Source organism: Neopelma chrysocephalum, unplaced genomic scaffold (genome assembly GCF_003984885.1).
Source record: "Neopelma chrysocephalum unplaced genomic scaffold, ASM398488v2 Primary Assembly neopelma1_24, whole genome shotgun sequence".
Classification (NCBI taxonomy): Eukaryota; Metazoa; Chordata; class Aves; order Passeriformes; family Pipridae; genus Neopelma; species Neopelma chrysocephalum.
The window spans coordinates 34,800,224-34,872,312 of NW_020897693.1; the positions used below are offsets into that span (position 1 = coordinate 34,800,224).

The 72,089-nt window shown below is 39.1% G+C and overlaps 2 protein-coding genes across 5 annotated transcripts in view; one reads left to right on the forward strand and one right to left on the reverse strand.

The window, feature by feature from the left end:
• The first annotated feature begins 41,095 nt into the window (after positions 1-41,095).
• Positions 41,096-51,011, forward strand: CIPC (CLOCK interacting pacemaker). Of its 4 annotated transcripts, XM_027672327.1 has the most exons (5): positions 41,376-41,481; positions 42,367-42,441; positions 43,901-44,075; positions 44,982-45,151; positions 48,663-51,011. In XM_027672327.1, exons 3-5 carry the CDS (start codon positions 44,003-44,005, stop codon positions 49,536-49,538), a joined length of 1,119 nt encoding a protein of 372 aa, XP_027528128.1. In that variant the 5' UTR covers positions 41,376-41,481; positions 42,367-42,441; positions 43,901-44,002; the 3' UTR covers positions 49,539-51,011. The 4 variants fall into 4 exon arrangements, with proteins under 4 accessions (XP_027528098.1, XP_027528118.1, XP_027528128.1 ...); XM_027672297.1 differs by lacking the exons at positions 41,376-41,481; positions 42,367-42,441 and adding an exon at positions 41,096-41,147; XM_027672317.1 differs by lacking the exon at positions 42,367-42,441 and having other exon boundaries at positions 41,353-41,481.
• A 15,721-nt stretch (positions 51,012-66,732) lies between these two features.
• Positions 66,733-72,089, reverse strand: part of ZDHHC22 (zinc finger DHHC-type containing 22) — a 7,313-nt gene continuing 1,956 nt past the window's right edge. The window contains exon 2 of the mRNA XM_027672340.1: positions 66,733-68,927. Within this exon, the coding sequence (XP_027528141.1) occupies positions 68,662-68,927 (266 nt within the window). The 3' untranslated portion in view covers positions 66,733-68,661. The remainder of the gene's footprint in view (positions 68,928-72,089) is intronic.

The window sequence follows — 72,089 nt, forward strand, 5'->3', positions numbered from 1 at the left end:
GAAATGCATAAAACTGTATCACAAATGTTTTTGATTAGAAAAACAACTCCAATCTAGCTTGTTATCTGAAAATAGGCGTAGTCAAGCTTCTGTAATGGGAAAATGGCTGCATTCTGTAGCAGGTCAAAACAAAAAATGTACCCAAGTTAAAGACTGACTTGATTTTTGAAACTTTTAATTTTAAAGCTATTTGGAAGAGCCAAAAGAATAATGGAGCACTTGTAAGAAGGAATAAAAAAAAAATATCAGTGCCAAATACACTGGGAAGGGAAATAGAACGGAGAAAGTGTATCTCTGAAATAGACTTTTGAGGTGACAGCCTGAAGATCAGGTCCAATATGGGATTTAGTTACCCAGCACTTCAATCCTGAGTGCTGAAGTGAAAGGTACTGGTTCCTAAAGGGGAGTTCAGAACCTCTTGTTCTGTGTTCAGATTTCCTATATAGAGCATGGGAAAAATTAGGCACCCCTGAGTATGGTATCCAAAACATCTGTTTCTGCATTTTATCCAGTGACTATATGAAATATTTAAGAAACAGCCTTGAAAGCTGGGAAGGGAATCTAAGCCTCTCTCTGCCAGATGGGTGCCTTAACCAGTACAGTCATGCTTTCTCTTATGCTTTCTCTGCTCTCTGTGACTCCCCTTCTCTCTCTCTCTGGCCCAATGAACTTAAATTACTTTCTGCAGCATGGCACAGTTTCAATAGGAAGGGTGGAGAGTGCCTGCCTTCAAAACAGCTTGCAGTCTGGTGGTCAGGCTGCTCTCCTGGGACATGTGAGTCGGAGTCTCCTCACGAACAGAACATTCCTGTGCTCACAGACAGGAAACAGTGAGGGTGCATTTGAGAATTTACCTTTTTTTTTTGTAATCTCTAGCTGCTATTATACAGATAATAAAAGGAAATATTTAACAATAACCATGAGAATTACCAACACTTATAGACACCTTTAATCTTTGAGATTCCAAAGCAAACAACAGAGTTATGCTGAAGCAAGTTTGCCCTTTGGACCTCGCAGAAGCACCCAAGAATGCAGAAATGGGCTTCGCTGTACTTCTTAAAATGTTGCAATGCATGTTTTTTGTGAGCTAGATCAACTCTGTAGGCTCAGTCAGAAGAAAATTCTGCTTGCACAGTATCCATTTCTGTCCACTCTATGGAGACTCACACCATTTCAGCTTTAAGCTCCTTCAGCTCCTTCTGCTTTCCTAGAGCAAAAGTACAATGGTTGTATTTAAGCACCGTGCAGGAGGTAAGTCATACCCACAGATATGTATATTTGAGTCACATTGTTTCCTATCAGTTTATCATCTCCTGGGGCATCCTGCAAGCAGCATGCACAAGCTTAGGCTAGGAGATGAAGAAAACTTCAACTTGTTATTGAAAGTGCAGGGAAGAGCTTGAAGGAAGCAGAAAATAATAAAGCATGTTGGATTTTGGCCAAGACAGTAAGAATGAACAATCTGACTTCCATCAGGGATCTACCATAACTACAACTATGGTCAGTTGCCTGCCAGGTTGTTGGTTTCACATAGATTTCACAGCTTTGCAGATCGGTCCACTTTGAATCTACTTTAATTCTTACTATATTTAAACAAAAGAAAACGATGAGGAATTTCTCAGTCTGCCCAGCACAGCTCCTGCTGGCAAAACTCCACAGAGCTCATAGAACAGTAGGAAGGGAACTTTCCAGAATGTGGATGGCTCTTTTTTCAGCCAAACCAACACTTGCTGCTCAGATAATGACAGCCAGTCAGTCCCAGGCTGTCTCTGTGCTGCAGCCAGCCAGGAGTCCTGGGAGTGCAGATCCTATTTCCAGGGCTACTCCATCATCCCTCCAGCTCCTGCACTTACATGAGATGCACTTATAATGGCCCCATGCTGTGCCTCCATTTGAGTCAGCCTTTCTGTGCCAGTTGCTGTGCATTAGCAGACCTTGTATACTGCATGAACCCGAGACAAACCTATCCCAGTTTCTAGTCTTTTGACTCAGGAAGTTTACGCAATGCAGGAAGTTATGGTTTCCCAAGTCCTTCCCATAAATAGCGTCTTTGGTGAGCATTTGGCTCTTCTATGACCCAATCGAATCCTGGGCAGTTAGAATATAAATAATTACATGTCTGTATTTAAATGTTTTGCTGAATCTGGGCCTAGAGAAGATGTATTTAAAAGATAAAAAGGTTCACAAAATTATGGATTCAGAACCTTTGTGCACACCTTAAAAAATTAAGAATTAATGATATTTTTCCAATAGCTTTATCAACACTCTACATCAATTCCTTCCTTTTCCTATTTAAATGTAGAGTATTTAAGACTTGTAAAATGTGTACTTTTACTTTGGAGTTTGCTGTAATTTTTGCTTTTGTAATGTATGTGGTTTTCAATTTTATGCATTAAGGGTGACTAGTTTTGGCTATGATACAGGAGGACCTCTTTCAAAAGACTTCCCTTTGCCAGCAAAACACCTCTAGCACAGGACAGGGGAGAAAAAGGAATGTCACCTATTCTGTGTCAGCCAGATTACATCCTAAAACCTTAGCATGTGTTCTTTTTGCCCAATTCACACAAATTCCTACAGCTCTATCTTAATATGGCATTAAAGATTTTGAGTAATTAGATGTTGAATAGAACTCAGTTTGTCTCTCACAAGCAAACACACAGAGACACACATATGTAGTAATATATTCTCACCACCTGTAATTATGAGTCTTTATCATAACATTTTCACCTTTAAAAAAGTAGTATAATATACAGCATGTGGAGACTATTTTAACTTATTTATTTTTCTCTGCCAATGGCTACACAGGAAAAAGACACATTCTATTTACATCTTTGTTAGGCATGTCATTTTGTATACCTGGGTCATGTGACATGGGCTGCACACACTATTCCAACCCGAGGGCCTTTTGAGAAGACAAGTTGTGCCCACACTCCCTGAGCATGCACTGAATGAGCAGGTAAGAACAACAGCAGAAGAGCTACACTCTGGTTCTGCCTCCTAGGAGCACCAATCCCTGTAGCATGTGTTCCACTTTGACTCATTGGCCTCACACATAGCCCAAGTACATAAACAGGACTTCAGCCAGCACTGTCCATCAGCTTCTGCTTTGCAACTTTGACACATGCACATGATGCCTCTCGCTGCAACTTCTGCTGCTGCTGTTGTTGGTTTAGATGGAATCAGACTTTGGAGAACTAACTTGGATACAGTGGGATGGAACACAATGGTTTTCAATGACCAGAGTTTGGGGCTGCAGGCCTCTCCCTCACCCTAGACAAAGGGAGATCATTCTGTTTAGAATAGACCACTTCTGCTATTTATCACCAGCTTACTCCTATAGCAGAGCCAATCAAATACAGATCTCTTCTCCAGCAAATATTGGAAGAGAGAGGAAGATGAACATGCAATAGGCGGACTGCTTCACATTCTACAGAAGGAGGATAAGCAGCAACTCCACCACTTTAGATAAGGAGTCACTCTGTGCAAACAATTGGAGCCTGCCCAGCAGTATGATGGGCTTTATCCTCATGTTGATAAGCACTGTAATATGCTCGCAAAGCCTGAACATTCCTGACTCCAGCAACCAGCTTTGCAGTGATAAAAAAGTTAATGATCAGCTGGCCAGCTCAGATGTGCCTCAGATCCACCATACCCAAATGGTGTGGAACACTGTTGCCCTGAGATCATAAGGCAGTTTCCCAGAAAGTATGCTCAGAGCGAAGGGGGCCAAGGGATTAGGTAATTGTGCCTGGCAGAGAAGGCCTTTGACAAAGTTATTCAGAAGAGATTTCACTTCCTGACCTATAGAACCTTGCTGAGTACAAGGACATCATGACACAGCGTACCCATTGAACATGAGATTCCCATGTTTTCTGCATTAGGATATTGATTACATTTTGATCAGTGCTATCTATCTTGTGCTCTCCTGGTCATGCTGTCCTACCAGACAGGGTGGCGAATACGAGTATTTCATCAAGCACTAAACTCCTGATGGATAGAGGATAAATGAGCTTTCGATCAACTCATCAAGGCTACCATGCCCTCCAAAACTTCTGTACTGGGGCCCATGAGAGCCTTTCCATTCAGAATGGATGCTGCAGATAGAGTCCTACATAGCAACATCTCAAAAGCTAGCATCAGTGTAGGTAGTGAGTCTAGCTTCTTGATGGGGAGACAAGTCTGAGAAACCATCAGAGTTTATTTTAGAACAGAACTCACAGTATGCTCAGAAAGTTCAAATATGGTGTAAATGGCTACTACCAGTGGTCATTTATCTTCCCCATTTCTCTTAGCCACTCTTTTCACCCCTCATTTTCCCTCATGACCCAGTCCTTCAGCCCCTCATGACTGATGTCTTATTCCCCAGGAATGTCCATGGGCTTTAGGCCTCAAAAAAGGAAGCCAAAGGCTTGTTAGTGTGATTTTCCAGTCACTGGGTTATGTGCATTTGGTAGGAGCTCCCTCTTACTCTGCTAGAAAAGATTCTCTCCTGTCAATACAGTGCCTCTCTGGGCACTGTAGGGAGTTTCTCCCTCTACACAGGATGCCTATTTCAGTGTAAACACGAAGGCCCAGGAAGGTGAGGGGAACATAACATAAAGAAAGTGCCAGCACCTAAAAATTCTGAAAAACGTAAGAGAGTACATTATTGTAGCTCGTTACTTTGCAAAAAAAGCCCAAACAGAGCAAAAAACAACTTATTCTCAGCAAACAAAGTAATTGAGGATTTGGGCACTAATAAGAATATAGCAGAAAGTTTGAGGGTCATGTAGAGACATATTAACACGATGAAAAGGGACAGAAATACCTTTACATTTTGCTGTCTCTTCTCCTATCAATTCCTGCTTCTCACTGTCCACCAACAAGATGCCAAGTTTGTGGGGAAGCATCTAGACTAGCAAGGCCAGAACATTTGTCAGGATATCTCTGGAGACCTGAAACTTGATAATATCTAGCACAGGTTGAATCTGTACTGTTTGCCTATAAACCAAAGCAAGTTTTTCCTGCCCCAAGACCTATTTAGTTCCCCCTTTAGCAAAGCTCAGCATAAATTAAGCTTGTATTTTGTGAAGATGGATGAGGGATCATAGAATCATAGCATCAGCTGGGTTGGAAGGGACCTCCGAGATCATCAAGTCCAACCCTTGATCCACTACTGCTGCAGTTACTAGACCATGGCGCTAAGTGCCACATCCAGTCACTTTTTTAAAATCTCCAGGGACGGAGAATCCACTACTTCCCTGGGCAGCCCATTCCAATGTCTGGTCACCCTCTCTGTAAAGAAATTCTTTCTAATATTTAACCTAAACCTCCCCTGGCACAACTCGAGACCATGCCCTCTTGTCTTACTGATAGTTGCCTGGGAAAAGAGACCAACCCCACCTGGCTACAACCTCCTTGCAGGTAGCTGTAGAGAGTGATAAGGTCTCCCCTGAGCCTCCTCTTCTCCAGGCTGAACAACCCCAGCTCCCTCAGCCTCTCCTCATAGGACTTGTGCTTGAGTCCCTTCACCAGCCTTGTTGCTCTTCTCTGGGCCTGCTCCAGCACCTCAATATCCTTCCTGAACTGAGGGGCCCAGAACTGGACACAGTACTCCAGGTGTGACCTCACCAGCGCTGAGTACAGGGGGAAGAATCACTTCCCTGGACCTGCTGGCCACACTGTTCCTGATCCAGGCCAGGATGCCATTGGCCTTCTTGGCCACCTGGGCACACTGCTGGCTCATGTTCAGCTTCTTGTCAATCCAAACTCCCAGGTCCCTCTCTGCCTGGCTGCTCTCCAGCCACTCTGTCCCCAGCCTGTAGCGCTGCAGGGGGTTGTTGTGGCCAAAGTGCAGGACCCGGCACTTGGCCTTGTTGAACCTCATCCCGTTGGAATCAGCCCAACTCTCCAGCCTGTCCAGGTTCCTCTGCAGAGCCCTCCTGCCTTCCAGCTGATCGACACTCCTCCCCAGCTTAGTGTCATCTGCAAATTTGCTGATGATGGACTCAATCCCCTCATCTAAATCATCAATAAAGATATGAAACAGGACTGGGCCCAACACTGATCCCTGGGGGACACCACTAGTGACTGGCCGCCAGCTGGATGCAGCCCTGTTCACCACCACTCTCTGGGCCCGGCCCTCCAGCCAGTTCTTAACCCAGCACAGAGTGTCCTGTCCAAGCCATGGGCTGCAGCTTTTTCAGGAGTATGCTGTGGGAGACAGTGTCAAAGGCCTTGCTGAAGTCCAGGTAGACACATCCACAGCCTTCCCCTCATCCACCAGGTGGGTCACCTGATCATAAAAGGAGATGAGGACATCAGCATGAAACAGGGGTGCATAGTATACAGATACACACAAAATAGAACAGGGCATCTCTAGTTTTAGCATAGTCAGGTAAACTGTGCTCTTGTCTGGGTCAGGTAAACCTTAATATTTCTGGTTAAGCCCAGAACTTCTCAAAAATATTAATAAATGTCCAGATTTTCCTCTTCAAAAAACTGTCACATTAACTGGCAGATCATCAATTTCTGATTGAAATAGTCCAGTGTTGATACAATTAGAAAATCAATTCTATTTCTAATTAGAGGGAATATATGCTAACTGTATTAAATTAGAACTTCTGATCAAAGACAGAACACAAGTTAGTATTTTGTTCAAAATTTAGAACTTTTGAAAATCCCACCTAATACAGGTAATAATACTGTGTACTGCAACAGAGATTCCAAACAGCTTTTTACAGTATAAAGGAGCTGCCACTATACCTATTTTTAAAATTAATTTGTTTTAGTGTCTTTGAGTAAACTGACAATAAAACACTTAATGATCAACAGCACTAAATAAATGGTAGTTAACTACAGAAGACAGAAACCCATGGAAATTGCAAGATAAAATGATTCAATTTACATTTGGCATATGAGGATTTTTTTCCAGCCAACTACCAAAATAAGTAAATTGTTTTGTTATGGGCCTATGTTTCATACAAAGGACTTCACAACTGTCACAGTTTGTAGTGACTAAAAATGCTGAAAGGAGATGATCAAGATAAATTTTTGTGTTTTGAACACCCTTGCTAACAAAATCTACTACACTGAATCCAAAAGCCCTTTAAAACATTATTTTTCAACAATTAGTCTGTTTAGGTTTTTTATTGATTTCCCTAAATATTGGCAGCAAAACAAAGCTGATCTATGTCAGGGTTGTTTCTAATCAATTGTGCTTTCTGAGTCCTGTGTATCTATCTACATGTATTCTCCCGACTAAGTTCTCAGATCTTACTAGGAAAGTTTTGCATTTGTCAAGAGCTGGGATAACAGTGTTAGCTACCTAACACTTGACATTATAAAGCCTTGGTTTAGTTGCTTGTAACTGTCAAACTTTAATAACTTGAATTTAAATTTTCTGTGCCATCTGCCTCAGGGTGATACATTTTACAATGTCAGTATAGATGTGTCTGTCTTTTCTGATTAACAACTTACAGAAAATTATATTGTTTTGTCAATGCTAAAAAATTCTTGTTTTCAGAAGGTTCAGTACCTTGATGCTTCAGAACGACAGACCAACTGCCAGACTAGCACTGGTAGAGAGAAATTTTTTTATGTTCCCTACATAATTTGTGCTGGTAAGGTGGAAAACAACCTGACATAATAAAGGCTACTGGCTAGCTGTGTACACTCAGTACATATTAGAGGTTAGTACGTAAATTTGTTGATCATTTCATCCATACTGAGCATATCTTACTAAAGGCTGGGCTGAGCTGAGCTGACAGAGAGATCCTTTTCCAGATACAGAAGACAGACTTAAGTGAGTCAGAGCAAAGGGTCTGTAGCCATTAGGCACATACACTACCACGACATGGCTTCCTTTGCCCCATAGTTCCTCAATTGTCAGCAAATAGCCATGAAATCCTTTTGCAAAGTGCTTGTCTCATTTTGCCTTCAGAGGCTGATTCTCATAAAGGATAGCTGCCTGTTGTTAAGGTCGGTTAGCTCAAATGGCAGCGGTCTGCACAAGCATATATAAGTTCCAGTTCTACTAATGGTTCATATATGAGATTTAATGTGGTTCCACATGATGGAATTAACACAGGAAATTACACATAAAGAGATTATATTAAAAGAATATTATGGCTGCAAAGTCAATCACTTCAAAATTTAAAATGCTAAAATTCACACTACCATGAAATCTTAATTCATTCTTTTCTTGTTGTTCACATAGAGCACAAGATGAGCAACATGGTTAAAACTGTGGGCACAATCAGGTCCCAGGAAATCAGCTGCATTATTTACCTTGTACTTAGCAGAGGATGCATACTTAATTGTTGCGCTGAAGAGAATTGCAGCCTAAAAATAAGGACAGTGATACTGATGTTTTATCACCCATTCATGTACTGTGTAAATATTTTGAAAAATAAAACCTAGTTTCATGAGTGATGCAAGCCTTCTCATCATCAAAGGTGCTTCATGATGGGTGAATTTAGGCCTTTTCCTTGTCTGTGTTTATCTCAAAGAGATAGAAAATAACTTCATGTTTCTAGGAGTGTGTGACTGGTACACTCTGCTTAAGAGTCCTGATAATATGGTTAGCATAACTAGCACCATTTTATAAGGCAAAGTCATTCTCTGTGACAGCGTGAGTCATGTATGAGTTCCCTTTCCCCTCATTATCAGGCCCTGAAGGTCTAACACAACAGATTTCTTCTTCCCCTCCCTGCCAGTGTCAAGATTCCTGGGCACCAGGCTAATTACTTCTTTCCTTACGGGCCTGGAAGGTCCCAGGTACCCAGCCAACCAGGCCCTGTTGATGACCCCATCACAGGATGGGGAAACCTAACAGCACACAGAGCACTGTCTACAAAATCAAGCAGTTACAAGTCCTAAGTGAGGAACTTGAATCAGAACTGCTGATGGACAGTGAGAACTGTGACCTCCTCATGTCCAGGCACACCTCCACCATTGTTTGCTTCCTCAGAGGACTGAGTAAGTGATCTGGATCCTTTATATGATTTCTGAGTCTAGATGACAACAGTTATATTGATACGGCAAAATATGTATTAAGAGCTGATCTGATCTGACCTGCAAAGGGTCTAGGTGATTAAAAATCATAAGTTGTGTAACAAATTCTGTGTTAAGCTATTTATAAATTGTACTACATTGATTCTGCTTGTAGAAATCCTGTGCGATTCTAATAAGAAATACTGTGCTATATTAGTCATAATATCCTGTTAAGAAAAGTTTTAATTGTAACTACAACTTAGTGCTGTCATCACTCTGCCGAGGGTCCCTAAAAGAATCTCTGTCCCCTTAGTGTCAGGTGACAGTGTTTTAGTCCCATCAAAATTAGCAAAAAATTGTAATTATTGTGCTATGTAAACAATCAGGTTCATCACAAACAGAAGCTGAACTGTTAAATAAACTGTAAATTCACAATAGAAAAAAAGTGCAGATGCTAGGTTATATTTATACTCCGTACACAGCAGCTTAAACCCAGGAAAGTTCAGCTCTGGCATGTAGTGACTTGGGCTTAATTTCTACCATTCTTGGTGTCACTTCTTCATGATGGAATTACAGCTTTCACTTACAGTGGTGATTATTGATTTTACATAAGTCTGCATGCAAATAATTAAACTGATAATTATGGCTTATACATGATTGATGAACATTAAAACCTAGCACCCCCTGAAGCTTGGAAATGTTTTTCTGTTAGTGACATTACAATTGATCTTGAATTGGTCATCTGAAGTTTGACTCCATAATTTCTTCCATGTTGTTTTCATCTTACTCACTATTGAACAGACTAGCTATTCACTGATTATCACAGTAAGGCTTCCAAGATTAAAATTCTGGGTTCCTCTTCTGATACAATGGGCACTTTTTAAAATAACCCACTGTATTCCAATAAAAAAATATACATATTGGAAGAGCTCATTTTAGTTGCCTGACCCTTAAGGATTAGGTACCTTAGCTTCCTGTACTGTGCCAGAAGAAAATTAAATGCCCCAATCAGAATCTCCAAAAGGATTAGTGGTGAGCTGCACAAAGATGCATAATGAGAGAGAACTGTGAAATGCTGTTGAACCCAGGACTCCCATCTTCAAGGTGAGAACTCGGAGTACCAGGTTAGCAAGTCCTGCCCTTTCTTGTCTGCCATTCTTCTGGAACCGTAAATCTTGTGCTCCTTTCACCACAAAGGCATAGAGCCAACAGGAAGAAAAACACTGCCCTACTTCAACCAGTTTGTTAACTGTTAGGGCAGGCTCCCAGAGAGGAAGAAGATGGTATAATTGAACCTTCTTAAGCAAACCAAACTCAAGACCCTGAAGATTTCATTGTTAAGTGCTCTCACCACTGGCTCAGAGGGTAAGACAAGAACTCTAGCACAAGGTAAGATAATCACCATATAAAAGGTGAACCCTAAAATCTCATTTTAAGAAGAAATTAGTTGTGATTACTTGTAATTTTCAGTTCTAAAACAATTACATAGTATAACAATCCATTGTTAAACAGTCACAATATTCCTACCCAGAAGTGGTAGTATTTTAGCCATGAACAAGCAGCCACCTGGGATATATGTAACTGGAAAAACAGGAGAGGATCTGATTATCTATGAAATATTTTTCTATCATCAGGATGAATGACAACAGGCAAAGGTAGTATTTTTTACCCAGAGTTTCATATATTGTTAAAACAAAACAGATAAATCATAATAATACATAACTTCCTTGTTCTTTCCTCTATGAGCAAAAGCAGACATTTACAATAGGCTTAGCTTTCCTATCTGCCCAAGCAGAAGACAAAAAAATTGGCAGCAATGTGGATTTTTACTTTGTGCTATGGTGCTTTTATTATTAAAGTCATAAGCTCTCCCTTAAAAGAGTCCATAATAAATTCAACAGGTAATTTGTATTTGAGGTTTGGCTTTTCCCTTGCGACAATCTTTAACAGACACTTGCCTTTAAATTAACCGGGGGAATGACTGGCTACTAACAGAGAGGCAGATACACTCTCTTAGTTGATATTTCCAGATAATTTATACCATTTTTTTTTAATTTGAAAGGGCAGTAATTTTTTTTCGTTCACTTTTTTCCATTTCCCTTGGACTCTCTTTTCTATGAGCCATAATAATCAGAGAAGTGGATTGAGAGCTGTCGCATAGAGACAACCTCCCTCTGTACCTGCCCTGCATACTAATTAAGTGCTTCCAGTCTGCAGGCTGAGACATGGATTCAGTCTTTCAAGTCAGCCCAAGGCTGAAAATGAAAATGAAAAGCTATAAACCTCACTCAGCAGAATGTAAAGTATAAGGTTGCTGGGATATTGTATTGTGCAAGTTACGTTCATGAATACAGTGAAAAGGACTAAAAGAATCTGCTGTGATAAAAAATGCAATGGATCAGGGGGATTTCTTAGGAGAGCTAGATATGGATCTGAATTCCAGCTACTGATATGCTTTCATGTCATCTGCAATATCTGCCATCTCATTGTTCACTCCATCTTTTAGAAGTAACTGCTCAATATATAACACGCAATAGGAGTACTTAGTACTGTACCTTGTGGCACCCCACTATTAACCTTTTGTCACCTGGAAAATCTAACAGTTCTGCCTTTTAATCTGCATCCAATTCATAAAAGTACTACCTCATATCTGTGATTTTAATAACCTCATTAGCTTAGTCTGAAGCTTTGCCTATGAGGTTAATGATAAGTGAAGGTATAACTCCTTTGCCCTATAGTATCCCCTCCTACTCTGAACTAACAGAGATCCAATGGGAAGATTGAAAATCTTGGGCAGCGAAGAGTTTCCTGTGAGATTTCTGTGCAAAGCTCAGACTAGGCAAAGTTAAGGCTAACAGTAGGTATGAGTGGAGAATGCAGCCAGGGAGAGGTGAGGCACTGCCCTCACACACTATATTACTTGGTTATTGAAGACTGAGTTTGCTTCATCATTCAGAACCTAAGAAGAAGGAGAGATTTTGGTTATTTACATTTTGTTTCAGTTGCATCTGTCTCTTGCTCCTGGAAAATAAGCTATAGCTTCTCTGATTTTTAAGCAGAAGCAGCTTGGGCATCAAATATTCTCTTAAAGAAAAAGATGACATTTTTTTCCTTCCAGCAGGAAACATGGAAGAGCTCTGTTAGTGTGCACGTTTACCGCAGATCCAGAAGACATACATCTCTTTTGATGAGCTGTTGACAAACCAGAGCTAGGATAGAAACCTCCTCTCACCTCTGCTTAAAAGATGCTGTGGATGTCACAATTTCTAGAGACTCTTCTGAGCGTGAATCTGGCAAGTGGACTGCCCTGGAACCAGAGATGACATCTAGATAACCCTATTCTGATGATGCTTGATTCCTAAAGCCCAGGATTGGATGTCCTCAATTTTTTTTTCTTTAAAGGGAAAAACTCTGTGAGAATGAGCACATTTCACCATGAAACTAATGCTATAAGAAGATCTGCCTGGTGCACAAAGAAGCATTATAGCCTGGCTGCCAGAAAAGGGAGCTGGTAAAAGTAAATGGTAGGCCACAGTGTACCAATTGCAAAGTTTTCTCTGTGTTAGCATTTTTCTCCTGAGAAACATGGAAGTTCAAAAACAGTTCATTACCCTTTAAAGGTAAGGGAAGTAGGCAGAGCAATAGCCCCCTTGGCTTAACTGACAGCTTCTGAGTCTGCTCAAAACCAAGAGAGAAGCATACTGGAGATGGAAAGGCAAATACCAATTGAAAAGTACAAGGGCATTTCCAGGGTGTGCAGAGACGCAGTTAGAAAACCAAAATCGCAGCTTGAATTGAAATTTCCTAGAAATGTCAAAAACCACAAGAAAGGGTTCTTCAGGTATGTAAACAACAAGTAAAAAGAGAAAGAAAATATTGGCCCACTGTTAAAAAGGAGAGATCAATTAGTCACCAACAACACTAAAAAGGAAGAGATTGTCAATACTTTCTTCACCACTGTCTTTACCAGCACTGTTGGGGCCCAGGCCTTGGGACACAAATCTACAATCAGTGAAGGAAAAGTTGGTATGTCAACTATTATAGGAGCTTGAACCCATACAAATTGATGGACCCTGACAGTATCCACCCACAGGTAAGAGGGCTGGCTGATTTCGTTGTGAGACCATTCTCCATAATCTTTGAGAAGTCGTGGAAACTAGGGAACATCCCAGAAGACTGGAAGAAGGCTAATGCCACCACACCTACGAGAAGGCTTAAAGGAAGATCCAGGAAATTATAGGCCCATTAGTCTTACTTCAGTTCCTCAAAAAGTTATGAAACAAATTCTCCTGTGGGCTATCACAAGTCAGATGAAATGTGATTGGGAAAAGCAAGCATGGATTTACCACGGGCAAGTCACGCTTGACAAACCTGATCACCTTCAAGAATGAAGTAACCTGCTCAGTTGATGTGGGGTGAGCAGTCGACATCGTCTACATGGATTTCTTAAAGGCTTTTAATATGGTTTCCCAAAGCCCTCTCCTAGAGAAACTTATGTGATCTGTGTGGTGGGTGGGGGAACTGGCTGACGGGCAGCATCCAGAAGGTGGTGGTAAATAGTTTCTTTTAAACCAGCAACCTGTCACACGTGGGGTTCCCCAGGGATCAATATTGGACCCAATACTGTTTAATATCTCCATAAGTGATCTGAAAGATGGGATCGAGTGTACTCCGACAAAGTTTGCTGCACAGGCTGTGATCTACTGGGCTGTGGACCAGCACTGTGGAAGGGGACCTGGGGGTCCTGGTGGACAAGCAGCTCAATCTGAGTGAGCAGTGTGCTGCTGCAGAAAAGAAAACCAACAGGATGCTGGTTTGCATCAACAAGGGCGTCACTGGCAGAGAAGTCATTATTGCACTCTACTCAGTGCTTGTCTGGACACACCTGGAATACTGTGTTTAATTTTGGTCCCTGCTGTACAAAAAAAGATGTGGACAGGCTGGAGGGGGTCCAGAGAAGAGCCACAAAGATGATCAAAGGACTGGGAAGCTGGCCATATGAGAAAAGGCTAAGAGAACTGGGTTTGTTCAGCTTGAGAAAAGAATGCTTAGGGGAGACCTTATCACCATGTTCTGGTATTTAAAGGGTGGCTATAAAGAAGATGGAGACTCCATTTTTACAAGGCTCCATGGAGAAGATGAGGGTTAATGAGTACAAATTAATCCTGGGGAGACTCCTATAAGACAAAAGAGGAAAATTTTTCACAATGACAACAATCAACCATTGGAATTCTCCAGGGAAGTGATGGATTTCTCAGCATTGAACAGTTTAAGATTCAGCTAAACAGAGTGCTGGATCATCTTGTCTAGACCATCCTTTTGCCAAGAAAGGTTGGACAAGATAATCCTCGAAGTTCCCTTCCAATGTGGTATTCTATGATTCTATGATTTAAGAGTTGCTCTGGGATTTTTGGATTGCAAACCAATCATGATTTTTGGAGCAGGCTAAAAGACCACCACCTCCATCAATGTATATTTGGTCAGTATTGGATCAAGTCTTTCATGTGTTGATGGAAAATGCACCAAATCCAAACTTCAAATGCTTATTTCGTACTTTAAACTCTCTTGTTCTGGTATAGATCATATCCAAAATGCATATCATTCTTCAGTATAAAATTAACAAAATAATGCAACCTGTGTATTCTGTTGTGGACATAGCTTGATCTTCTGTCTACACTAAATTTTAGAAGCTGTCCAAGCACATGTAAACTAGAGCCCTTTTGAGATCCCAGGTGGCCTCTGTCAAGGGAAGAATCTGAAACAGGGCAAAAGAAAGTCTTAACTTGATGGCGATTCTTCAAATAGTAAGTTTCCCAGAAGGCATGAACTACCTTGCTGTAAAAATGATCTCTATTAAGCAAGTTGTCTAGATATCTAATGCACCTGCAGACATTACCAACTATGATGAGATAAAACCATTGCCAAGCATTTATTAATAGCCTAAGGACTAATGAAGATCTGAAGGATTGCAACTTGAAAGGCAATGGTCACAGCCCACCAAGAACATGATGTACTTTCTTGTTTTACTGAGATATAGATGGAAATGATTCAAAGGCCTAGAGACCCAAATCCATCCTGCATGTTGAAAGGATGGATTACTGTCCTCTAGTAAAGCATGCAGAATTTCCTTCTACTGAGGTATTTGTCCTAATTGCAGAGATTCAAATCCAGTATATATATTGAGTATGCGTGTGTTTGGAAAAAGAATACAGAAATTGAAACTCTTCCTCCTGGCAATGTCTTCTATGCTTCACATTTTCACAATGGCCAAGTTTTACTCTTCAAGAGTTTTTTCATGAACAAGATACCAGAGCAGAAGGGGACAAGACTTTGTTTCTGCTTCTAGTCAGAATCATCACTCTTTTGAGCCTTTCAAACCAAATGGCCCAAAGAAAACACAAGACAAAGGATCATCATAAGGAGAGAAATAAAACCATCTCCTCTCTAGATTTAGATCTCTCGTTCATATTCATTAAGTATAAATCTATATTCAACTTTGTCTTTAACTTTGGATATCAGGGGCAATTTTGATTTATTTTTGAAGGGGGCAGAAGAGAGAGTGGCAAGAGGGGTGTTGTTTTTTGCATTCTCCCTTGATTAGGACTGGCAGATTCTTGTGGTCTTTGCAAGTAGTCAGTTCCTAAAAGAGGACTGCTAACTACAGTCCTCCCAGAACTGAAAAGATTTCAAGCAAAAGCCAAGTTTCATTCAAGCCCTGAAAACAGGCTGTGATCTCTGTGTCTTTCAGCTCTTCCCAAAATTTGCCACCTTGAGTTGAAGAGATCTTAGTGAATCCAGTTTCTCAGATGAACAGAAAAGGAATTCTTATACCTCTATTTAAATTCCTACACTAGCCCAATCTCATCACCAAGTATGATTCAGTAATGTCTTCTGAGACAAACCACCATGCCTAAAGACCATCAGCAGCACAAAATATCAAAGAAACCTTCAGGAAATGTTTAGACACCTCCTTAGCTTTCCTTGAACAATTCCAGATACTTCTGAAACCAAGAGTCAGCCATGAACCACAGTGAGTCTGTGTCTGACCGTAACTTCTCAATACTTGGCAGATACAAGTATTGAGAAAGCCAAAGAATAAACCTTTCCTCCAAACATGTTCAATTGTTTGGACACTGTCTCTAGGGGCCGATGACACTTCTCTCAGCTTTAGACTTGCAGTCTTGCAGCCAAAACCACAATAAGACAGGGTAGGATGCAGGAAATAAATCAGATGCCACCCTTTTCTGGAAATTTTTTCTGCAGCTATTTGGCAACATTGTTAGCTTTGTGGACCGGAAGGTTGTTAGACTGAACAACTCAAGAGACAGGGAAAGGAACAAGTTTCATCACTGGAATTGCTATGCATTCCTTCCCCTCTTTTCCCACCCACTTTAATATCTATTATCTCTCCTTTAGGGCTTTTTTTTAATTGTCTCTGAAAAAATTACATGAATGGTTGGATGAGGAGACAGTACTGGATGATATCTGTGCCACCGCATTTAGATGAATCTTTAATGAACGAAATCTTTAATGAATCTTTAATGTTTAGAATATGAACGAAGATTCCTATTAACATTTTCTTCCTCAAAGTAGCAATCTGCCTAGTTCTCCCACAAGTTCTTTTTTGGTCTTTTCTATCTTCCTGATGTTTACTTTCTGTTTAAAGAAGGTTTGATGCAGGCAGCCACAACAGTCCTCGATTTGCCCAATGCTCTGTGAGCCACTGACCAGAAAGTAGCGCCTTAAACAAATCAAAACTAGGAAGAATGCTGGACCTGCCACTTTCCAAAAGTTACTATGTGTGCTGTGACACAAATGAAAGTTACACTCACTATGCTATTTTTTTCTTTCCCACAGATCTCAATTTTTTTAATTGAGAAAGTAAACCAATCAACAAACGAACCCAAGACTAGCACCTGGCACCAGCAATTCAATGCCACCTAACTAATTCTCTCTACTACTCCACTTCATTTTATAGAAGGAACACTTAATATCACCTTTTAAGGCTTTATATAGAAAGACTAAACTTCAGTATGCACACCTGGTGGACAAAATAAAGACCTTGCTTTGCTTCTTTTTTTTCCCATGTCAGAACTCTTTCCCCTCTCATTCTGTATCTAAGGGGAAAAAAAGGTTTTAATGGATCATTTGCAGGTGAGTACACCTGGCTATAAGTGCACTTGCAAGGCATGTCACAAGCCAGTCTAAAAATCATCTGCAGAATTATTCTCTTGAACGAGGGTGATGTCTGAATTTCTATGCACTGAGAGGTATAGAAACAAAGTTTCTTGCCAGAGGGATAGGTGATAGATGAGTAGAACCTTAGCACCAACAACCCATGCTACAGAATGCCTGGAAGAAAATCGAAGTCAGAAGGTGAACTTTTAGAGCTATCTAAACTATCAGCAATGGCTTCAAAGGTGTTCTCTTGCTTAAACATGGTTTTAATTAAGTGGAGTTTCAAAAGCTAGGCCCTTGTCTCTGAGGAGTTTATGACAGCAAGATGGGATCTATAGATTTCAGAAATTCAGTGACATAAAGTTGTCTTTGAACCTTGACTTCCCTTACACTCTTGTTTAGTCCAGAGAAAAGGCTTCCTAAAGATGATAAGGCACCAGTAACTTTGATTATTTGACATTTCCTTCATAAGTACCTCCAAAGACATTAACTGATGGTATCTTTGCCAGGCAAGGTTAAGTGGCATATTGCTATGGGTGAATGATCCAGTCAGTAGATGCAAGAAGCTTTTGTCCTTGAGATAGGATCCAAGGTTGTTGACTAAACAGATCCATTTACTGTTGGACCACCTTCTCTTCCTTTCTTTGCTCATATGACAGGAGTTGCTCTCCTTCACTTCATCAGACAAATTCTAAACTTCTGCCCACTGGAACCCATTTAACAGTTCTGTGTCAGGGATAACATACATAAAACCCTTCCTGTTTCACTCTGCATTTAAATTCCCCCACTGTGTGAAAACAGGAAAGTAGTTCCTTCGTGGTGCTTGAACTAACAGCTGTGACTTGTTAGACTACTAGAAAGAGATGAAAATTTTCTTCATGGTAGGGGAGACTATAAAATAGTAAATCAAGAGTAGAAGGGAGAAGGAGTACATTCCTCCCAGGGAAGGAAGGAAGAAACTAAAAAAACACCTATAAGCCAAGGAGGTTGCCATGGTTTCCCTTCAGCTTTTTCTAATCTTGCTATGTAAGAGAATTCGTCCTTTGAAAGATTTAATTAAAAGAGCTGTATTGGCCACACCTACATGATCTTTTAGGAGATGGCCTAGTTTTTTAGGTTTTGGTGGAGAGGTTTGAAAGACAAAGTTCTTAAACTAAGAACTGTACCCCTTCTGGACCCCTTAGGGAAAGGTTTTCAACACCATACCCTGTAACAGCATGTTTCTTAATGGCATAGAGGCCAATAGAATGACAAACACTGGGAACAGATCTGCTGTATTGGGGAAGATCCAAGCCTAAAAATGTCACAAACCCACCAAAAAATAACTTTCAGGAACATACCCTTAATATTTTTTTTAAAATAACTTATAATTTTACAAATTTCTTCCATAAGAAAGGTTTGGTCTGAATACTGATCTCTAGTGGAGCTATTTGAAAATAAAATCTCTGATAAACACATTGGTTTAATTGCACTTAGATTGTAAATTCAGTATCCTTTCCAGCAGCATTTATAAATAGATACAACATTTACCTCTATGCAAATATTTGAAATATTGTGGTAACTTATTTCAGATTTTTAAAAGTAGACTGAATATTTTACTACTACTGAAGTAGCTCAGTTACTTTCAGAAGTCTGTAAAAACTAAAAAATGGATGGAAGGTAATATTTTTTTCCCATTAGAATCTCTCAGAAGTCTTTTAAAATTTTCCTTACACTTGGCATTTGGGCTGCATTTTTCATTTCTGAAGGTAAAAATACTCATTTGTCTTGAATTACTATGTGAACTACTTTGCTTAATGTTTTTTTTTACTATTTGTCTGGTTTGGAGTTTTATCATTACAACCCCTTTTAAGGTAGGATATGCTCTTATACTTTATGTCATATTTAACAGTAAAGTCATAACAATGTAGTAATAATCTAAGATGATAAATGTTAATGTCTCAGTACAATGTGTCTTAGAAACTGCTCTTTTCAAGACAGCATGAGGAGGATTATAAATTTATCTGTCCCATAATTTAAATGTATCCAAACATTCAAATGCAGAAAAGCATATAACAGTATTACACAGCAGTTCAGGAAGTGATTAATTATATCATGCCTAGTTCAAACTTCAGAGGGAATGCAGTCAGTCAGCTGTAACTCATCGCAAATCTGCAGTTAGAACCTCAGTTCTTGACAAAGAGCTACCAACCTTTAATAAACTCAAACAACAAGAACTTGGGTTTATATTTCATCAACAAAACAGTACTTCCTGAATTATATCAATACCATGTGTCAGTTCAATCCTGGAACACAGAACAAGGGAGGAAACTATGGGCACAAGAACATCCACACTTTCCTTTCCATCTTCCAGAAGTTACTTCCAAGGCCCCTATAATGACAGCGTTTTTTTTAGGTGAGGTGAACTCATATGGCACTAAAGTGAAACACTTTACAAACTATGGGGAAAAGCACCCTCCACCCCATCCTGCACCCCCAAGAAGATTCTTGTCAACTTGACCAAGTAAAAAAATTTCCTTTCTGACTTGAAAGCAGTGCACCAAATCTGAAATCCCATCAAAGCTCATCTCATGACCAATCTCATCAGAGAAAGATGGGAGAATTAAAAAGATTTCAAGAGTTAAATTACACTACCAAAAAGGAGAGAAGAAAACAAGAAATTTTTTCTTCTCTTCTTCAGGCAACAAGTGGAAACTCAGAAGCATGTGATACATTAATTAAATGCAACAATTAAATACAACAATTACTACTAAAAGCTCATGATCCAGCAAGAGATGAAGAAACTTATGTAATGAGTGGGTCTGGGTGGGCCCCATCCTCTGTCTTTGCACATATCAGCCATAGAAACCGTTGGATCCCATACTGAAACATATCCTTGAGCAGACAGTCGTTTTGCTTTCCTGGACATGCCTGGTATCCACAGAACAGAAATCGCACCAGTACTTAGCTTTTGCCTGTGCCATTGTATTTCATTACCAACTTTTGTGGCCTCACTCTCTTTCACTTAATTTTACAGCAACCAAAACATGTGCCACCAAACACTTCCTGACACTGCCGTACACAGAAAGCAAATCTTCTTTTAGTGCTCTTATAAGAATGACAGAATACCAAATGCACAAAGCCTAATTTCACAAGCTTTATTTTCCAACTTCATGACCATTCCTAGCCTGCCTGTAATTCATCAAGCTTTCCCTTGTAAGCCATTCAGATTCCTTGCACCTATTACCGTGTCTGGAAGACAGTTCCAGAAGTTCATTTTTGTGATAGCTAGAGAACTTCTTTTAGCTTACTGTCTAAATGCATTATTGATTAATTCATATCCATCTGATCTTATCTTTTAACTTTAATTGTTCTTTTCCCTACTTGCTATTTACCCCCAGATGTATTTCTACAAAGTAATCATATCCTCTTTAAAACTTCATCTTGGTCAGACAAACCAAGCCATGGTCTTTTAATCTGCTCTCAAAAGACTTTTTACCATTCCATTAATGATCCTTGTAGACCTTTTCTGGGTTTGTTCCAGTTTAAATTCACCTTTTTTCCACTACAGAGCGTCAAAGTGATACCAGTAATCCAGATGAGATCTAACTGTATTTTGTCTCAATTGTATCAATATTTTCCAATAACCATAGAAAAATGCCTGTTTGACATTTGCAAAGCCTTCTTCATGGCTGAAAAATGCCATTAGTGCATTTATCTAAATAAACACAGAGGCCTAACTTCCTGTTTCCGTGCTGACCAATGAGCCTCCAGCTCACACCAGAAGGTCCCTAAATGCATGACTTTGCAATATTAAATCTTTTTCTCATTGTGATGATTCCTGTTGACAGTCATGTCATTCTTCCTATCTCATAGGCAGATTCACCTCTATATTAATAATATCTCCTAACTCTCTGTTATCTGCAAATTTCATGAGCACAAACTGGATTTTGTATTAGGGTCACTAATGTGAAATATTAAAGAGAATCAGTCCCAAGATGAATCTTTGAAAAATATCAGAAGTAAATTCCGTATGTTTTTACAACCTCTCTTTCAAAATACTTCACTATAAGTATTTAGACAGTTGTTAATTCCAAATCCTGTCCTCTTCTGCTTAAATAATGATTTCTGTGAACACAATTTCAAATGTTTTGTTTAAATCCATATGTATTGGGTCCATTGCACTGCACTTTTTAAAGAAATCCCTTATCCTTTCAAAAAAAGAAGAGATTTGTCTGACATGATCTACTTTTGATAAAACCATCTCACGTTTTATCCCATTTTCTGTTTACCTCTATTTACATGATCTTGATTGTGCCTTCCTGTCAAACATTTTCTAAGACCTTGCACAACATCATGGTCAAAACAACAATCCTGTAGCTTTTCCCTCTCTTTTTAAAAGCAAACAATTTTTGATACATGCCAATCACATTGTACCATCCCAGAACTGAAAGATTAATTAAAAATCCTTGCTAGTGAAGTTGCAATTTCAAGTGCCAGTTCTTTCTAGCACATAATACAGGTTTCCTGTTTTCTCAGGTAAGAATTCTAAATCTATATTATTCCACACTGGTGATAGTAATTTCTATTACCCTTTCATTATTCTTTTTGAGTATACTATCCTTATCCTTTGAATATCATTATCATTATCTTTATTCTCCATCTAATTCTCAAATCATGAAGACCAAACTTCTACCTTACAAAACCTCTTTTCATATTTAAATACAGAAGGCCACCAAACCAACAGAATACATGTCCTATATTGGCGCTGTGGTTAATGTGATATAAGAAATGGTCAACATAGTATAAAAGAGTATGAAGGAAACTCCATGAACATCATTTGCCTCAGTGATATTAGAAGAGTATTACTGAAATCAGGAAAACATTCACTAGAAGGTATAATTCCACCACTACTTCCTACTACAGGCACCAAGATTATTTAAATTTTTCCATTCAGTGTGAAGAAAAAGCTATTACATTGATTTCATTCCTTATTTCATGAAAGGAGGATGAGAAGAAAGATGTTGCAGAGGGAAATGAACATCTAAGTTTTATGCAATGAAATTTTATCAAACAAAAAAAGTGTATACTTCATAAAATGCAAGTTCATGGTCTGTAAACAGAAGAACACATGGATTCACTGCCTTGCTGTATTTGCTTCTTAGTCTGTATTGTTTTCTTTTTACTATTACTATTCCATGAGAGAAGCCCATTTAGGTTCTTCCTGAGGCAGCATATATCAGAAAAAAACCCATCCCTATGCCATTATATGCATCTGAGAACAAGGAGAAATCACTAAAATTAAGTTCTTATTCTCTTTTTATTCAGACAGTTATGACATTTCCTCTACCTGCCTTTTGAGCCCACAGAAATGCGAAATAAAATGTAGAGTTCTCACAGCTCTTCAATCATAGTTTTCAATCATCCCTGAGACAGGAAAACCATGTACAAAATTTGTAGAAATTGCATCTCTTTCCCTTCATTCCAGCACCTCCAGACTCCCATCAAGCTCTGCTCAGCCAACCTAGTATGCTTGGACAAACAATGCAACTGATCAATCTGACAATTAGTTAAACACAATACCCTTTAAGATTTCTTCCAAGTTAACCTACAGCAGGACAAAGGAAATGAAGAATTGGATCTAAATAATTCTTTTGAAAGCAGAAACAGTCCCTAAAAGAGGTATTTTTCTTCCACAATATTTTTAAAGCACTCTATAGCCATCTCAGAGACATCTGCCTTTAGGATACTCTTTTCCTATTTAGCTGCCTTGGCCTCTTATTCCCCTTCAGTCTCACTGTTCCCATTAAAGGGTCACAGATGTTGCAGATACAAGCATTCACAAGCTTGTAGTAGTTTTGTTCATGTATATTCATTAGAATAAGTTTATAATTGCAGGATCACATAATATTTCCACGGTACTATTCCACTGCTCTACCCAGGCACTGCCTTTTACACGTTATCCATTTTCCACATGACTTCCAACATCTAAGAACATGTAATTGGACTATTTCATAGTGCCCAGATAAAACAGTTTGGAGAAAATTTGCCCAGAAAGCCTGCATTCTGTTTTTCCCTTTTCTGAATGGATGACTTAGAACTTTAAAATTCTCTTGATGTATTTTTATTAGTAAAATGTTTTTTTTCCCTATAAATTCATGGGTCAGAAAAGACTTTAAAATCCTTTAGTGGGATCTCTGGCATATCACAGTTTATTAAATTTCATTTCATACCAAGGCTACTAACTTATTTTTCACAAATGCATGTAAAAAAACACAGTCCTGTTTTGAATTGAAGGTTATTCATATTTCTTCAGAGAAACTCTCGAATCTTCATCTTAGGAGATAAAGAATCTCCTTCTTCTTCTGTAGTTTATTCCATCACTGTTAAAAAATTTTGAGTTTTGTTTCTAATGTGAATTTATTTGGATAGAGGTTCCAGCACAAAAGGATGCTATTGTACTATGTCTATCTTCCCTAAAAGGAATAGCCCTTTAGAATGTTGGATTTTCTCTACAAGAAAGCATTTATACATTGTAATCAAATAAATTCTGAATAATTTCTCTCTCTTAAAAAAAAATGAACTAAACAGACTGGGCTCTTCAGTTGTCAAACTATAATGTAATTCTCTGCAATTATTTCTGTGGCTCTCTATCCACTCAAAATGCTTACCGTTCTTTTTAAAGTGCAAGCTGCATAGTTATTCAGGATTCCAGTGCCAATTCCATATCCAAAATTTGGTCCATTTCCTATTCAAATTACCTATTTTTGCCAAATCATTACAGTAGGAACCCATGTTGAGTCATTCGTCCACTACGACCTTGGAATCTTTTCAGAATCAGTTTCCAGGAAACAATTCCTCTTCCTGTAGATGAACAGACAATATATTTTTCTGCCCCTAAATATGCTGCTTTTGGCAGTGTTAAAATATAACATTATTTGAATGGGCATAGCTCAATCAACCAGTCCAAGTGGTCCTCTAAGACTGCTCTGGCTTCACTGAGTATTTACTATTTCTCCTATTTTTATATTACCCACAAATGTAACAAATACATTTAGTACCATTTATTTATTAAAATAATGGGGAAAATAGTGAATAGCATTAGCCTTTCACTAGCCTACTGATAACATTAGTATAAAGTAAAACTCCCTTCATGATGACTCCCTGTTAACAACTATTTTTTGTGTTCCAAGTTCTTCAACCAGAGCAGCATGTGCCTCGTTAACACTGTGTAAGGTTCATTTTTTAATTAGGGTCTTTTTTGTTAGGCCTAATTCAACTAGTTGCAAGAATATAAATTAGTATAAATTAGTATAATAAGTATATTATATAACAAGTATAATTAGTTACTATAAATTAGTAACATATAAATGTCAATAAGACTGACTAGACTGATTTTCCATAAATCTACTTTGACTAGTGTTCATTTTATTTCTATTATTTCATTTTTCTTTTTTTTTTAATAAATTCTTAATAACTTTCCATTGTATTTGCTTGGATTGATGCCAGGCTAACAGATCTACAATTACTTGGGACAGTCTGCTTACCTTATAGAATGTAAGCATAACCTTATTGCTCTTCCGTTTCATGGAATAAATAATTAATTAGGGGTGAATGCAAATTCCATCATATGGACCTATGTTGATCTCTATAATAATAGGGTTCTAATCTTTCAAATCATAGTACATGACACTGTCAGAGTCAGTGCAGTAATAAAATCATCAGCATAAATGAAATATAGGTCAGAGCACAGAAGTGAATAAGATGCACTTTGCTAGTAGATATTTTATATATTTTATAGCAAAAGAACACCAGAACTCAGGTTTAATTACATGTTCTGCTAATTAAAGAATTTCTTTTCCTCCTTTTCTGTTTACCAACCCTAGCTGGAGCTGTGTTTCTCATGTCCTGACAAATATTGTACCCCTACCTGACCCATGACCTCCTTTCCTCCTCATTTCTTTGTAAGTCAGGTAACTTTCTTTCTCCTCCATTCCCCCTCGTAGCAAGAAGCAGCAGCTTTAAGATACAAGGAAAAAGGTCTTGCCAGTTTCCTCTCTGGTACCATGACACTCCAGAGTAACAACATCTGGAAAAGCAATGGTCCATGCTAGTCTGTTCAGGGATTTTTTGGAAATGGACCATTTTTGCTCCCTTTAGAAAGGAGATCCATCAGGGTGAAGAAAGATCAGTAGAGACAGAGAATGCTCAGAGTATTTGGCAGCTGGATTCTGACAAGCCATTCCAGAATATTTAAAAACTGTTTTTCAGAGATTAATTGTTTAACCAAATAAATCTGAATCACCAGAGACACATACTGAGCTTGCTGAACAAAACTGTATATGTTTTGCAAAACTGACATCTGTCAGAATTTGAGTATCTATACACTGTGATTAAACTCCCAAATTTTACTACTTTGACATAAATTGTGGCATAACTTCTTCCCATATATGTCATGTACAAAGCCTGTTAGTGTTAAAAGAAGGAAGAGAAGTAGGCTTAGAACCTACCTACCACATTTCTCCTACTTTTTCTTAATTTAGACCAAAATCTAGCATTTGTATGAATAATCAATGATGCTGGCTAAATAACATTTCAAGTTATAAAAACCCTAATAATAATCAAAGAACACTTTTTTCTCCCTGTGCAGTTCTAGCTGTTAAGTAGATGTGCCATTTTTTTCAGTGTGACTTTGGCTGAAGACTTGCATGTTCATAAACTTTCTACCCCAAAACCACAATGTAATAGCTTTTGTAAATGTAACATCTCTGTAAAACAAAACCAGCAAAGTCTGTTGTGTTTTGACCACAGCTCACTTTGGGCTCAATAAAAATTTGAAAGCCTGTGTTATTTCTTATGAAAGTATTGAGACATTTTAGATCTGATTTCTTTTGACAAAAACATGACATAATAGTGCTTGGATGCTGCAAAATGGACTCACAGGTGTGTTTAGGTCACTTTATGAAATGCAAGTCCTTATCTTACTGTAAATGAAAATCAGGTCAAAAATTTCCACAGAGGTCCTCTGAATGGTGTTGGGAAGGTGCAGCATCAATCCTTTTAATCAAGCCAACATGAGATAGATGGTTGCAGGAAAGTATTTAAACTCCCAAAATATGCCATATGATGTGTTAAATGCTACATTATTTCACAATTATATTTTCAATGTATATTGAACACCTACCATAGAAATATTGGAAGTGATTTTTAATGTAAATAGCTTTATTTTCTTTATTTGCATCATTAGAACAAATGAAAAGATCCCTTCTCTGCTTTTCTTTTGAACTGGTAGGCAATATCTATACCAACCTGGACACAATATTCTTTGCTTTTCTTTTCAGACACAAAATCGATAGCATTAAATAGGAACTTGTTTTTCTCTATGGATACTTGTATCTGTTACTGAATCATTTCTCATGTGCAATGAACCATCTTCTTTAATGTCAAAGTTGATTCTTTTAGTTGTTCCTTTAATTTTTTTCCTCTATCTCTTCACTTGCAGTATCTAATATGAAACTACAAATTTAAATCTGTCTGAATGAGAGTATTCAGGGCAAAGTGCTTCAATCACTTTCAAATTGCTCATTTTGTGCTACACCGAAGCTGAAGTTTGTAGAAGAAAAGAAGGTTGCAACTTTCTATCAAGTTCAAGTCTTTGCCTTCATTTCTTTCTCTTCTTTTTTTTTTAAGGTGCAGTCACCAATTGATCTGTCATACTGTGGTTTTCAAAGATGAACTGCGAATGCTCTGAAAGGAGTTTGTAGCTGAAGAGCTGCTGGAAGACCTAGAGCAGGGAATTACATTTTCATTGTGGATAGCTTTCAATGACACTGAAGATGTCTCACTTGGAAGATCATCAAACCCATGTTTTCTCTTCCACTTCAACAGACAAAGCTTCATTCATTTGATGTGGAGACTCTGAGGAAACTAATTTTCTTCTTGAAATAAGTGTGAATTCTTTTTATCTTGTGATTTAACAACTCTTGACAATGCTTACATTTCACTTCAGAAAAAATGTGCTGTTTTCATAACTTCAGTCTTTCCAATCATTATTTGCCACTAAGTCTTTTAGTGTTCCCTTTCTCAACCCAGGTTAATATACATGGAATTTTAAAAATAACTATTTCTAAGTTAACTATTTGTTGCATTAATAAAAAATTTTCCCATTACTAAAAATAACATAAAAATAACCACTTCTTGAATTTAACACTGTAAAGAATGGAAATAAGATGTGCTAATCATGCTCTTTGATGATTTATCTTCCATTAATTTCTAGCAGATCAAATCCATCCTTGATTACACAATACTCTTACCTATTTTATCCTTCACTATATCTAACATTTGGCTCCATCTCTGTTCTCCTGTGGCTAAGAATATCATGAATTCCAGCCATAAGGCTTCCAGTTCTGTACAAAGTAAAAGCATTTTATGGTTTTATAATACGTATTTGACAAAGATTTCATGTACAAAATGGAGACAGAAATTAAAGTGAAACAAGACCTAACTTCTGGAGAAGTATATTATTTGGTAGTTTCTTTTCTACAAAGAAAACCTGATTTTTCAAGTCACTGGGGGTCTGAAACTAGTTTTTAATAAACAATTCACATACACTGTTTTGTGACTTACCACCATGTTACTGGGCTATAAGAATAATGCTCCAAGTTCTCGTTTTCTAAGCAGAGTGGTGAAAGGCACCTTGTGAAAAGGTGCCTTTGGTGAGAAGATGCTTTACATGGACACTGCAATTTCTACCTGAACCAGAGATATGACTTTCAGAATTTTGTTAGGTGGAGCCAAAAATTTCTGACTACATTAGAAGTCAATTTGAAGTTCCCAATATAATATTTTAAAAAGCTTGTGGAGGAAAAACAACAGAAAAGAAAAATGAAGATGTCTTACAGCTGATGGTGACTTTTGCTGTGAAAACATGGAAGTTATTTTTGGTTTAAATATCTAAAGCATATAAGTCTAATAGTTTTGCCCCCAACTTTACATGAATAGAGAGAAACTCTTTCCAACATTTGTATTACAAAAATTAGAACACCTCTTTCATTTTTAACAAAATGCGATTGAAATGGATATTGGTGAAAAGTCTTTGGTTGCCACCACCATTGTCTAAACTGTTTACCACATACACAAGATTGGGGCAGCCAAGGTTGGAGAAGGGCAAACTTCTGATATAAGATCATAGAATCATAGAATAGAATCAACCGGGTTGGAAAAGACCTCTGAGATCATCAAGTCCAACCCTTGATCCACTACTGCTGCAGTTACTAGACCATGGCACTAAGTGCCACATCCAGTCTCATCTTAAAAACCTCCAAGGATGGTGAATCCACACCCTCCCTGGGCAGCCCATTTCAATGTTTGATTACTCTCTCTGTAAAAAATTTCTTCCTAATATCCAACCTAAACTTCTCCTGGCACAGCTTAAGATTGTGCCCTCTTGTCCTACTGCTGGTTGCCTGGGAGAAGAGACCAACCAGCACCTGGCTACAACCTCCTTGCAGGTAGCTGTAGAGAGTGATAAGGTCTCCCCTGAGCCTCCTCTTCTCCAGGCTGAACAACCCCAGCTCCCTCAGCCTCTCCTCATAGGACTTGTGCTTGAGTCCCTTCACCAGCCTTGTTGCTCTTCTCTGGGCCTGCTCCAGCACCTCAATATCCTTCCTGAACTGAGGGGCCCAGAACTGGACACAGTACTCCAGGTGTGGCCCCACCAGCGCTGAGTACAGGGGAAGAATCACTTCCCTGGACCTGCTGGCCACACTGTTCCTGATCCAGGCCAGGATGCCATTGGCCTTCTTGGCCACCTGGGCACACTGCTGGCTCATGTTCAGCTTCTTGTCAATCCAAACTCCCAGGTCCCTCTCTGCCTGGCTGCTCTCCAGCCACTCTGTCCCCAGCCTGTAGCGCTGCAGGGGGTTGTTGTGGCCAAAGTGCAGGACCCGGCACTTGGCCTTGTTGAACCTCATCCCACGGGAATCAGACCATCTCTCCAGCTTGTCCAGGTCCCTCTGCAGAGTCCTCCTGCCTTCCAGCTGATTGACACTTCCCACCAACTTGGTGTCATCTGCAATTTTGTTAATGGTACACTTGATCCCCTCATCCAGATGACATATCTGAAGATGTATCTGAAGACATATTTTGCCTCAGAATTTTTCCTATAGACTGAACAGCACCAGTTCTTCAAAATTTCCTCATAAATCATATGCACTCTCATTGTTCTCCTTTGGACTCACTTTAGTTAACCCACCTCCTCCATGAAATGTAATCATAAATGCTAACTACAATGACCTAGGTGAGACGTTACTGATGCTGAGTACCATAATGTCCTGTATCTTACAGGCTACATCTCTGGTTTTGCACCCAAGGGAGATGTACTCTATCACCCAGATCTTTTTCTAAAGGACTATCCAGTTATGTTCTATTCCTAGCTGTTAAAGCTGTTTAATCCCACCTAAATATGAAACTTCTAATTTCTTCATATTGAACTGCATCCAATTTTCCAGATTGCTTCTCCAACTGGCCAAGACCATTTTAAATTTGAATTCTGTCCTTCAACTTGCTGTGGTCAGCCTACTGCCATCTGTAAATGGAATAAACATACTCTGTACTCTATCCCAAACCACTACTGAAAATACCAAATAGTATAAGACACAGGAAAGGTGCTCATTCAAACCAGACAATACATCCCTCCAATTTGACGGTACTGATTCCTTTTGCTATTTTGCTACCACTGCTACACCTAATGATTGTCTGAGTATGCTTTTCTGCACTAATTTTACCATCATGATGTCCACATCAAGTTTTTATGCTTTGCTTAGAAAAATGTGGCATATATATATGACATGTAAAGATGGTCAGAAACCCTCCTGAAGTTAAGACACACAACATCTATTATTGCTCTTCTGTTCACAGCTCTATCAGCCTGAAGCAGAAGGAAAACAGATTAGTTTGATGTGGATTGCTCTCAACAGATTCATTCTGTCTGTTAGTTATTTCTTTGCCATCTTCCAGATGTTTACATATAACTGCTTTGATTATTTGTCAATTTTATTTGTTCTAGCATTTTTTTAGGAATTGAAGTTAAAGTGACTGATGAAAAATACCCTGGCTTCTTCTTTTTTATCCTTTAAGCACTACACTTTTCCTTTTTCAATATCTTGGAACCTTAGCAAGCACCTCCATGTTATCAGAGATGCCTGCTGACATCTTTAAATAGTTTTGGCCAGTGCTCTAAATAAGCTGGAGTCCATTTTATTAGTCTGCAAGATCGTGGTTCTTTGTTTTTCAAAATAATTGTATTAGCCAAGTGATTACAGTAGACTTCTTTAGTGAATACTGAAACAAGAAAGGCATTATATTGATCTAAAACATTACTAGTTTTCTCTCTCAACTGAGTATTGAATAGTTTCTCAGTCTTTCTCTTATTCCTTACAGAATTCAAGTAGAAACTCAATAGTCATAAACTGTAATGTTCTTTATAGAAACATTTTTTAAGTTGGTCACTTATAAAAGGTTTCTTGTTTCTCTTAATTATAACTTCTTCTGTCCCTTGTTCTTTTTGATTTCTGTCCCCACATACTTATGCATTCCTTTATACTAATCTTAGCAATCTCACATAATTTTCATTTCCTCTATGACTCTTTCAGGTGTTTGAGGTCAATGTATATGATTTAACCAGATGATTTCTTACTATATACTTGCTATTCTTTCCTTGCATTCGGATCATTAAATTCTGAACAGCATGTTTTTCATCAGGAAGTGCTTAATTCCTTTATTCCTTTAAACTTCTCTTCCATGACATGATCTCCAAGTATCCTGAGTTTGTTGAACTCTGCTTTCTTGAAATCCTTTCTTTCTTCTGTTTTGCTGTTCTTCCTCCTCTCCTTCAAAAGGATCGTGGATACTTTCATTTCATGTTCACACAAGTTCTCTTCCACCCTCATGTTCTCATCCATATCCTATTTAGCACAAGGCTGCTATTCTGTCCATTCTAGTTGCTTCCTCTACTTTCTGTATCAAGGCTGTCACAAAATATTTATATATGTATTATGCTCTCTCACAGCAAGCTGTTATATTCCTTTCCAACTATGTAAACTTTTTTCCCTGTTTTTATGAAGTTCCATGCCTCAGAGGATTTGGCTAGTTTCTCAAAGAAAGCAAAAACACCCCAAAAAAGTGTCACCCCACAAAAGCCAAAACTAAACTCAAGCTTTATACAACAGATACTTCTGGCTTGGGATTTCAACAGAAATCTCCCTGCTCTCACAATAGGTGCATGTATCCTCTTTCTTGACAAGCCACCATGTGTGCCCTTATATTTTAGTCAAATGAGCCATTATGTTGGTTGAGATGGATTTTTGTAGTAAGAATCCCAGCTTTTTTTTACTGTTTTCTATTCCTGATTTCTATGTTTGAAGGGACATTTCTAGATTTGAAAGGAGAGCAGATCATTCAGGCTTCAGATTGACTGCTTAACTTATCATCAAAGGAAAAAATTAACACCCATTCTCATGGAACTGTTTACATTAATATTTTTCAATAAAAACCCCAAATTTCTCCCAGTATGCATTCATCATTTGGGTTTTTTTCTGCTGACCCTCAGTCTGAGATTTGGATTTTACTTCTATATACTATAAGAGGAAGAAAATGGCACCTATAGTCCAGATTTAGGAGCACTTGCTATATACAGAGGATAAATGGGAGAAATATTTGGCCTTAAAACTGGAAAAACTTAGAAATCACAAGTTATTTTCTCACTCTTCTACTTATGCAGGTATTGTGTTTACTAAGAAGAACATGTACTTTTCATGTGCTTCAAATAAAGTATGTGTATAATCCTAATTAAAACAAGAGAGTTACAGCATGAAGCCACATTAATTGCTTGAAATAAACTCTAAGAGTAAAAACTGTTTTTCTGGTGGTGACGCTGCCCTGGTGTGTGAACTTGGGTAACTCATTTATCTGTCCTTTAATTTTTGGTTCCCCAGCCACAAAATGACTATGACAAGACTTCTCAAATTTGTGAGGTGTTTGTCTTAGAGAATATTTATAAACCCATAAAGGTCCCTAGATGATAAATGCTACAGAAAACGAAGGATTATTATTAATGGTGCCCACTCGGAATGATGCTTGTATCTTAGTGATAACTTTATCCCTAAAATCACTACAAGAAGATTTAAAAGCTTACAGAAAATGCTGAAATGAGGCAAATTTTCTCTCATCTCTATAGAGCAGCAGCACGAAGAGCTCTAGCACACATCTGTCATCTGGAGGTCAAGCAGGTCTTCCACGATTCCAGGAAATCAGTTCCAAAGACTGTATATTGTCAGTTGCTTGTACACTGGAGGCCATACAGGCAGCAGATTAAACTGTATGAGAAAACTGTAGCAGGCTCTAGACTGCATGTAATGGAGACCCTCAATGACCTTTCCGAAGACTTGGGAAACATGCACTGAAATTACCAATGGGTCTTTTTGTAGCACCAAAACTGCATACTGAACTTCTCTTACTCATCAGACAGGGTCATTCACAACTGAGCTATTTCTGAAGAGGAAGAACAAACCAGAAAATGTAATCACCATCTTTTCTTCTTGCAGAAAACGTACAAGAATATCAGAGCTGCATTATCTGTATGACAAGAAAAAAAGAAAAAAAGAAAAAAAAGAACTCGGTAGCTCTGAAGGCCGCAGTCTCTAGCAACATTTAATGGGGCTACTGCTCCTGAATCTTTAATCCCAATACCCAAAATACTGGCCAAAAGGATTGCTGATGCAAAAGGCTGATTCAGACAAGTAACAGTTTCAGTTTTGTTGTTTTATTCAGACTCTGTTAACCACCCCCTGGTTTTTAGGCTTCATTTTTTCTAGAGTAGACCCTGACAGTTCAAAGTGATAATGTGACTCTTTCAGTGCTGCTGACTTGGGGGTTCATGGTATAATGTGGAACTCTCCTCTGTTTTGGAGTGTGGTTGTGCTTCTTTGAATAGCTCCTTTACATTCACTATGACACCTAAACATGACTTTTTCCTTTGCTAAAAGATCATATGGAATCATATCCCAAGCTGGCCATAACTTATCGAGTTTTGTGTTTAGTTCCAAAGCAGCTTTTAGGGCATCAGACTAAGCGAGTTCTTGGTCTGACAGCAAGGCTCTGTAAGGCACATGATCAGAGAGGGAAGCAGTGAACAGGAACTGCCCTTACCATTCCCATGTTTTGTTGACTCTGCCACAGACTTCCTATATGATCTTGACCAAGTTTTTAAATCCATTTCCCAACTCCCTGTGTGCTATTCTGGGGTAATAATTCCCCATGTCAGGAGCAGCTGAGTATAAATTTATTGCTAAATGTCTTTTATGCTAAGATTTCTAAGTAATATAGTCTTTCAAAGAAAATTATCTTTCTGCTAAAGGAGCAATTGCTCTACTGATTATAAACTAACCTTGTTTATATTTTTAACTTTCCTTTATCAGAGATCTTGTTCTGATACATATTTATGTTGTACCTTATGCTTTCATTTACATATCAGTATTTTTCTGCCACTTAGATATTTTTACAAACATCTTGATCAGCTATAGCACTTTTGGTGCTAGGCACTGTAGAATTAAACCACTTATGTTCTGGGGAGGAAAGCTGGGGAAAAAGGTACGGAGGAGCAATCCCTGCACACACACAAAAAGGAAATCTATGGGATAAATGACTGAAGAATGGAATGAAAGGCATATGAATATAAAGAGCAGACTTTCAAAGACTGTCTTAGCCACAGGCCTTTTCATGTCAAATATCTGTTGCATCCAAGCTGTAAAAAGCAAAGCAGGAATTTCTAGGATCGATTTTCATCCCTTTGACTCATCTCTTTCCTTTGCCCATTTGCTCTAGTAAGACAGGTCCAGAGTGTGCAACAGGAAACCAAGCAAAAACAATACAAGAAAAACGCATTTTAATTTTAGCCACACAGCTGCTTCTGGGTTCTTTAAATACACTCCTCTCTAAGTGCTTCCATACACCAAGATATACAAGCGCTCTAGACAGGCTGAGGCTCAACTGCAAACTCATTCCACAACTAATCTCTGTCTGGCATTGTTACAGCGATCAAACCAAGTTGGTCAAATGCCCAGTTGGGGCAAACTGGGTTCTTGTCCAAGGGCTCTTTGTTATGTGGCTTGAAATGATGAGCTACAGTCTCCAAGTTCTTTGGGCAGGGACAAGTTTTTAGATAGGGATTAAAAACAGCCTCTTTTTTTCCTTATTCTCTCTCTCTGCACATTAATACACAGCATAAGAAACCAAAAATATCCTTTGAAGGCATGCCTGTGAGTAACACTGTGCCCTAGTATAATGTGACAGGTGACCTATTCTCCTTGTGTCGGGCTGCATGTAGCCTTGCTGTCTGGAAAACTATCTGGGGAATTTAAGGACTACCAGGAGAAAAATGGGAAATCTAAAAGCTCAGTCACATACTCAGTTCTTCATCTTGTGTTGTTTTTTCCCTTTGGCTTTTGAAGGTGAAACATAAACCACTTCTGAATTCCAGAGGTTTTTTACTGCCATCATGTGGAGAATGTCCTTAAAAAAATGAAAAACTGTCTTCCCTGATTGGATATGATTTTTCCTGCCCCTGGTAAAACTGAAAGAATCTAATTTAGTCTTACATCTACACAGGGCTAGTCCTAGAGCCACAAATGCCATAACATCTGTTAAATATTCTACCATCCTTAGCACACTTTGCTTTTGCCCTACTGAAGCAGTTTATGTGTTGGCATAGCAGAGCTAGACAAGAGTGTGACAGCCTGGGTATGCTTGTAATTTCTGATATTCCATTACAGGTTTCTTTCTTGGGTCTTCAGGAACATACAAGCATTTAATATCAATGCTATTTCTTTCCATGCAGCAACGCTACAAAGGACAACAATATTACAGTAGGGTATCACAAATCCAATTACAAAAAATATCTTGGGATCAGAAATAAAAATTTTCAAGCATTCCTATTCCCATTACGCAATCCTCCATTTTATCTGACCACCATAACAATCGCACTTGAGAAATTTGATAAAAACATTAAAACTGTTCCAGAAGGTTGGAAATTTAGAGGACTATATTCCAAGATTTCAAAAGTTTTGACCAAAACCAATGACTATATTTCAATTTAAAAAAAAAGGCAACATGGATCACCACCACATTTTATTTCTATTTTATTTCTACTTCGCTTATTTTTAGTTTTGTAGTGCACTGATTAACATTGTATTTACTAATAAACAACACAATTTTTCAGTGAGCTTTTCAGCAGTATTGACAAATTTTCCTTAAAGGTTTCCCTTTTGTTAAATCAATATAATCTGGAAGACAATTACCATCAGAACATTTCATAGAAACTCCATTATTTTCCCAAAGACATGCAAACAAGTGGCCCCATTTTCAAGAGTGGTGAGCCTCCAGTAGCTCCTCATGAATTCAGCACAACAGAAAGCAGACTTGCATGTAGATTAGGAATCCAATTGCCATCTTCTGTCCATTCTGCTATATCACTTGAAATAAAAACTGGTTTTTAATTTCTTCGTGACCAGAGGTTGCAAAAAGTAATTATGGACCTCAACAAGGCCCATAAATGACTCTGGAGCAAAAGCACGTTCTAATTAATACTGACATACTCTTATACAACAAGACTTCTTCAGAAGAGCTGCTGTACTCAACAAGTTTCAAAAATTGCTCTGAAGATTTGTGAGGTATTACCACCAGGGCACTGCCTTTTTCTAGTGTCATAAAAACCTGTTCAGATTTGGCTATACTATACACAGCCCAATGTAAAAATCAGCACTTAGCAGCTTTTCCTTAATCTGCTCCTATAAGCCCTCACAATTCCCATAGCATTGGACACAAACTGTTCAGTTTTTCGCTGTGATACTCAGTGTAGATTTCTAAGTTATAGATAATATAAATCCTGCTACTATTCCCTACAATAGGGGAACATACTTTGCCCTACAAATCAAGAGCCAGTTCTGTATTTGTCTTTTAAATCATTCTAGCAATTCTGAACATTTCACAAACATATTGTTAAGCTAAGCCTCAGACACTACTAAGAGAAGCCCCCCACACCAGATTAATTCAGCCATCTAACATAACAAGCCTACAGGGAAAGCAACTGAGTCACAGTGGCATCTAAGATTCTCGGAAAGCCTACATCCAGTCTACATCTTTGGCTCATCTATCCATACTGTGAGGCACAGCACATGCCTGTATCAATGTTACTGCATCATATGATCTCTCTAATGACTAGTCTGTAGGAAATGTAATCCTTCTATGTGTAACTAATATGGTTGGTCTTTAATCCTCCATAGCACAGGTCTGTACTGAAGGTTCAAGATTCAAGTTCTCTTCTGCATGAAGTACATTTGTGATCCTTGCATATTAAGTTACAAATTCTTGCCTTTTCATTTGCGTGTAAAAATTATGAAAATAACAGGCCAAAATCCTTATCCAAATAATATTCTCAAATACAGCCATGTCAAACATAGTTCCTAAAAGTTAGGAAAATACAGATTTGAGACCACCAATGCATCTTTAATTCTGCTACATTATGCATTTATGCTTCAGGATATCCTTAATTACCTACTGACATCTTAGGGTTTTTCCACCAAACCTGTCATTCAGTTGACTAGCTAAATGGTATTGGGAATAAATCATGTAGAGAACTAGGCTGTTGTTCGTAGTACCCATACCTCATATTTGTTGCCCTTGGTATATAAATAACAGAATCACAAAATATTCTGAGTTGGAAGGGACCCTCAAGGATCATCAAAGTCCAACTCCTGGTACTGTACAAGACAATCCCAAGAATCACACCATGTGCCTAAACAAATAACATTGTTTTGAAGTTATTGTAATTTTATCTAAATTAGATTCATCCTGAAAGAAAAGTCCACAGGCAGTCCTTGATTGGACCAAGTTTGTCCTTCCCTATATTCTGTAATCCAAAGAGACGCACGACACCCAGTGGTTATTAGAAATAACGCAGGTATACAGAAGCCATGTAGAATGTGAAGACGCTTATCACAGTCCTCAGGTTCATAAAATTAGGATGAAACTAGAAAAATGAAGATACTGGACAAGTTACAATCCATAGTAAAGAGTCAGTAGAGACGGTCTTAACAGATTCAACACTCATGACACAAAAAAACTCCCAAAGCCACCACCACCATACAAACAAATAATTTTTGAACTCCAGGAAAACATGACATCTAGCCTACTTTGAAGCAAACAGTAGCTCTTGCATGACGACAGTGTAAATCCTGTAGATTTCTCCATCAGAAAATAACACTATCATGAGGAGATTTCCCAGAGAGTATTGCATTAAGTAAAGCTATCCTTCTATCCTTCTATACTGTAGCTTCCCACACACTGGAGACTATACTGAAGACAGAGAAGGTGGCTGTGCTGGGGAAGTGAGAGAATACAACAGGGCTTGCTGCCGTCCAGAATACTCTGGACTGCTGCAATGCTCTGATGCTGCAAGAGTTAAAAACAGGCACTGGGTTTGCTCTTTTGCACAGCTTCCCCAAATCCTCAGTTGGCCCAAAAGTCTAGGAGCTTGCAAAGGAGGTATTACAACTGCCTTTGTTCTCCTCAAACATAAAACAGTACAGAAGAGTGTAAAGAGCATCAGAATTGCTTTATTATTGATATGCCATCTCTGCTAATCATTTGTTATTTTTAAATTAACATCATTCTGCCTTCTCTAAAATTGGATACATTTATGGTAAAGATGAAGTCGCAGACAGATATAAGAATATGAAAGATGTGTACTTTGAAAAGGATACATACCTAGATAAAGTTGAAATGTAGAAGAAAAAAGAGCTATTGCAAAAATACAGAGAAAAATCTTGTTAAGTCAACAGCTGAGTGAAATTCAATGACCTGCTTTGATATTTATTAAATAAGATATTAATTATTAAAAAAACTCACATGTGGAATGTCTTTTCAAACAGGTTTGAAGCTGTAATATTGTTTTAATGTCCAACTACACAGCTAACACAAATATAAAAGGAAACACCTTTGAGTGCCACTCTGCTGAAAGGTGAAGCAAACACTTTATTCGCATGAATTCATTCTTTTGTTGAAACCAATGAAAACTTGGAGGCATTATTTGAAAAATATTCTTCTATTTACGTATTAAAATTACAGAAGTGAATGATAGAAGGAGCAAAGATACCTGTATTAAAACATCATAAATATTAGACTTTGGTTCAGTGAAGCAAGATGAATAAAGCTATTTATTTGTAGACTAACTTAATACAATTTAGTACCTGTTAAATTGTATTTTGTCTGTGGTACCAAAACAAATCAGTAAGTATATGAAGAAAAAAGATTGAGTACATAGCATTTCCAGTTCTGACAATGTAATATGAAACCACATTATTCTGACCTGGCTATGCTTTACTTTCAAAGTTTGCCAAACATTTCTTTCTACTCCTGTGTTAGGACAAAAGATTCTTTGTCCTGTAGGCATTTATGAAGTCCATGCATCAACACTTTTATTAACTGTTCAGTAAGCACACAAGACCTATTATTTAACCACCTATTGGATAAATACTTGCCTTTGTCCCTCTTAAGACATAAAAGATGATTTCTGCATCTTCTTCTGAAAGAAGAGATTCAACACCTTTTTTTAATAAAAGTGTTGAAACACCTGAACTGAATAAACATGCAGTCATACTTCACTCATATTCTTTTCACACTTTTCCTGTTGTATGGCCAGAATAAACAGGGAAGTGAACAAAAAGTTAATACTTATTTGTCAAAACACTCACCTTTAGGATAAACAAATAAACCACTGTACAACATAAGGAGAAAGCAAAACATCCTGTTGCCACTGACAGTAGTCACTGAACTCACACAGCAAATAAGATCTTGGATCAGTGAAGAATCAAATGAGAGGAAAAGGAAGAGAAGGGGTAATGACAGAAATATTATTAAAACCACCAAAAAAGGCATATTTTGGAGCAGGAAGAATTCAGATGATAATGCTCAATATAAACCCAAGGTTTAATTCAACTGAAGTCAAGGAGAATTCAGGTGATAAGATTTAATTTATTTAGAAAACAGATTTACCTTGGCTATCTAAGAAAACTCCTCTATTAAACAGACAGTATTTTGGTTCTCCTACCTGCTGTCCCTTGAATGAAAGCCTGGTATCACACATTCCAAGTCTGTTCCAAATCACCTGAACTGAACTGCAGGTGGTCTGTCCCAAACATAGGCTGCTTGCTCTCTGATGAGCTGTTTTCAGTGAGCACCCACACATACTCCATATCCTGAGAAATCTGTGGAGATCGGTAAGGGTTGTGTCTGGGTATAAGGCAAACAGGACCATGCCTGAGTAAATATGATGATACAACAGCATTCTTAACATGCTATTCCTCAGAACCCAAACCTCCTGAACAGTAAGGGATCCAAATCCAGAGTCCAGATATCACATATCCCATGCCACAGTTTAGATGTAAGTCAGACCCAACTCTGGCATTTAAATACTCAAAAATACATCCTAAAAATATGTGTCACTAGCATTCTCTCACAGCATTTCAGATTGGTAGGACTGGAATCCATCAGTGTCATATTTTCAAAGTGACAATGTCATTTCATGTAATCGCAGATATTTTTGTTTTGCATTTGACAGGTTATGAGACTACGTGGAGATTAAAGGTCCTTCTGTTTTTCACTCAGGAATTTATTAGGTCTTGTTGATCTTTTTAATCAGCATGTTTCAGGTTCTTTAACAAGATCATTATAACAATGAAAGTATTTCTTTCATCCATTTCTGTTCAGGGAATTCATTGTGTCTTTGCTTAGCCCTTCCACACAGCCTTTTCAGTTTTCTCTAATGAATGGCTTTCATGTCCGAATGCAAAGTATTCTGACAGATTTCTGGGTGCTGGTAGCATTTATGGAGTTCTCAGAACAGGAATAGCTACTCTAGTTATATTCATTGAACTAGAGGATTTACTTCCTCCTATTTATTTGCCCTTGTTTTATATGCATGGTAACAAAATCCACATATTTCACTACCTCATATTTAGCAACCACATAAACCCTTTGCTCATGACAGGAAGAAGTGATTCTTCCCCTGTACGCAGCACTGGTGAGGCCACACCTCAAGCTCTGTGTCCATTTCTGGGCCTCTCAATTCAAGAAAGACATTGAGGTGCTAGAGTGTGTTCAGAGACAGGCAACGAACCTGGTGAAGGGTCTGGAGCACAAGTCCTATGAGGAGCAGCTGAGGGAGCTGGGGTTCTTTAACCTGGAGGAGGCTCAGGGGAGACCTTATCACTCTCTACAACTACCTGAAAGGAGGTTGTAGCCAGGTGGGGGTTGGTCTCTTCTCACAGGGAACCAGTGACAGGATGAGAGGAGATAGCCTTATGCTGTGCCAGGGGAGGTTTAGGTTGGACATTAGAAGAAATTTTTTCACAGAAAGGGTGACTAGATATTGGAATGGGCTGCCCAAGGAGGTTGTGGAGTCACCGTCGCTGAAGATGTTGAAGGAAAGACTGCACAGGGCACTTATTGCCATGGTCTAACTGACAGGGTGGTGTTCGGTCATAGGTTGGACTCAATGATCTCAGAACCTAATTGATTCTATGATGACTCCTTTTGCCATGTTTCCCCTCTTTGAGACGAGTGTAAAGCTTCTGGACCTCTTTGATGCTGCTTTTCTCATATTTTCAGTGGCTGTTAGCGTTTCATCTCGCATTCATGGAATTCTAAACTTCTGCGTCAAGATCAATCGTACTCATCTGCACAGCATTCGGGAAGTCCCGCATCATCCCAAACTGCAGGCTCAGATGGCGCTGCCCGGTCCCCTCACAGCTCCAGTACAGGAAACGACCACCAACAAACCCTGGCACATTGGCCCCGTTGTGCGCATGCGCGCCCCTTCCGCGGCGGCTCGTCCGGGCGGGGCGTGCCCGGGGCGGATGCGGCGCATGCGCGGCGCGGCGGAGCTGTGGCGACCCCGCGCCCAGGTGAGGGGCGGCCTCGGGGTCCAGGGGCCGTGTTGATGCGCCTCGCCGTGTGGCGGGGCGGCGGCCCGCGTCTGGCAGTCCCGTGGTTCGGCCCGCCTGCGCGGACTCTCCTCACGCCGTAGGGCTCCGGGGCTCCCCGCGGCCCGGGCCTGGCGTGTGGGCGGAGGGGCGGTCGGGTGGGCTCAGCGCGGGGCCGGCCCTGGGCGGCGGCGAGGCGCCTGGTACTTCAGGCGGTGCGCGGCGGAGCTTCCTCCCGCCAGGCCGGGGGGCGGCTCTGGTCCGGGCACGGGCAGGAGGGGTCGTACGCCCGCGTTTCGGGAGAGCGGAGCTTCTGGTTTGTTTATTTTGGGTTGTGGTTTTGTTGTTTTGGTTTGTTCCATAAGAGAAAAAGATATGGTAGCCCTTCCCAAAGCTTCCCTTCGTGCAAAGCTGGCAGATGAGGTGTTCTTACTTTACTTATTTCTATCCTTCTGTTTCTAGTTTTGGTTTGGGGTATTTTGAAAAGGACTAAGTAGTGAGAACGTGGATCGAGGACTTAAAGCACGTCTTCCATTCCAGGGATGGCATCTAGGTTGCTCTTACGTAATCGTGTTTGCTCCATACCTGTTAGCAGGCAGGCAGGTAGGTGTGACTGAAAACTGAAAGTAAAACCTATGCAAGTAGCTACTTGAGGAAAATCTCTTCTGCTGGCCATTATTCCATCGTTCTTGTAGTTATATAGACAGTCATCTTACCATTTGAGAATTCATTACTGTAGCTGCCGAGGCTCGAGATTTTGGAGCACAGTTCTAACAACCAGTTGGCAGGACCTTAAGAAGAAACTTGCATTTCAGGGTAAATTGTTCCAGAATGTCTGCTGCAATGTCATTTGAAGCAGCTTGCACTGGCTACTGCTGCTGCTGGACTGCTAGCCTGACTATGATTGCAGACTCCTGAGTTCCTGTTTTTATAATTTAAATACAAAGCTTTAACATGAGACATAACTTCAAATGGTTACTTTATAGGAAAATAATTTCTACAAATAATATTAGAAGTAATTTCTGCACTTCGTTATGTCAGTTTCCTGTTAGCCAAACTCTCAGTTACCTTCTTTCAGAGAAGCTGAAACTTTGTCTTATTAGAAGCTGCCTACTCTCAGGAAGCAGCTGAAGGTTGTGACAAGTATGTAGTATGGGAGGCCATAATGTTACTACATTATTCTGATTTTCAAAGCTTTTAGTTTCAGCCTTTCATTCTGGGTGCAGGAAGAGGAGGGCATTTCTAAGGCCATGTCTCCCCTAGGAGTGCACTGCAGGTATGTTATGCGTCGCACTTTTAGCAGTATGGATTTCTTTAGCCCCCAGCATGTTCACTGATAACTTATTTAAGTTTCCTTTCTCTGATGACTTACTTTACTCTTGTGAGTGAATCAGACTGTTAACAAAACCACAGTTTTCCAGATTTAGCTGTATTTGTTGTATGGGCTTCACTCAGCACATCTGTCTTGTTTTGGGATTCACTCCTTGGGACATCACAGTTTTTGTGAGATAAATATGACCTGAGTAATTATAATTCTTGATATAAATCTTGTTTATGAATAGCTTTTAGTTTTCAGTTTGTTTTGCATTTTGGGACTGAAGAGACATGTCTAATACATCAGTTTTCGATATGTGTTTCATTCTTTCAGTATTTTGAGGTATTTCTTGAAGTCTCTAGTGAGCTCACTGGCAGAATAAAAGGACGTGCAACTGTCCTACTTGACTCAGAGGGACATTGTTTTAGTTGCAGATAACAACCATACACTTTGCATCTGCTGTTTTATCTTGGTTACCCATGTTGCTGAACTTCATAGATTTAGGCATTACCTTTTTAGCAGATATAGAAATGACGTTCCTATTTCCCAAGTTTTGTGTGTGCAGTAAGGAATTTTTACCTTGTCCAACAGAATTCATAATGGAGTTAGAAATTACTGATACATTGTGCTCTCCAGGTGAATCTACTCTAGACTTTACTCAGAAATTTTCAGTATGAAATGGTCCTGTTTCAGGTAATTGAGTAAGACTGGCTGCCCTGTACTCTGCCTTGCTTAGCCCCTGAAGAAAGGAGCTGAATAAGATGGGGGGGGTGAATAAGATGGGTGCATTCTGCCCCTTCAGCTGCATCCATGTCTTCAGTACTTCTAAAATACCTTTGATTAGTTGATGGCATTCAGTAAAGATTTCTTTAAAAATTAAAATACATGTACCATATTTTTATTTCAGTTAGTTTATTCCTTCCTATGCCTTTGTTATTTTGGCATCTTTGGCCTATCCTAAAGGATTCAAAGCCATGCCTACTATGATATTGTTCTTTTGTAGTTGATGCAGGGACTGAAAGATTGGCTCATGGAAACTTTCCTGAAACTTGAAAAATCATCTGAAGGCAGGTGTAAAACTTAAGTTCAGAAGAGTCCACGAAGTGTCAGTTGACGCAAAGAATTATTGCCTATCTTTTCTACTCTGTAATGTGTTATTAAACATGCATAGTTTAGAGAGTTTTGCAGGGAATAAACTTGTTTTATTGGCAATTTTATTTTCTACTCTAAATGTGTGATAAGCATGGCAAATGGGAGGCAGAGAGTTTAATAGAATTCTACAGATGGCTCTACAGATACAGCAAACCTTTCATAAGCTGATTTCCTTATTGAGAAACATGGCCACCGTTGTTGTCTTATACTAATGGAGCTTTCTTTAGATTCAGAGAAACTCTGTCTTTGTTTTTAATTGTTTTTGTAGTTCCTCGATGGAAAAGGCATTAAAAACTGCCCTTGGCACTATGGAAGCACTGAGGCAAAACGGTCATCTCCTGAGACCCTTGAGGAACTACTGGGCAAAGTGATGGAAATGAAGAGCTTCAACCATCGCCTCAGCATGGCGGCAGCTGAATCTGACAAAGACTCTGGATATTCAGGTTTAGAAAACCACTGTGTTAACTTTTTTGTGTGTTATCTTGCTCAGGCTTTGCTTTTATTGGTGATGTTTGATAAATTTGACTAACCCCTTTCAGTTTGTGTCTCATTACCATGGAGGGCTTTTCTATGCAAGATAGGTTTCATCTGCAATCATCCTACCACCAAAGTCTTTTGGAGTGGAACTTTATCTAGTTATAAAGTTTATCCTGTGAATTTGAATGGCATGGGAATTTAAAATGTGACTAGTAAAAAAATTAATAGAAGAATCTCAGACTAGAAAGTCTAGAAGTGGGAATGGCAAAATTACTTTTTGTTCTTTGCAGTGATGAAGGAACTGTTGGATTATGCTGCCTAATGTCTCTTATGGGCTGACCAGAATGTCAGTAGAGCCTGATAAACCAGAGAGTAATTGTTATAACATCAGTAAAATGTAGACACAGTGTGCCATTTTAATAGTCAACAAAACTGCAAAGATGACCTTTAAAGGAGAGAAAAAAAAAAGCTTTTGTGAGAGATATCTCCTGTACTGGGTTTTTAGATAGAAAATTTCAAGACACAAAATGCCTGCAGCACAAACTATGGATGTGGCAATGCTGGCGTTCTTTCCTGTACCAGTTTTTTAGAGCAACCTTCATGATAGTGTGCAGTCCCTTGGAGACTGAATACAAAAGAACAAAAAGTCGTAGATTTTTTGGGGAGAAGATGTGTCTGTGAGAACTGACCTGAAATATGAAGCCTTTTATTAAAGGCTATTTGACAGCTCTCACAGCAACTCTAATTCTGTTGATATTACAGATCTAAACTTTATTGTTCTTTGTGACTTGGTTGAAAGGAAGCAGAACCGAAAGATAGTAGTAAGCATGTTGCATGGGAAACAACTAACAACTGAATTCTACATCTGGCAGATGGAAGTTCAGAGTGCCCAAGTGCTATGGAGCAGACGGACTCTGAGGATGTGCTGAATACGTTGTGTTGGAATGCAGAGGATGGACCTTGGCAATGCCCGAGGACCACAAGCAGCTCCTTTCCTGCACTTTCTCCTATGGTCGTAATGAAAAATGTGTTAGTTAAGCAGGTAGGGAAGAAATAATATATTGAAAAATATTCCATGTTCTTAATGTTTTTTTTTTAAATACTTTTCCTTTCAAAAAGATTTTGCATTGTTGCAGTCTGGAAAGTAACTGGTAACTTAAGTTCTGATGTAACAGTCTGCTCTTTTGAGGGTCAGGCTAGAATCACTAAGATGGAAAAAAAAAGTGAGATGGAGAAGCTCTGCTATATCTACTAAACCTCTTTGTCTTAAAGGAATCCTCCCAAAATACATCTTTAACAATGTTATGTAAATAGCACCAAAGATTAAACAGAAATGGGTGATTTGCTTTTGAAAACTGCTGTTATCTTTTTCATTCAATAAAGATGGTGAAGTAGGATGATGGGTTTGTTTCCTTGTTCTTAGGTCCTATAAGGGCTTCATATGCAATGGGAAACACTAATCCAGGATGTTATAAATGTAAAAATTAAATCCTTATCTGAAGTTAGCTGTGATACTTGTAGTTTAGTAGTTGTTTCCCTTAATTGCATGTGATGGCTCACGTTGCAACAATTATATTCCCTATTTATGTTCTCCAGTATTTTGTAATGTGTAGTTCCTCCAGCACATCTGTGAGACCCCTAACTTTTACATTTTAATAGAAGATACAGGAACTCCAAGTATTGTCCTGTTATTAGACCTCTTGCTCTGTACACACTCATTTTTGAAACAGACCAAAAGTTCTTTTTTTTTAATTAATTAGAATACTTCTGAGAATACAATGAGAAGGGGAAAAAGTAATATGGATCCTGATTCTTTTTTTGCTGAATCTGTTATGACAGCAAGCAAGACCTATTAAACACTGTGTATCATTGTGATACACAATACATAGAAATATGGGTTTCTGTTAGTATTTAGCAGATCATGCCTTTGTAGGGGAGATGTTTTTGTTCTCTGAGCATTGTGCCTTATTTTGACAAGAAACAATTTTAATATTTAGTCATGTTCCTAGATGTGTGGACAAAATACTATGTTAACAAATTCTTAAGTTAGTTACAGTAGGGAATAGGCCAAGCTTCACTAAAGGTTGATAGGCTTTGGCCCAGAGCTCAAAAATTAAACACTGATTGCACTGGTAGTCTAATGTTAAGGTCCAGGTTGTGTTGTGAACAGTTAGCAGAAGCAGCTAATAATAAGTAGCTTTATATATATATAAAAAAAACCCCAACCACATATATATATAAAAAAAAAACCTGGTAGTGTAGCAAAGACAGAATTTGGCAAGGAAGTGTTGGAGGTAGATAAAATTAACACTTGGTTCTCTCGAGCAGTGTGTCATAACATCTAAGGCTAATTATGTATGGTTAAGGACAATAATGTTAAATTGAAAAATGTTTACTACAATAATCAAAAGCAACAAGTCTAGGTCAGAATAATAATGAAGTGTCTTTTTCTCTTTTTTCATTATACCTGGTGATCTCAGATAGTCATGTTGGCCGTCTTTTTAATATGGTCTTTTCAGCACTGCACTCAGTTGGGCGCGCTGGACCAAAAAAAAAAAAAAAAGGCAGCATCCAGTTACTGCTCTTTATTTGTTCCAGTTTCAATTTCAATCAGCATCATCCTTCTGTCTTGGAACCGCTGTGATCCTGCACAGTGATGGTTACCTGCTGTTACCTGCTGGCCCAATTTCAGAATATAAACAGCTAACAACAACGTTACTAAAAAAAAAAAATAAAAATCAAGCAGGGATCAATTCTCGAAAACACAGTGCTACTTGTGTCAAGGTTTCTGTCAGTCAGTCTTGTAAAAGTCCTTAATAAATAGGAAGGCTTTTTAGACAGGATGTTATCTTCCATAGCTTTCATTAAAAAAACCCCAACAAAACCCACAACAATTTGCAGAATTAGTAAAATAAATTTGTCCTCCTCTACTGAAAATGAGATTTTGAGTAGGAGAACAAGAGCAGAGTGCAATATGAGAAGGAAAAGGAGAATAAAGTAGATAAGAGATAGGAAGAAACCCAAGATAAAGAGTTACCACAGCTCTTTTGGCCTCAATGATTCCGGGGCTCTGCTGTGCTGGGTGCTGTGCAGTTGTGCAGGACATGGCGACTTCTGACTGCAAACCCTTGCTCCTTAAGGCTACATGTTCTGTCCTGTGTATGTATAGCCACAGTATTTATATGCTTCCTTACTCCTAACATCTCCGCATACTTCTCTTTTGTCCGTCCTGTTTTCTCTGTTATGGTAGTAATATTTAATTAAGGATACAGTAGCTCTGTATCCCTATTCCGTAAGGATCTTGCTCACTGAACTGAAGAAACATTGTGTCAGAGTAGGTAATTGAATGTTATCTCCAAGTCTCAGTGTTGTAACCAGTGGATAGTATCTGGTTTTTGTAAGTTCAGATCATTAATTGGGGAAATGGGCTTTGTCAAAGCATATAAGCATTTAAAATTTATGAGACTGGCGGAAAGGATATGGATTTCAGATGACTCAGTATAGTACTAAAAATAATAAAATGTATTTGTGGTAGCTAAAAATTGTTCCTTCAGCAAGCATGCCAGTTGTGTTCCAGGTTGTAAAGAACTGAAAAAGCAGCTGACAATATATTATATTAGTATAATTGTAGTGGTGATGACTATTAAGAAGACCATTTGATATCTTTGGAGAAAAGCAGGCATGTTTTTGGCCAGAGGATCTCATGAAGATCTGTAGTAATGTGTTGGAGGAAAAAGAGGTAATATCTTGTAAAAATGGATGTATACCCCTATATTCCAGAATATGGCTTGTGGGAGGGAGTAAAAACGTGGGCATTTTTCTTGAAATATAATGCTTTTAAGGTTTATTGGAGTGCACTGTTTCACCAGAGGTATGAAGTTAAACTCCTCTGGGCTTACAGCAGGCTTTTTTGCTTGCATTGGTTGATATTCAGCATTTTTTTTTCTACTTCATGTTTTTAAATTTATTGAAATTGTGTATTGTGCTTAACATTGCAAGACTTACTGAACAGCTATTGTCTATTTTAAGTAACCATTTCAAAGGCTTGCTATAAGAACAGAATCAACAAGATTTGAGTTGCTACCTTTCAACAGAGGGAGTCTGAATTGTTCCTAAAATGTCTGTGCAGTCTTTCCTTGACACTTTATATATTTCATAACTACATAGCTTAATTATTTTTCAACTTTTCTGTGCACTTGTTCTTTGACTCCAAGTCTGCATTGAACTTTTACATGAACACTGTACCATTTAAACATACAGTGTAATTCTTCTTTAGGAAAAAATGTATAAATTAAGATTGAATTGTTTTTAAATATATCTACTGTTGCATAGTAAAAGCATTATGGATTACAACTTTGAATCCAGTGTTATGCCCTGTTGTCAGAGAAGGAAAAGGATGAGTTTGATGGAAAACTGTTCAGAACACAATAATTGGACAGTATATATCAAATATGGAGAAATGTCATAGTCTACCTGTTTCATTTAAGACTTTTTTGATCCTCTTTTACAATGCTTTTGTAAGATTTCTGTTTTTTCCCTGCTTCACTTCTCAGGGGAGTTCATCACAGCTCCAGTCTTGGACTGTGCAGCCATCCTTTGAAGTGATTCCAGCTCAGCCACAGCTAGTGTTTCTTCGTCCATCAATCCCACCTCCCATTAATCCTCACCCTGTTGGGAAAAAGAGAAGTGACTCCGCTAATTATTTGCCCATCCTGAATTCTTATCCCAAAATAGCACCACAACCCTGCAAAAGAGATCACTCCTTTGATCTAGAAGAATGTCAGGAAACCACTTGCCATAAGCGACTCTGCACGGAAGCACCCAAGATGGAGACTTCTGTATTGATGAGCACAGGCTTGCCTACTAGTCCTTTTGCCCACCTACCAGTTAGCTTTAAGACCCCTCAGGATTCTAACCAGCAAAGTTCTTCAGCTCTGGTGACAAGTGGAAAACTGTCAGCTCTTTCTGGTTTTCATCATGTTTCCAGTGACACTCAGAAAGTGCCAGGTTTGACTCCCCTTCTGCCTTTCGGAACTCTGCAGGCAGCAAAGTGCACCCTTCATGAGAGTGAGGGTGCATCACAGACTACTATGCAGTCTGCAGTGTGGAGCCCTCCACTGATACCAGAAGAGATTTGCACTACCCCTGAGCTGCTCTTGCAACAACAAAGCAAATGCAGACGCTTTCAGAATACACTTGTTGTGCTACGCAGGTCGGGATTGCTGGAGATCACTTTAAAGACCAAGGAGCTCATTCATCAGAACCAGGTGACTCAGGCTGAGCTGGACCGGCTGAAGCACCAAACACAACTTTTCATAGAGGCAATAAAGAACAATGCTCCACAGTCATGGGCAGAGCTAGAAGCCTCTCTAACAGGGTCTGACAAAGCTGATAGCAACCTCGAAGACCCCACATATCCCAACATGTAGTAAAAAGGTGCATAGCTGTTGGTCAACTTATTTCTGTGCCTCCTTTTTCCTGTCTCAAACTTTTACTTGAGCATTTTTTGAGTCCAAGACTTGCAAAGTCACGTTGCCATTAACAATTTGTCTTAAGAGCCAGCTGTGGGACTGGAATAGTATGGTGGGTTCTTGACAGAATGGGTACTTAGTACTGCAGTGTGACTTGAACTCCATGCTAACCCTGTATAATTCCTTGGACTCGAGAAGCGTGGATGTGCTCTGCTGGCATGTTCCCATTCTTGCAGTGAAAAGACAGTCATTTGCAGTATTCTGCAAGCATCTTCCTATTCCCATCTTCAGATAGTCAGTTCTGAGAGTGCAGCAGCAGAACAGGCCCCACTGTTGGGCCATCATCAATTCCAAGTAGGCAAAGGGGGTTGGTATGAGGAGAGGAAACAATGTTGATGGGGTGGTATCTTCAGGTTGTTGCTGTCTTTTCTGGTAGCAGAGAGTCTTGCTTTGGGGTTTTAATTCATTTGAATTAGTGGAAATCTGGTTGTGGTGAAGAGGCATTCTGTATTCATTGCAGTCTTTGGTAAAGTGATGAGTGTCTTAGGACCCAAGTGAAATGGCATGTTTTGATGAGTATACTTTAGATTTTGATCTGTGCGGTTGGAGTGAATAAAAATCACAAGGCTTGCACTGGAAGTGTTTGTTCCAAAGCCATGTACATTAATGGTAAGAAGTGTAAAAGGATGGTGGCTTTGCATTTTCTCAGTAGCTGACAGATTAAATATTGATATTAACGGCTGCAGTGATATGAAAAAAAAAGGACAAGGAAGATATTCATTCACCAGGATTAATTTGACAAGACTAATTGCATATTACTTGATATGTATATCTTTAAAAACCCCATTTTTTTCTGCAAAATCAGGTTTCTAAGTATAAAAAAAGAGAGGTGAAATGAGAGGAGCATAATGGCCTGTGTGAAGTCCTTCTCCCATCCCCTTCCATCTCTTTTTTTTATTTAGAGCAATCAGGTGCATGTAGTAGGGGTGGGGATGTGTCAGCTTGGATAAACTCTCTAAAAATTTTATCTACCTAAGCTTGAACTTCAAAAAACCCAACAAACTCCAAAACATTTTTTCCTCCGCATAGATTTGTATCCTTCCTAGCCTGCTTGAGATATAGCTAACGCTACTGTGTGCGTACGATATTTCCCTAAGATATCTTGCTAGTGGAGATCCACAGTAGTCATGTTAGAAAAGCTGTTTTACAGATATTTATTTCTTTTCAGTTTATGTATACACTTTACTATGTCACTCCCTCCAGTCTGAAGGGTTTTTTCCAGAGCGGTCTGTGTAGAAAACTGAGAATGGCTTTGTCTAAGAACATTAAAGAATCTGTATCATCTATGATATATTCCTTTCTGTGTGACAATAGTTTCAGTTTGCCATCTAGGTGACTGGGTATTTTGAGGCGTTGATTACTTCTGTGATCTGTTTCAGATTCTTAAAAAAGAAACTTGAAACTACAGTGGATGTCTTGCTAATTTGTGAGTAGACCTTAACACATAGAGGCATCAGAAAATGATAATATTGCAGAGGACTGTAGAGAATGCTTTTGTAGTCTTCCTCAAATAGGTGCATTAGAGAAATTGTAAGGGACTTCTCTCTCGTAGGGGATTTCACCCTTTTTACACTGATGAAAAGAAATGCTGTACATGTCTAACAAAGAGGAAGCACATGAGTCTTATTTGTACTAGCCATGGGCACAGAGAGAAATATTGTGGTAGGGTTTGCCCTAGTGGAGCTGGGCAAATGTGGAAATTGATTAAAAGTGTTCATAGACTGTTCTGTCATGTATTTTTTTAAATATATCTGCTATGGTTGTGATACTAGGATGTCTCATAAATCACAGCCCAGCAATACCAAAACTCAGCCAGCAAACCCAGAAAGCAGCATAGTGCAGTGTAACAATGTAGGACATGTCTGATCTAGACGCAGTCTATCAGTTGTGATATCTGCACCAAATGACATTTGGCAGGATAGATGTGATGGTGCCTTTAGGCCATTTATGAAAGAAGATGAGCTTGTTTCTTCTGAGCTTCTTACAAGGAGAGGAGGCAGTTCCATTGATCAGATACATCTAGCAGACCTAGAGATGTGAGGTATGAGAAAGAGCATAGGATATTTTTCCTACTTTTCCTCAAGTTCTTATTCTACCTATTAAATGGAGAGGAGAATTTGAAGTTCAGAATATGTATTTTTAGGAAATGACTGTCCTAGAAAAAAGGTGATGGGTTCAGGCTATGTACAGATAAAAGGAAGTCAGAAAAAATGAAGTCCAATCTTAGCTATTTGAGAGATAAGGAAAAATGAGTCTATCGATGACCTCTTCTCCATCCTATTTCCACTGCTCTGATGGAGTTAAAAGGAATTAAAAACTTCTCTTGCAGGGTAATGCCATCTGACTTAGGGAGACTTCAGCTGGTGGAAATCTCTCATAATCTTCGTAGTACCACATGCATTTTTTCCCCTGACAGCACTGAGGGTGGGCTGAGGTGGGTGTGCTTACAGCTAATGGGCCTTTCAGCTGGTGTAATTTGTATAAATATATATTCAATAAATCTGTGAATAAAGTCCAGCAGCTGGTTAGAAATCTCCTACTGGGCATCAGTCCAGAGTTAAATACTATTTTCTGAACTAGAAAAATCCACTCTGGAACTCTTATGTGTAAATCTGGAGTCCCTTAGGAACCATATCCCTAGATAATGACAAATCTTGACGCAACATCTATTAAAAAAAAAAAAAGGATGTTGAAGACCCCTGGTGATAAATATATGATCAGGTACCATTCTGTTCAGATTCTCTTAACTGCCTTTATTCCTGAAACCCCTCCTAAAGCTTTAAAAAATAAGGACTTTCCTTTCTTGGCTGCATTGTAATAAAATAGCTTAGCTTGGAAATGCATTGAGAAAATTAGTTGACTACATCAGGACCGCAATAGGTCTTGATTCTGGCCAGAATCTAGAAGTGGTACAGTAGATCTGAACAGAGACATTAGCCTCTGATTGGAAAGCTGTAAGCAATTTTTTTGCAAACAGATTTTTTTTTGATCTTCATATTAACAGGTTAGCTGAAGACAGCTATCCCAGTCTATAGAGTCAGTTGAGTGGCCTGCTGTGTCTTCAGTTGTTGCTGACAACTAGCAGGCGAGGTAGCTTGATGGGTCAGGCAGACTGCTGTTTTTCTATTATGTTTTAATAAATGTTGGTATTTTTGATTACTTTTGCTATGTCTTTTTGAAATTCTACTGTTCTTGTTGGAATGTAAATATTTTCCGTACTTTCAAAGTCCATTGCTAGCTCTGAATACAATAGCCTAAGAACTCTGTTATAGAACATGACCTTTTAGCTAAAACTTTACAGAAAAAGACTGTGAAATATGAATGAAATAAAATATTTACTTGAAAAGTTTGTGGGCTATTTTATTGCTGTTAAACTGCAAAGTCCTTGGTTCCAAAGCCTGCTTTAAATACAGCTCCACAACAGCATGTTGCCCATGTGGGAAAGTGCAGATCCAAAAGTGATACTATGATGTATCTTGCTGAAGAGAGTCACGTGAGCTTTAAAAGTATGTATGAATTAAAGGGTATCTGGGAGGAGCATGCGTAGAAGTGGACTGTATAGAACTCTAAAAATATATTGTCGTGGGTGACCATTGCCATAGATCTGTCATGAACAACCTGAAAGGATTTTTCCATCTCTGAACTGTTATCTCTGTGATGACTGTACATTATGCTCACCGTCTGTGCAGGGTAAACTCCTACGCCGCATCTTAATTCTGTCAGCTGGGTATGCAGAAGTTCTAAATTGCGAAGTATGAATCTTGGCTACTAAAAGAATTACTTGAGTGAAAAATTTTACACTCTCTCTTGGAAAACATTCTCCAGCTAAATCTGTATACCAGCTTTTCACTAAAACACATTTCTTCAAAATGTGGCTGTCTTTATATGGTCTTTCCTTTGTTCAAAGATGACTCTCAAGGTGAGAACTTGGCAGTCACACCCAAAAGATCCAGCAGCCTTGTGGCATGAGATCTTGTCCTAAGGTACAAGAGATTCTGGTTAAAGCTTTTACTTGGCACTAGACAAGGCATTAACTTGAATCTCATTTCTTTACATCCAAAAAGGAGTGCCATCAGTTGAAGTAATTTAATTTCCTGAGACTGGAAACTCAGTGTTTGCAAATTTTGTATTTATAAAAGATATGAGTTACAATTCAAGCAGAAAGTTTGCAGACATCTGTCTCTTCTGACTGCCTTTTCGTTTATGTCGTAAAGTCTTGTCTGCAGCATGTCAACCTGTTCACCTTTATTTCACTGAGGCAAAAAAGGTGAACTGCTTCTTTCAGGTGCATTGCACCCCTCTTGTTTTTCTTTCTCATGACACAAACAGTCTGAAAGGAGCAGTACCCTTGCAGGCTTGGGCTGAGCAATCTGCTGGCTTGCAGAATTTCTGGCATTTGCTACATTGAACATAGCATGCTGTTACTGCTTTCATTTTCATAACTTCTGGTACAGAAATGTGGGGCCTCTATCAAGACAATTTTACACTTGGGTGGTACTTAGGTGGTGCTTTTTTAAGGCTACGGTGTAATGTAGCCATATAGCCCCAGCTGTATTGCATGGTCCAACATGTCCAAAATGATCATACCCGCTTCCCTTCCCTTTTTAAATCTACCTCCTTTGAGATATGTCCATGAGACAAATTTAACAGTTCCAGTGTAATCTGATTCAGAAGGCAGAAGGAAATGCCATGTGTTCAGTCTGCTCTCTTGCAGAGAGCAGTTTCCAAGACTTCCTCAAATTCTTGTTTGAACTACAGCTGTTTTTAGAAGAAGCATCCTGCATTGATCTGAAAGCTCCTAAGATTGAGTCCACCCAAATTGTTCAAAATGTAATTACTTACTGTTAAAAACATGCCTCTTATACTGAGCCTGAATTTGTCATCTTTCAGTATTAAGCTGTCAGATCTTTTGCCTACTAAACTGAAGTGCGTGCTGTGACGTTGCTGTTTTCGCTGTAGGCATTTACAAACTGAACAAGTAATTTTTCAGCTTTCTTTTTTAAAGAAAGTAAATAAACTCTCAAATCTTTTGAATCCTTTATTCATCTGTGATACTCTTTGGATCCTTTAAAATAATTTAAATACATTTTTAATTGGAACACTAATAGCAAAACAGGATTGCTAAAAGAATTGTACAGTTTCAACCCTCCCTGCTGTTGCTCTACCTCATTTTTGTAGCAATCTTGGCCATGACATCAGATAGGAAGTCTAAATAATCCCTGGGCCTGTTGCTTCTGTGATTGGTGAACACCTGTCCTGTAAGTATGTTTCCACATTCCTTTGAATGTAGTTTGCAGCTAGAAAACAAAGCAAACTGGTTTTAGTAAGTGTCCAGTCATATTCATTTAATTTTCTCTGCTTCTCTTCTTTGAAACTTTGTCACGGTTAGATTTTTGTTTCTTTTGTATTTCAGTTATTGAAAACAATATTAAATAATGTTACAGTCAAGAACCAATTTTATACCATTTTTAAAATAAGAGTAGAAGATAGTGCTTAATAGATCTCTGTATACAATTCAGAAACTGTAGTTGCAATATATCTCACACAAGCCAGTTAATTTTGTATAATTATGCCTTCAGTTTGCCATGTGGCACACTGTTAAATGCCCATTAGTAGTATAAATACTATGTGTGTTGGCTTTGTCTTCAACCAATTTCTAATTCTAGTTGATCAGCATAAGGAGTCAGTTTTAGTTGACAAGCTCTATTTCTTATAAGCTTCAATAATTTCAATTACTTTTGCTTTCTATGCCCTAGAGTAATCAAAAACTATGTGTTTTTTCATTAGATCAGTCTGCCTACCCATTGGAAATTTGATGCTGTATTAGTTCTTCCCACACCTCAGTCCTATGAAATCTTTCCTAGTGGTGTGAAATTCATTGAAATAGTATTGATGGTCCAGAGAACTTCTTGATTAGCTCCATTAAATTTTCAGTCACAACTTATTCAGACTTGCTGAATTTAAAATGTTTAATAACCATTGTTTAAAATGTTCTGAATTACTTTTTGAAGTGGAAAACAAACTACTGTCATGATCGGAGAGGAATAATATGTCTGGCTTTTTTCTAATTGCTCAACAGAAATTTTTGTGAAATGCTTTGCCACTGTGCAGCAGCAATATAATGTCTTATCTTGAACTGGAGCGCTGCCAGCATAGATTTCTTCTGCATCTTGTACATAGTAAGAAATGGAGGAAATGGACTTTCCAGGGCCAAAAGGGGAGTTTCATCAACTTCTTAATTGTTTTTGTCATGTTCTTATTGTGATTAAATTAATTGAGTTAGTTTAATGGAACTGGAATGCTTATTACCATGCCCAGTTATGCAGTCTTACTTTTTTTCCGTAGCAGTAGCAATGATGTTTTTTAGGCCGCATACATTTACCAGGACTAAAAATCCCGATAACAGACAGAAAACCAGTCCTTACTGTCTTTTAATAGATAGGATTGCTTGAAAAATTGATGTGTTTTCAATGGAAAACTCAGGTGTTTTTATTGGAATTGAAAATGTATTTCGGCTGAAAGTTTAAGTGTTTTCGAGTGTTAGTCATAGCATTCCTTTTTTGGCAAATCTCAAGCAGTATGGAAATAGTCTGTGTTGTGGGAAAGGAGGAAGATGTTATTTCTGTTTAACCTCATCCTCTTCACCTGGATTGCTTTGGGTTGCCTGTACAACAAACAGGACCCCAACTTCAATGAGTGGATCCACCAGCTCATGCTGAAGCAGCAGAAGCCCACATGAACAGCCAAAACTGCTTAGTTGTCTGCAATGGCACAAGACATCGCTATGCCAGATAGGCCTTGTTCTACATGTGCCAGAGGCAGAGTTCAGTGTGAGGAGGACTGTTTTGTGAAATGAGTGGTGTTTAGTGTGGGAAGTGTGAAATATGAAAGTTGTTTTACCCAGGGTGAATGTTAACAATGCCTATTGTTTTGTGTCTGGCTAAGTGTTGTCTCCCATGCAAATAATAACACTATACACGTCCAAACATGCTTGGAAGTCAGAATAGGATAGTCCCTATCAAAGTGAAATTGGTTCTTACTGGTTAAGAATTTATCACTGACCATGCTTGAAGCACACTTACATGGTAATGCTTTCGGAGAACATTCTGAAAGTAGGTTGTTGAGATCAATTGTGTGATAAATGGCCAGAAAGTATTCCAAAACATTTGATTGCAAACTGATTGTGCAAGGACGAAAGTCTGAGCTTGACGATAATCCTTTTATAGTGAAACACCTCCAGATGTATAATAGGAGATGCAGCCAGCCCAAACTGAGACAGAGCAGAGCAGGTAACTGCACTGACGGTCTGTTGCTGTAGTGCTCGTGGTCTGCAGTAGCAGCATTTGGGTAGAGACTGTTAAGAGACTGTACTTAAGAGAGGCAATGTCATTCGGAGTGAGATGTTGATGCACAGCTAAACCAAGGGCCCTGACTAGCTTCTGGCAGTTAAAAATCCAGCTGGGCAGTCATGGCCAAAGCCAAAGGGTCTATTTCTTTGAAAAGCTGAGATGGCAAGGTCAAACTTGCCTGCACATTAAAACTGTTGCGCCATTCATTTTTTTCTGCAGCCAAACTTAAAATAGTGATGTTAGATGAAACAGAATGCACTACTTCTGCCCGATCCTGGAGCCAGCAAAATTATGGGAAGGATTGTTGAGTTGCTAAAGCTTGCTTTTTTTTCAGATTCCAGTGCTTCTCCAGCACCTAAACACTTACCAGCCTGAGGCACTGCAGCCATCTGATGTGAAAGGGGTTAGTTTATCAGTGAGCTTTGTTGGGTGAGTGAAAGAAGATGAATGCAAATAAAATAAAAATCCTGAATTCCTAGGGGCAAGATTACTCCCTGATACCCCTTTTCCTGTTTATGCCATTATAACATCTGTTTATCCACAGATGAACACCTTAGAGGACTGCTTCATCTCACTGTTCTGGGAGTTGACTCAGTAACAACCAAGCACTCAGAAGCCATGCAGAGATTCATTATTACTTCTTAAAATATGACAGTCACAATAACAGCCCACTGCCTGCATCTCACATTAGCATCAGGAAAGGAGGAAAACACCCCATTGTTCTCCACAGCATAACTTATCTTTGGGCATGCTTTTGTAATTCCTTTATCACACCCTATTCTGATCCACGATCGGTCCTTAGCACGTCATTTTTCAGTAAATGGGCTACTGCATCCATTTTAGGTCCTTTCAAAATATAAATGTGACTAAAAATAAGTCTCTATTTGCCTGAAATTGTTTCAGTTTGGGATGAGAACAGATATCGCAGCAGTCAATTCTTCTTGGACTCCTCTCATACATTTCTGTGGCACCCAAGCTCCAGGTGAGAACTTCGCTAACCTAAGCACACTTAAAGCATAAAATCGATATTGGCAATTGTGTTCACACTTAATATCCAACTAGGGCCATTAGCACTGACACGTCTAACATATGCTTTTGGACTTCTTATTTTTTTGAGATTTGCCCTAGTCTCTGTCTTATTAACTTTAACGTGATATTTATGATGTGTAGCATCAGCTCTCAGTCTTCTTCTAGTGATTGCTATTAATGTTCAGTATTTCTTTAGCATGACAAAGTATTTTTTTTAAATCATACACAGTTCTCAATGCACAGTACTTTTCCATTGCTTTTCTACAATACAAATTGTCACATCAGGTAGAAGATAAAATAAGAGAACTTTGAGTGAGGGACTGGTTGCCATATGGCTGACACCTAAAATCTCTGCAATTTGATGGGAAGAAAGTGGAAAAAAGGAAGTAAATTCCACAAAATTAATGCCATAAGTAGGTGACAGCTGTTAGTAAAGGAGAAAGAATAAAGGCAAAGGAAAAGAGACTGAACACCAATGTTACCAAAGATTTTTTTCACAGATGCATAAAAATAGATTTTAAAGTAACCATCCACACAGTGTCCTAAGCCAGTTTTCCAGGTTTCTTTTTAAAAATCTGAACATTCTATTTTTAAACAAAGATTATTTTTCCCATTTGATTTAGGTGTGTAATCTGAAATGTATCTTGATGGCAGAGATGAAGTAATTTCCTGCTTTCATTGAGTGCTTGCTCTTCTCCCCTGCTTTCTCCTCCAGCCAAAAAGTATGCTGTAGGCTTAAGTTTGTGGCTTTAATCCTGCAAATCGTACCCACCTCAAAAGCACTTGGCACTGGCATTGCTACTGCTGCAAGAAGTAATTCAAACAATAACATATGGTTGGAATTGTGATGGCCCCGGGCTTGATTTCTTGTCTCCCCTTGTAAAAGGCACTTTGATCTTCTCAGCTGTAAAATGAGAAAAGCAAAACTTGTTCTCTATTATAAAGTATTTTAAGCTTTTTATGTAGGAATTGCAACAAGAAGTCATGGCTGTGGACTGTCATGGTTCTGGTGCTGGAGTTTCTTAAGGCTGAGCATCTGTGTGGTTGGTTATACTAACCTACATTTGGGTTCATATTAATAAATTAAACTAGATACTCACTGGGTTAATTTCCCCTAATGTAATTCCACAAGTAAGTATGGAGGCTGGTTTCTTATGGTTTGGAAAACTGAAAGGAAGAAATATAGGTGACTAAAATCTCTGTTTCTATGCCTATAGAAACTTTTATAAATATCTCAAGGTTGATAAGGCTAGAGGAATGGAGAGAGTGTTAGCTGGCTGTGTTGCAGGCACTGAAAAAACCTTCTGTGGTGTAAGCAGACATCTGTCTTGCCCCACTCATGTATTAATTTATGCCCACACGTGTCATTTTCCTCCCCAGCATGTAAGCCCATTCATGTAACTGTAGTAGTGCAACATGTGAAACTGGGGTCAAAAGCCTGGAGGCTTATCAGATGTGACATTTTTCTATCTAAAAAGTGACAATACTTGAAATCAGAAAAATGCCCTCAGTGCAGTCCTGGAAGACATTGAGTACTGCAGTCTAACCACCAGAACTGTGAAACACATGAGTACAATGAAGGGTGTGAGTAGTGCAACTGCAGTTATGGGACTATGTCTATGCTTGAAGCTAAGAATATGCTCAAATATTCTTTCCTAGACTGAGCTACAGTGCTCTGCAACTAGTAGGACTGAGTATTTTCATTATTGCCTCTTCATCCATTAAGCTTCTTTCCTGCTTGCTTGCATGTGTTTACATAGTTTGCACAATTTATTTGGAGAAACGCTGGGATTTGTCAAAGTCCAAAGTAAAAAAGATCAGGACACAGGATTTATAAGAACTGACTTTTGAGTGGTGTAAATTTTTGAAATAATCTCAGATGGCTTGTAATCTGTAGTAGTGCATTAATGACTGGAACTTTTATATGCCTTGAAGAATCTTTAGTGGCACAGTCTTGCTATTTGTGCACCTGTATAACCCAAATGATTAAGCCTCCCTCTCAAAATTCACGTTTGTTAAAAGACTTGACATTTGGCTAGTTAAGTTCAAAAGGATTATTTTCTCTGATGTAGTGCTAGAGACTTCTGACCACCAGAGTAATTCTTCTTATGCCTCAGGGACTTCCTATGGGGAGTGAAAGTCCTTACAGCCTCTTAACACTTCAGCTTAAATATGAACCTTAATTTTAAGTTTTTGCTGGAAATTTAAATTATGTATTGGTTGCATTTCCACTGGGGTTTCAGTAAGTAAATTTTATCAAACAAGTATAAAAGGTCATTCTAGCTGATTCATAAATAATAATAGCTGAGCTAATGAAATATCTGCTTTATCCTCTTTGGTATTTCCCAGATACTGTGTAGGTCTCCCAGTTCTTCCATGTAAACCTTTTCTATAAGACCTGCTGTGTTTTATCAAAAATGTTTCTGTGTATTATTTGGAAGGAGAGGGAGAAGGAGCAAGAATAAAGAATAAAAAGAAATAATACCTTAAAATTATGTCAGAATTCAAAACTGATCTTAAATCTATTATGACATCTCAATTTGCATGTGTTTATGTAGCTGCTCTATTAGAGGGTCCTGACATTTCCAGAAGTTTTTAACTGGCAATATTTTTCCAAACCATCTGCAAGTTGTCTTAGGGGAAGTTAACATACCTAACTGCTCATTTCAAGGTTAAAAAAATCAAATACAAATGTAACTATGTTTTCTTCAGTTTGCATAGGCACAGAGTGGTCATTCTGGCAGTACATGAAAGTATAAAAAAAGGTAAAAACAGAAGCAGCTTGGGTATCTCTTAGTCCTATTGAAATGGTGAGAAATATCATCCTAACTCATTGAACAAAAACTGCTTTAGGGATGTAAAATTGTGACATTCTCTGCCATCTGTCAATCACTGCTGTAGCATTTACAAACAGAAGCCATGTGGGAATCATGCTATGATCCCATGCTTATGAAGAGAAGACCAAAACACCAGTTTTTGTTTCTTTCAACACATATCACCTATATATATATGTAGTTCATGTTACTTCTATTAAATAAATTAGCATTGGTACTAATAAATATTTCAAACCCGGCTGAGATGGCAACAAGTGCAAAGCAGAATAGAAAAGGGTAGCTCTTCTTGGATTAAGCTTGAGCAACTATCTAGGTAAAAAATGGAAGCTTCTCTGGATTATTTTTCCCCACTATTATTAATTACTTTTCCAGCAACAGCAGGCAGTTCCCTATTCACTGCAGTTTACCCTGTTCGTTCTGTAGCTCTCTAGATGTGAAGATTTCAGCTTCTCCAACCTAAGTTTATTCTAAAGGCTGAAAGTAGAAGAAGTGCTATTTGGAAATGTTAACATATCATTTCTTTTTCTTAAATTGAACTCTGTTTCTAGCTGATGCTTGTTTATCCAACAAGAATTATTTCTCCCACCCTCCAAAATACATGCATGGTTGCCACATTTTCCTTACATCCACTTTAACTGTAATTTCTCAAGGTAAACAAACATAACAATTTTTTAAATCTTACAGCTTCTTAATCATTAATGGCTTTTCTGTGAATTCCATCTGGTTGACTAATGAAGACAATGCTGAATATAATATTCCATGTCTTTATTGCATAAAAGAATGATAGAAAATGTTTATTGTGATTTTTTTTTACTTCACGTTCCTCTTCATATGCAGCATGAAATCCTGACATCTTGTTCTGCATGTTCATATTGAGTTTGTCCGTCATGGTATAAGTTTCAGGCTGGGTTGACATGCTCCTTCACATATTTCACACTTTTCTTCTCTTTTCCCATCAACATAATACGTATCCTTAAGAGCCCCTGCTGAAATTCATCCCTTCCCAGTAGATGCCAATAGATGATTGGATGATGCTGAACAAGTTTTGGCCAAATCAGTTCGTGAGTAGTCCATACACAAAGCCAAAAAGAGATTGCAAAGGGGAGAAATGTGGTGTTGGCCTCCAGCCTGACTACAGAATTTCTATTCTGTACCTGGATCTAATAGGAAGCTTCTGTGTTACAGGAAAAATCCTTACCTTAGCTTAGTAAAAGCTAAGGGGCTTTTAGTGCCCTATTGACAGCCTGGATAGTAACATTTCCTTTTGAGCTGATGGCATCTCTTGCAAAAGGACATTGGCTCTGTCCAGGCTGACTGTGCCTGCCAGCTCCATTGATTATATAGTCAAGCTTCTGCCATGCCTGTCTATCCTGAAGCAGTGGAATGATCTGAGATGGTGGTGGGCTGAATCCATACACCTGAAAAACACTCCAGTTCTGGGAGCCAGAAACTGGGTCTTAGAGTTTCACCTTTCTTTCTTGCATGAAATTATTATGAGTTTTTTGAGCTTTGCTTCCAGAGCTTTAAAAGAGATTTTAGGTCTCTATGAACTGCATCTCTGATAACTAGGTAGAACTTTGTTTCCACATTTTGCTTTCTTAGCTTATTTCAATAGCTTCATATTCACAAATTGACTTACTTCCTTGGATGGTTGGTGATAATGGAGACATAAAAAAAGACAGCTAGAGCTGTCAGTAAATTGCAGTTTAGTGCATACTACTTCAAAGGCATTGATAGATCAGTCCAAAAGATTTTTTTATACTCTATACCATGGCTTGAAGAGAAAAGGAAGACAATAATACTTCCAACATCTCGGTCAAGTTTTCTTTAGTGTAATAAACTGCTTAATTAATCAAGGTTTTCTCAGACTAATCCATCCCACTGATTGTTACAGGTGTTCCCTGGAGAAGAAAGTCACAGTATCAATACATGTTACTGGAATGACCTATGGTGGTCTTCAGTGCTGTATAAACCACGCTTACTTAATATAGCACTTGTTGTTTTGGGAGAACATCTAGTGACAGCCTTGAATATCAAACTCTGTGGACATTAATAAAGAACTGATTCCTGAAAGTTGTCAGTAGGGAGACATGTTCTCCAAGTCTTGAAGGACTCAGAACATTGATCTTAGCATTGAGTTCTTGGGAGTTCTTAATTAGCAAATCACTTTCTCCTTTAGGTAATGCTATTTCAAAGTTTTTTGTCAAAGCAGCTTTCATAGCATCTGGACTTTGTGGACTTGCTTGACTTTGGCAGTTCACGTTTAGGCCTACAAAAATTGCTTGTGTTGTACTGGTCAACAATTTCCTCCCAGCAATCATAAACCACTAGGAGTCCTTGCTGATCTGTTTCTTGGGTTTTTTGTCACTGACCATAAAGCTCATCTCTGGTCTTAAGCAGTTCTGGATGACAACATAATTTCTTGATAATAACCTCTGTGACAAGGCTGCATTCAGAAGCTGCTTGTTAGCTCCTAGGGTACTCTCGTGTGGGTCCACTGTGTTAACTCTCTTGCCTAGTGAACATATGAGATTATTAAGGGTATTGCGATGACAAACCAATCTATTGTTTTTTCAGTAGTCTGATGATACATAAGTTCAGGTCTTAGCTCTTCTTGTCCAATACAAACAGGAAAACCACTGACCTGACAGCTAATGAAAATTTTCCAGTCAGGCATGATAATGACATGAATCTGTGAATGAATGGTGATAAAGACAGACTGAGCAAAACTGCTGAAATATAGGCCAGAGGCTGTGCATTCCCCTAAGCTGGTGTATATACAGTAAAATCAGTAGCAGACAAATGAAATTTCACATAGAACTTGCTATTGCCATCCACCACCTTGCCTCTTTTGAAGTAAACTGATCAACATGGTCCCTTTATTTTTAATTGATAGCAATTCTGGAACTACTATTAAGATGACTGACAACATGTTAAATGAGGCACTGTGCAAATAGTGTATGACACTGGTACTTGGGAACTTGCTTTTTTTTATTTGTAAACATCTGGGGATACTAGAGGAATCTGGCTCCAAAAACCTTAAGAGACATGGGACTGGCCTGCCAGACCTCTGACATCACTTGCCAGTTAGATTCAGTAGGACAACCAATGCTGAAAGCTCTTTGGTGTAATGAAGACAAGGCTGCTGCCAGGATGGCTCCATAAAAGGACTGAAGAACTGCTTGGTCTATATTTGCTGACTTTTTGTGTAATCTTCAAGGATTCTTCGTTCTCCTGGCTTTCTGGAAAAGAGCTGGAAAAGCAGAGACCCCACATGTGGACACATTGTTATTAGAGACCATCTTACTGTCCTCTGACATCATGTTTCCGTAGATTGGAATATCTAGCAGGGCAAGAGACTCCACATATGATTTAAATTTTCTTCTCTGTTTATTTATTTATTTGAACAAGTAGGTCATTGCTTCACTCCAACCACGATAGTTCTGATTAGTCTTTAAATAACTCAAAGAGAATTATATAGACTCTGCAGTTGCTACTCATGACTTCTATCCATGCATCTCCTGCTTATAACATAATTTGCTGTTCAAGAGAGAAAAACCCTTTTGGCTCTGCTGGGGTTTTGAGGTTTTTTGGGCAGAAAGCGATTAGCAATGAGTTTTCTTAACTTTGTGTTCATTCAGTCGACAATCAGTGAAGATAACTTGAATTCTGTTGTCATGCTTCATATTGCCTGATGGCTCTCATCATCCCTGTACACATCAAATCACTTCTGCTCTCACTGAGGCCACTTTCTCTGGTTGCTCTTGACCTCAGCTTTTCTTTCTCTCAGTCCAGGACTGCTTGTCCTCCTCCAGCTATCTCCTTACAGTTAATGAGTCTCCTCATTCATTTAGTCTGTCTCCTTGCAAGTATTTTTAGACTGTGATCATCTCCCTTGAGTTGGCTATTTCTTAAGATAAATGCTATTTCATGTAATCTCTTCTCCTATGTTCCCTCTGCTTTATTACTTGAGACTCTTATGTTTTAACTCTATATCCTCTGAGAATATCTAGTGAAGACCTTTTGCATGCAGGCCTTCAGGGCTGCCCAATAATGTAGTATGAAGAGGAAAATCACCTACTACTTACTTTATATGAGATTCTTAGTATACATAAGAACAGACTTCTGGTTTACTTCACAGTTGCATCCCCTGATTTGCTCTACACTGTCATTGCAAAGGTTTCTGAGACCTCTGAGGTGACACCATATTTTCAGGTAGTCACATTTGAAATAGACAAACCACTTAAGCAAAAGTCTGTGGTCTTTGTGCAAGATCTTTAGCAACAGGGAGCTTTTACTTCAGCCACTAGCATTATCAGAGAAGAAATGGTGGTCATCTGATTTTCCAAACCCAGAGAAGCCTTAAGTGCTTTATTTTTATAACCTTTGTAAGTATTTTGGCATTGTTACAAGAAATCATGTTCCAAAATATATTTGCTATTGCAGGTGCTATGTAATGAAATGCAAATAGTAAGTATATGACTCTCTAAGCACAGAGGATGAGAAGCCTTTTTTATTTATCCTTAGAAAACTGAAAAGCCATTGAACAGATTTAGAATTTGTGACATTGCCATTGAGCTCAGCCTTCATTTACTAAATCATAGCAAAGAGCAAAGGTTCTGTTCATAGTTGTTGAGCCCTGGTACATTTTCTTGCCAAGGATTTCTACAAGTATAGAAAGGTATAGCAAGGAAGGTATGTCAGGGCAGCTGGCTAATTAAAGAGCTACTCTCAACAGTTCCTGCAGAACCACTACACTACCCAAAACAGGGCAGTCCGCACACTTGGGAATGAGCAGGGAAATAAGTCAATATATAGGGCCAGTCTAATGTTCTATTTTTGGAGATCTTTCCATCCCAGAGGATCATAACCGTAAAGGTTGTATCCATCTGAAAGTCCCGCCATTACTGCTGGAATCCAGCAGTTTGCTGCAAAGGAACCATTTAGCTGCATAAAATGGTGATGCAGCAATTTACAGCTGGGAACACAGGTGTCTGACAGGAAGAATAGTTATGTGTGACTGTGCTGTGCTGACTCAAACTGGGATCTGTGCTTCTGCAAGGACTGAAATTTTGTGGTGAGGGCAGACAGCTGTGACCCTGACACAGGAGCCAGGCATGATCCAACCCTGATGGGAACAGGCAACAGGCTTCTCAGGCAACTAATCCTGTTGTACTGTATGGATTCTCTCCATGCAGAGTGGCCCACCAAAACTCTCATTTTGTTTGCTCTTCTCAGTGTGTGGCCCCAAAGAGTTTTACAGCCCAAGGCACTGTGGTAGCAGGCACCAAGTGCCATGAGCTGCCCTGCAGAGGCCATCAAATGCCAAAAGCAGAGGGCAAAGATGTCACACCATAATTTCTGCTGGTGGAAGGTAGCTGCTGCCTGAAATGTTGACAGCCTGTTTTCTTTAAGTATATAAAGGAGAAGAAGCTGGATCACTGAGTCTGTGGAATAAGAATAATCTTGGGAATCCTTCCAAGGTTAGGTGTGTGGCACAAGACTCTGGCTCTAGTCCCAGCATCAAGGTGACTGTCTGCTCACCTTGATGCCATTTGCCAGTAAGGAATAATTTATGTCGAGATGCTTTTTGTGGGCGATGATAATAGCTTAATTTTCCCATACCTTTCAGTTGAGGTTGATGGTGTAATTTATAGATAGAAATTAGAATGGGTCTGCAAATTGGTTATTAGATGCATTGTTAGATTGGTCATTACATTAAAGTAGGGAAGATGAAAGAACTTGTCAAAAATCACGCAATGAATTATTGGCAAAGCCAAATCCTAACTTCTTCCTTCAACATGTCTGTGTGTATGCTGTAACAAATGTACAGAGACAGCTAATGACAACTAACTGTCAAAAAGCACAATACAGCTCATGTAAAAAATCAGAACACTTTTTATTATTCACTGTTAGTGAAAATACAGCGTGTTACACATGGAAACAGTGGTGCATTCATGCGAACACACACAACATGGAAAGACATAGGTCCTACATGTTTTAATTATCCAGCTAAGGGTTTTTCCAGTATATTTTCAAGGTTACTTTGCTCATCACAATAGACTTTGTTTCTTATTGATTCAAACTTGTATTTGAGTGTGAAGTGGTAAAAGACGCTTACATAGCCTGTAGGAATGAGTGCCACTGTTCTGGCTTGTGAGAAACTCAAGGATGAAAGCAAGGCGCATTCCCCTACCTGGGATGCACCAAGAGTATTTCTGAGGAAGAAATAACATTTTTCACAGCTTGTCAGCATACTCCTCACCCTATTAGAGAGAAGCGATGGATTCCTATCCAACCCACATAGGGTGATGCAGTTTGCCAAAACAGAGGCTGCTTGTTGCAGCTGCTGGGGAATCCAGCGCTATGATCCTGGTAGAGATGTCGTGGTATCCTTTCTTAAGGCACCTATTAGCATAGGGTCTCATGGACTGTTGCTGCAGCTAAAAAACAACTGACACATTAAGTGGATTAATCCCTGTAGTAATTCTATTAACCTCCTTAATGGAGTTATAACATGGATGAATTTACCCCTCTGCAGCAATGTGAGAGGGAATTGCCCTGGACAGCCTGTAACTACAGTGTGGCAGGGATGTCTGAGATAACCATTTTTCTGTTTGTTTTAGTGCAAAATGAAGTGTCCTGATGGGCTGGAAACCCTTCCTGTCTTCTGGGATTTTGAACTCTTCACAGCACTAATGGTGCAGGTGTCCCCTGTGAGAGGGTGATGCATCAGGGCTCTTACATAGCAGCAAGGCTCTTGGCACCCTCCCAACTGCTCACTGTGTGTCCACACTTCCCTCTTTCTCTCACAGGCATGCATCGCCTGCCTCATCACACAGCTTCTCAAACACATTTTCATTCACCTTGTGGTTTCCTCTCCTTGTGCCTCCATCTGATCAGGATTTATCTGCTTGCTGCTCCCTGTCAGAAGGGCAGCTTTGCCTGGACTCTGTCACTGGACAAAGGACTACTAAAAATAAGTAGCAGAGCTACAGTCCTGACATATCATTGCATAGAGAGCAGATCAAGAACGGAAATGAGAAATTCTCAATTTCTCTTTGTCTTCCTCCTGATTTTCTAGGCTGTGGAGAGAAGGTTTACCCTTCGCATTTGCCATGTGCATAGCCTGCAATCAAGGGCAGCTTGATTGCATTGTAGTTCTGTCATTAAGCGCTTCTCAGTGTTGTGAATCATAGAATCATATCCTGAGTTGGAAGGGACCCACAAGGATCACTGAAGTCCAACTCTTGGCTCTGCACAGGACAACCCCAAGAATCCTACCATGTGCCTGAGATCATTGTCCAAACACTTCTTGAACAATGCTCATTGAAGAATGCTCTCACATGAAGTTACCTCAAGTGTGTAACCCTGCCTCATGTCGGCACCCTGCAAAACCCTACCAAGGAACGGACACCATTTTTACAGTCTATCACAACATTCCAGCCTCTCTGAAAGCTCCTGCTGTGGTTTGTTAGGACTATGTAGGGTGACTAATGGGGCTGGCGACTGGAGGAGTCAGGCAGGGAGCCACAAGAAGGTCTGACTAATTTTTCTGCTAGTTCAAAGACTGTTGCCACATACACAGGTGCAGTGATGTGACTACTAAGCTGCAGTATCTCATCTACATGGTTTGTGATCTCCGTGTTAATATGCTAAATTTATTCTGTTTGATAGCCCATCTTTTCCTCCCACAGCAGCTGCAATCCCAAGACATAAAGTAGCCCAGCTTTTTAGTGATCCAGGAGGCAGTGGGAGAGAACAGGGGAGGTGTTGTGTGCATGGGATGCACACACGCACGTGGGTATTTTATTTCTCTTTCTGCCTACAGTAGTCACTTTCCACATTCAACACAGGGATGAGAAGTCCTAGCAGCCACCTCTTGCCAAAGACCTCTTGCAGGTTCTCCCTCCAGGGCCGGGCTCTTACCACCATCCCTTTCCGCACCTGGTACCGAGTCTGCCCACGCAGGATCAGCAGCATCTGGTGGCAGCAGAAGCCAGCGCAGGCCAGTCCGATCCCAAGCCAGAGGTAGAGCATGAGGATGACAAACATCTCAGAGCTAAGGAGAGCTCCTGCAGACCAAGAGTCAGGGGGAGGGAGGACAATAAAAGAAAGAGCTTAGACACACCTCAGATGCAGTGTAACACAGCTCCAGGAACCAACAAGCCACCTGTTTTCTCTGGCCACAAGTGGCGATGTAGGAGCAAGACAGGCTGCTTGTTCTAAATATATTATCTTATTTTCTTCATAGTATCTGATGCAATGGACCTCACTGGGGAAATATGAAAATGATAATGGTCTCTCTACACCTCTCATTTTATTGTTAACGTGAGGATCTAGATTATAGGGCCAAATTCAGTCAGAAATGAAGCATGTCTGTAAGAGTCCAGCACTATTTTGAAGAATGATTAATTTATTTAAGGATTTATCTGCTCATCACAATGAATCTAAGACTTCTAGGTTTTTGAAATGAGAAGTGGATCCTACAGCATGTAGATGCTTCCAGAAGCTTTACTGTGTTTATTAATACGAGGCAAAAAGATTTGAGATTTCTCTCTCCATTTTTCTCTCTCTCTCTCCACTATATGTGTGTGTGTGTATATATATGTGTGTGTGTGTGTCTGCGTGTGTGTGTGTGAAGAAAGAAAAAAAAATCAATAACGACTTTCCTACCTTTGGGCAAAGGCAGTTTTCATATGAATGCAAGAAAGAAACAGAAACCTTTCCAAAATACAATCCAAATTCCTTTTATAAACTGCTGCTAGAATAGTCAAAATACTTTGTATATCTGAAGCTCCTAATTCAACAGGAAGTTTTTTACTATATATTTATGATTAATGTATTTAAATAAAAATATTCTGTGGGCCCTTTCCTTTACAATGATTTTAGAACTCCTTCTGGAAAATGTTAGTGTAACAGCAGGTATCACTGAGTGACCTTTCAGTGTATAAGCCAATCTAAACCCATTAATATAATATTCTCTGTGTGCCCATATGATGTTTACACTCGTATTTTGTGAATATTGCTGTATTATTAAACACCCATATTTACACAAAGGGAGTTAAATGTGTCTCAATACCAGTATAAATAGCTGATATCCTCTCACCAGTTCCTGCAAGGTTTAGAAATAAAACATCTCTCACATGCTCCTGTCCCTCTGGAAGACTATGGGCCCTACAAGAGCAACTGTGGTGGAGCAGGGATTGCATGGACAGTAGAGGTGTGCTGCCTAAAACAGGTACATGGCTGCTTCAGTTTTTAAGTTCAATACAAGGGTCACTGATATGCATCTCTTGCTTCTCTTCTGCAGAAGGCTGGATTAGGTGATATCATCTGATTTTGCAATCTGTGAATCCCAGCTTCACCACCTGGCAGTGCTGTAAGTGAGAGATCAGGGCAGGCTCCTCTGAGGATGATTTGTAAGGACACTGACTACAGCCTCAAGCTTTCAGAGATTGTCCTCACTTGAAAAACACTCAGGAGTCATTCAGATTTTTTTCCAAAATGCAATGTCATCTTTCCCTTCTTATTAGATCCCATTCAGCTCAGTGGGCTCTGCATGCAACACAGCAATAGAAGAACAAGCCCCTTAGGATAATGACAAATCCTCATACCAATTCTACCAGAATAACTTAATTGACCAAGTGGGAAGCCTGATATGGGATTCTCTGTCCCTCTTTTACTGGACCAGAATGTGACAGACATTTGTTCTTTCCTATAGCTAATATTCAGATGGGATATGGAGAAATACAGCTATTTTCTTTAGAACCTTTGCAAGGCTGCTGTAAGCTTTATTTATATAAGCTGATGAAATTCAACGTCTAGAAAGCAATTACCCTTGTTTCCCCTTGAAAATATTAAGCATCTCTGAGCTATCCCTTTCAGATACATGATTTTTTTAACCTTTTCTTCAGGCTACCTACATAAAGCATTTTCTATAATTTCTCTAGTGGATCCAATCTGACCTATGTTTACAAAAGTGCTCTCCATTTGTTCCTCATCACCACAGTCTCTTTTAGTCTCGGATTCACTTTTGCTCTAAGTGACCTGGTATGATTTCAAGCTTATTGCCATACATTATCCATGACAGAAAAGCTGAATCATAGGCTGCAATTATAGACTTTGGGTCAGATTCTGAAATCCATGCCTGAGCACAGTCTGGGCAGAATGAGCCAGCTGAAAATTTTTCCAGCATGAAAACAGGGAACACTTGTTGGACATAAGACCAGCAGATTCACCCTTTATCCTCCTTTACTCCTTCTGCAGTACAGTGGGCATGATGGAGAAGAAGAAAGATAAAGCTTTTTCCCTGCTGTAGCAATTCTCTGGATCATGTAACAACCCTTAAGTAATAGTTACGTTAGATGAAAAATACTGTGTGGGCAGCCCTTCCAGGTAACTGTTCAAGACTGTGTATTTCTTACCTGAACTGGAGATTAAATGTGCTGGTAGAAGCCCAGTAGGCCCTTTCTCCCAAGCAATCAAGACACCACATGCCTGTATATTGCTGTGTGAAGCAGCAGTTCTCATCCCAGAAGAACTAGAGGTTGTCAGGGGTGCTCTGGCTCCCAACCCTGCACCCAGCCCCATCGTGTCCCACTCAAACGCTGCCCACTTGCTGTGTTTGGCACTGCAGTTGCTGACACCAGAGCTGGGTCACTTCAGTGGTTCTGCAAAGATGTGCTAGGACGCAGCTCAGTGCAGATGAGCCCTCAGAGTCAGAGAGAACTAATTCCTTGATAATCTCCCACATCCCTGCTCCCCCTCCCAGGCTGCTGTGCTGACCAGAGCTTAGGCACAGGGGAAAATCACTCCCAGTGTTTTTAATGCTGGTGAAGCTCATGCTACATTATTTACAAAAATTCTTCTAGTTGGAAAAATGACTCCATAAAAATGTCATGGCAGGATGTCATGTTTATTGTCTCTCAGTGATTACCATGACAAATCTGCTAATTTGCTAAGTAGAGAGATATTTGTTTGTTTTCAGATGGCAAACCTGCAAACCCAGCCTGGAATCTGAAAAGCAAGCTGGGGCCTCTCTGGCTCCTGTATCCTTAGCAGTGTAGACTCCACACTCAGATCATAATCAACACTTCTGGTGACAGTGCACAAGCCAAAACAGGCTCCCTTCTTACTGAGCTCAGCTGAATTTTCAAAGCTAAAATATATGGGATACATATTTTAACCTAGTAAAAGCTAATCTAAGAGTACAAGGCATGAACTGCATGGGGGGA

Coding starts and splice junctions, on each gene's coding strand:
- CIPC (XM_027672297.1), top strand. CDS start 41,100: ATGCGGCGCATGCGCGGCGCGGCGGAGCTGTGGCGACCCCGCGCCCAG. Junction 44,076..44,981: donor CAAAGACTCTGGATATTCAG/GTTTAGAAAACC, acceptor TACATCTGGCAG/ATGGAAGTTCAGAGTGCCCA. Junction 45,152..48,662: donor AAAATGTGTTAGTTAAGCAG/GTAGGGAAGAAA, acceptor TTCACTTCTCAG/GGGAGTTCATCACAGCTCCA.